The following is a 60,948-nucleotide window of genomic DNA, read 5'->3' on the forward strand; positions in this document are numbered from 1 at the left end:
TAGGATTTTTAAAAAGATTAGCTAACATGAAGCATTTTGTTATATTTGCACTAAACTCATTGCTTATACATCCTGAAAAGCAGCTGAGAAAATCCATGTCAAAATGGTTTACATATAAACCACAGTGAAACTGCAGTTTGAAAGTGAAGTTCAAAGTGAAGCATGAAAGAGAATTCTTATGAACAGCAGAGGGTGAAAAAGGTGAAATGTCAGATCTCATGCTTTAAATACATTTTATTTTCACTTCTATTTTCCTCACCAGCTTTCAGATTTATGAAACTCGCATATTTGAAGATGACAACACACCGAAACTCGTGTGTTTTCTGGAGACATGATATATAATGCCTTAACTCTTAACTCTGATCCCTCTCGGGGAAAACCGTGCACTCTCACCAGAATGATGGAAAGCAGTTCAGCATAAATGGCTCTAGCTGAAGATGTGAAGGAAACTCTGAGTAGTTCCTATTCTTGAGTGTGTCAGGAAACATTTTTAAGAAACAGGAAGCCATTGAGAAGTACAAACTCTTATATGTGTTAAAAAAATCAATTCAGCAACTATTGTGCATAAATGACTCCCTCTGCCCATGTGCTTCAACTTTCACCCACTGGTCTTTCACTTTTTCCTTGTCTGTACCTAGACAGTCATGTGTTCTGATACACTTTCTCAACACTTATCTTTTCTCTTGTTATGAATTATTTGGCTGGTTTGCAGATATCTCACAACTAATTCAGTGTATAGTATAGCTTTATTGTTAATTGTGTAAAAAAAAAATTGTGAAAATCTTTCATATATCTCAGAAAGTGGTGGATTGAAATGCAGCTGCTAAGCTTTCATAGACATTAGAGGTGGACAGCACAACAATATGATATAAATTAGTGGTCACCGACCCTGTTCCTGGAGATCTACCTTCCTGAAGATTTTAGCTCCAACCATAATCGTGTCCGCCTGACCATCTAGGTGTTGCCTTAAGAAGTTCTTGATCAACTAAACCAGGTGATTAGATTTTGGTTGGAGATGAAACCTGCAGGAAGGTAGGTCTTAAGGAACAGGGTTGGTGACCACTGATGTAAATGATGTCACTGTATACTAGGGATGTGCATAGGTTTTCGAATACCAGGTTAACAGTTTGCGGCACCAGCATTCGAATACTGAAACGACTATTCATGATTTCATTCTTCCCTACGTCTTCATTAATTCAGTAAAAAAAAAAAAAACTAACAAACAGATGACCGAGACAAGTCACATCTGGCAGTATTTTGATGCAGAGATCAGCAGATGTGTCTGATAATCTAGAGTGAACTGAATATTTTTGCGAAGTAGTACCGCTCTTTAGGGATTACAGTTGTCGGCCCACTTGTGTCCTCAGGGTGGCGATGAAGAGCTCGGAGTTGCTGTTTGTGTTTGGTAAACTGGATGCACGTGTGCGACATCTGGTCTTCGCAGTTCGGTGCTGGGCTCGTGTGCATGGCATCACCAGCAGCATTCCTGGAGCCTGGATCACCAATTTCTCCCTTACAGTCCTCGTTCTGTTCTTCCTCCAGCGCAGGACGCAGCCATTACTGCCCACTCTGGACCAGCTCAGAGACCTGGCAGGTATGTAGTCTAATATATACACAATGTCTTCACTTCGGTAAACAGTATTTTTACATATCATGCACTATACAGTATATTGTGCACAAAGACACCTGCAAGCACTATATATATATACATATACATCATAGCCTCACAGCTTTGTGTGTTTATTTCCTAGACCCTTCAGATCGGTGCATTATTGAAGGGAATGACTGTACGATTGTCAGTGACCTGAGCAAGATTAAACTACAGGAAAACTCAGATACACTAGGTAAGTAGTCCTTGAAGTGTTAAGGATTTGTCATTAATAAAACAAAGAAGTTTGTGGACACCCAATCATCACACCCGTATATGCTTGTTGAACATCCCATTCCAGATTTCGTCCCCCTTTGCTGTTTATAATAATAACCTCCAGTCTTCTGGGAAGGCTTTCAACTAGATTTTGGAGCATGGCTTTGGGGATTTGTGCTCGTTCAGCCACAAGAGCATTTGTGAGATTGGGCACTGATGTCCATGAGGAGGACTGGGATGCAGTCAGTGTCTCAGTTCATGCCAAAGGGGTTCAGTGGTGTTGAGGTCAGGGCTCTGTGCAGGACACTCAAGTTCTTCTACATCAAACTTGGCAAACCATGTCTTCATGGAGCTCGCTTTATACACAGGGGCATTGTCGTGCTGGAACACGTTTGGGTCTCTTAGTTCAAGTGAAAGAAAACTACAGCATACCAAGACATTCTGTACTACTGTGTGCTTCCAAATTTGTTGCTACAGTTTGGGAACAAACCACATATGGATGTGATGGTCAGGTGTCCACAAACTTTTGGCGATATGTTGTATGAAGGACTGTACATTTTCAATATAAAGTGTGAAGGGAAAGAATTTCATCTCAATTTAAAATGATAACGTGCGATAATAAATGGATTCTGTTCTAAATCATTATGAATGAATCAATCAATTTAGCTGTTATTATGCAGCCCTTAAATATGTCTTAACCATTGCAATGTGATGTTGCCATAATAATAATAATGCAACTAAATAGTTCCCATGTGTCCTCAACAGAGATGCTGCTGCAGGAGTTCTTTGAGTTTTATGGCAATTTTGCCTACAGTTCAACGTCCATCAACATAAGGAAGGTGCGTAACAAATAATATATATTCTTGAGCACATAGATTGCTGCTCCTTCTACATTTCTGACTGAAAATACGAAGTAACCTTAAAGTGAAGCATCATAATCATACTCCGATTTGCCTGCACTCAGCCCATACATGACAGATGTGAGCGAGTAGTGGATAAATTCTGAAACATTCACTTCCCGTGACCACTCAACGCACACACATGCACTCACTTTGCAGTAGCTGTGCTGATTAATTGAGGGGCTGCTGCTGTTGCTACTGCTGCTGTAGTAAAATGCAGACCTTGGCCTCTAAATGTGCCACTTCTGGGGAAATCTATGACCAGTCCTCTGGTCATTTATCATTTTTTATCACTCTGTCATTCCACTCTATGTTACCGAGTCATCTTCCATAAAGTCTCGGCTGTGTCGGTGCAGAACCTCTGCAAGCTCAGGACCTCACTACTTTTAGTTTATATGAAAATTTTAAGTTGGTCATATTAATTTTTGTATTCTTTCCAGGGAAAAGAGCAGAACAAACCCGAGTCGACCCCTCTGCACATCCAGAACCCGTTCGAAACCGGTCTAAACGTTAGCAAAAACGTGAACGCGACACAGCTGGAGCGATTCGTAGCATTGTGTCGTGAGAGCGCCTGGCTCCTTGAGCAGAAAGAGGTGCTTAAACGGAGTACTGGTCAGTCAGCAGACGTAATCCCACCTTGGGGACTGGCTGCCCTCCTGTTGCCTTCAGTTGCTCAGTCAGCGGGCGTGAAGGGTCGCAAGAAGAAGAAGCATCATCCAGCGAGCGAGAGGATAAAGAATTTGCTGGAGTCACTAAAGAGCAACAGTGGAGGAGCAGGTGCAAAACCAAACACTGTTAATGGTCACCACTAGGGGGCAGCATGCCTCTGGACTTTAATGGGGCCTGCATTTGGGTAAGAACTGAGATTGTTTCACAAACTCAAAACGTCTAACCAAGTGGTGATTGGTTCAGCCGAGTCGGGCTGTGGTGAGTCCAGCCTGGAGAATCGGCTCCACTGTCTGCCTGTTTTACCGCAGCCCGGCCTGTGTGAACCACAATAACAAAACAACGCCACATCCACAAAACAACCTACAGTGTTTCCCTTAACGTATTGTGGGATATTTTAGGTTGGTGTAAACAGGAAGCCTGAGAGCTTGTTGTTCCATCCCCTATGATGGATAGCTGACAGTGGAGATTCACTCAATGTGTTCAGATTAAAAGGGATCATGACGCTGTAGCGAACCAGACCGACTGCATTGTGGAATAAAGCCAAATGGCATCTGAATGAATGTGTGCTCTGTGGTCGCATGGGCTTCATTCTCCAAGTTAGTGTACATAAAGCAGAAAGACATCTATCTTTATCCTAAATGCATATATAATTAACTCTGTTTCGTATGAGATTAAATTACGTCTGCTTTGTCGTATTTCAAAAAGTGCCTAATGTACAGTCTTTAAAAAAACAACCTAGAAAAGGTTCTCTAGAGTGATGCCACTGAGGAACCATTTTTGGTTTCCTAAAGAATTTGATGGCTGAAAAAACTGAGGAAGCATTTCTCATCCTAAAGGTTTACATTTGTTTGCTTGGTTATTCACTGCTTTGAGGCGCTAACAAAGATGGTGGAAGAACTGTGTACTGAAAGGTCTTTTGGATCATGACCTAAAGTTGGTTTTTATCATGGCATGACAGCACATTTCTTCATCTCCGATTCAATACCGATGGCTCACATTGATATCCAATTGATATTCTTTTCTTTAAAAACTTCTAAGCTTTAAACTTTAACACAAAAATCACTTGCATTGTAAATTTAATAAATTATAGAGTGTTTAATATAATGAAATCAATCGTAACAAAAGATAGGACAATTGAGTGTCTATAAATGTAAACCTTTCTAGTTCTAAAAGTTCATTTCTTTTCCAAATCCAATTCCAATCTTTAACATTTGATCCAGGATCCAATATCTGACATGTTTTCTCTGATAAACAATCCACGTTTTTATTTTATTTATTTATTTATTTTTGCTGCTATCGGCCCAATATGGATACTGGGTATCAGATTGGTGCCATCTCTATTTTATTATTTTCATCAAAGTACCATCTTTAGGGAACAAAAAATATTATCTAAGGCATTGCTTTAAAAATTATTACTGCTATCTTAATGTTTTATATCAGCATTTTAAATAAATATCTTTTCATAGCCCAAAATATATTAATAAACAACAAAAATCAGAATGTTTAGCATCTAGTTATTACTTACAGCCATAATTATAAAGGAGTTCTTTCAAACTAACCTAGAGATGGACATGGATGTCTTTTAAAAACATAAAAACTCTGGTGTTTACAATATATACAATAGCCATTATAAAACTAGCTTAAACATTAAAATAATAACAATATAGTACTTCATACTAATGGTACTTTATACAAAATTGTAATTTATATGAATAGCAGTTTTTTTGTTTTGTTTTTTTACTAAATTTTGTACTAATAGTAATTTATGCAATATAGTACTTTTATACAATTTTGTTACTATTATGTTAGTGCTATTAATATCCTTACCTCCTACATAATATATCTAAAATCCAATGCTACATTGTTTGAGAATATTAGCATATCTATATGTTTAGGTATGAGACATTTAATATCCTGTGCTGAGGTGGACATCTTTTGGTTTGTTGTAGAAGATGCTGACAATAGCTGCTTGGATCCTAAATTTCTCTCTGCTTCTGCATCACATGCTGCATTTAAAAAAAACAACCACCACCCTGATTCTACACAGTAATATCCATCCATCTATCCATCCATCCATTTTCTGTACTGCTTATTCTACACAGGGTCACGGGGGAGCCTGGAGCCTATCCCAGGGAACTCGGGGCACAAGGCAGGGGGCAGCCTGGATGGAGTGCCAACCCGCCGCAGGGCACAATCACACACCCATTCACACACTACAGACAATTTAGAGATGCCAATGTCTTTGGACTGGGTGAGGAAACCAGAATACCGAGAGGAAGCCCTCAAAGTATGGGGAGAACATGCAAACCCACACAGTGCGGAGGCAGGATTCAAACTCCCAACCCCATCATACAACATTGCAAATGCATTATTTGAAATTCCAAGTACTATATATTAAAGAATGCTATAATGAGTTTGGCAATAAATGTCCTGTGCATAACCAGACTGAATAGGGCCTGTCTATGATCAGGTCTAGAGATTAAACCGGCATAAACACAGAGGCCAGGTGAAATCTGGAGCATACAGACATTCTAGACTAAAATAAATGATTTAATAGTCTAGAGTGTGGACAGAGAGTGGGGTAAATAGGCAGTGATGATAGGAGAGAACAAAAACAGAGAAGCCCTGCCCCTGCTTAAGTGTAGGAGTGTGCTTCAAAGATCTGCTTGTTCGCCCCACGCCTGTCAAGTTCAAGAGTCAAAGAATAAAGCTGAAAATATCTCTCTTCAGCTCCTCTCATCTGGAGCACCACATGAGCAATGAAGGAGTGCAGTTATTGACTTTAACACCAACTGAAGAGTGACTTTGCACTTCAACTGACCTGGAAGGTGAGAAGAGAGCCTGGGGTCCCTGAGAGACATGGCATGAAGAATGGTGAGATTAGGGGGAGGGGGGGCTAAACCACTGAAAAAATAGAAGCTTTTTCCAGTAGTAAACTTGTGCATAAATGACTGATGTAGTGATTTGTGTTCGATTCAGATGCCAAATCGATAATATGTCTCAGAGAGAGATTGTATTTTATTGTGGTTGTTTTGCAGTATATTTTTCAAAGTCATATTTTTCAAATATGACTGAGAAGCACATGCTACTCATTATAAAGAAATAGGACCAAGCCTGGTGTAAGAGCAGCTTGAGGGCAAATCATGCCATGTTTGATCATTACATGAAACCTCAGTTCAATTCTCCAACCATATTCACCACATCATCTCCTTTCCATTGTTACGGAGCCCTTTGCAGTTCACCAATCAAACCCCCTCTTGAAACAATGCAGGAGAGAATAACATGAAGAAAAAGAGTTAAGGTTGCTACGCAGGACTTATGGGAAAACCTACTCTGGAAACTGTGAGTTTGTCGGGACTTTGATCCTTGGCTTTTAGGCCATCAGTCTGATGAAGGAGTTGAACTTGGAATATGAAAAAAAAAAAAAAGAAGAGAGAATTTCTTTCTCTTTTCTTGGCTTCAGCGTTCTCTTGAGCCTGAAAGAATTTAGAAAGGTGGCTTGAGGGTTTAAAAAAAAAGACATGGGATTTGCAGTAAAAACAGCATGTAATGAAAATGGCCTTTTCTTTTCCATCTTAGTGGGATTTTGGTCTTAACTTCAAATAGCAAGCATTTGGGAAGCTTTTGCTGGTTAAATTGTGGGGTAAATCTATCGGGAAGGGGGGGGGGTTTGTCAAGTTAAAATATAATTTTAAATAAGTTTATTATTATTTTTTAATGAAAGTGAAAATATATAGTAATATGCAATATAATTATATATTTGTACTACTGTTAAATGTTAGATGATGTTAGATGCTATTTTCCTAATTCTGTCTTCAGTGACTTTCCTGTTTATTCTGAACACAAAATGGTTCCCCTGCTCCATTATTGCGTCATGCTGATGTGCATGTGGCTCTTTTCACTTGCATAGTATTTAGTATAGAGTTGTCTTTTCGTGAGAGTCAAGACCTGAAAGTGTTTTTGAGGCTTTTCCTTCCTGGGAGGGTTGAGCCAGCCAGTCAGCCAGTAGCGATTAGCTCACTAATCTGATGGAAAATCCAGCCTTGTTGTTTTTAACAGGCTTTTCATTAGACATGTGCACACACACACACACACACACACACACACACACACACACACACACACACACACACACATTGTCTTAGAGTTATAACTAACACTGGACCACTCTGTGTACTATAACGAGTGGAGCTGTAGAAACTGTCTACATCAGCAAGGTATAATAGGAGCCTGGCACCGCTGCTATAACTCTCAGGAATGATGCAGATATCATTCTGTTCTGTGCTGGTCTCTGTCTGTTAACAATGAGGACGCAATGACAGCATCAACATGGCTTTGAGCTAGGCTTGATTTACAAAGACAGGCCTTTTTCCATTCAAATGCACAATGTGCAGTCCTAATGGGCACTGGAATAAACAACTATACCCTAATCACACACATACAGAACTTTTGTGTCCTGTGATGTTGGTGTAAAGGCTACATACAGGGTGTCTGGTTATAGGAAAGGGGTCAAGGTCATGTTGACAAGGCAATGTCAACCACACACCCACCTCTGATTAGAGCTTGTGTTGCTTACACATTGCTTTTTCTTTTAAGTTTAACCTCACTTATCAAAGCTAGAAGAAGGAAGAGGTGTGTTAAGAGAAATAGCCTGAAAGTGCTAGTATAGGACGAGCAAATATGGATCAACTGATCATTCAGACCTGGAGTGAATACAGATTTATCATAGGGTTCAATTCAGCTACTGAGGTTCCTGGAGGTTACTGGAGTATTTATCTTTGGCTTTTTATTCTGAAGAGCTTATTTCTTAATTCAAATAGTGTGTTACCCCAATCTTATTCAGTTTACATTTGTCCATTAATTTGAACTATAGAGCCTTGCTTATAACAGTTCAAAGGTCAGCGTAATTAAAGCTTAAAGCTGATTTTCTGAAGAAGTATAGCCCAGCCTATGTTATTAAAGCCAAGTTAAAAACATGTCCTTTTAACTTGGCTTAGTTGTTTTTAGGGTCATGTATCTTGGTACACAGACGTGTCATGATTTGTAGTAGGTCAATATAATAGCTTTTATTGTAAATACTTTGTTTTAATGTTCTAGTCATTTGTATGTAAGACATGCTGAGATTTTGAACTAAAAATGAACTTTGCTATATAAATACTGAATAATTCTTTTTTTCCCATATACACCCACTTTAGATGCACAGTGTGCTAATGATTCGAGGACTAATCTGAATCTGAGTGCATTGCAGGGTTGCCAAGTCTGTGCGACAAAACCAAACAAATACCAAACCTCAAAATCTGCCCCGCAAAATCCCACATTGCTTTTAATGTCCAATACTATTGCGAAAGGTGTTGCAATGTTTACAACAGTATTATTAAAAGCATACTGTTAAAATTAGTTCTTTGACCAATGCCCTGAAATAGTTTTGTATTATTACATAGGACTACATCATAAATAGCATAATAGATGACGTTCATACAGTAAAAGTAGATTTGTTTCCACATTCATTTACTGTAGTTGCAGTATTTTATTTCTAAAGGATACGCCTTATAATTTACATGTTAATTATAACCACAATCCATACATGTGCAATTGGATATGCATGCATTTGCAGAATAGAACTAATATGACATGAAAAATGCCCAACCCAAAACCACTGTAAAAACCATAGCTCTGGTAATACTGGGGTTGTGTGTGTGTGTGTGTGTGTGTGTGTGTGTGTGTGTGTGTGTGTGTGTGTGTGTGTGCAGCCATGGAGGGTTCAGAATGATTGTGTGGGGGCTGAGCAGCCAAGATGGAGAAATAATATGAGTTCGAATAAGTCTTCATAAAACCAGCTCATTTGTTACTCGCACTAGACATGCAGCGTGTGTTTGTGTGCATCTAAGGACTAACTGCCAACGCTGTTCTCATAAACTCAAATTATATGGGCACTCATTCACATGCACAAAAGTTTCCTTTTGAGCTTTCTTGCCTTTTCTCTCTCTCTCCCTCTCTTCCACATCCTCAGACAACAGCAACAGATTTAGTCAGCTCTGAAAGTTCTGCACAGGCCCTTCTGAGCTCATGTTACTTGTGGTTGTGGATCCGTAAGTAATGACACCCATTCCTGGAACTATAAAGAGCAAGATCTGTCTGTTAGAAGCATTAGGATAGTAGTACTAGGGTGGTATCTCTCCTTCTTCCTCGTTTTTTTATTAGCGAATGACCAAATTGTAGGCTCTAATTTCACCTTTCATGCTAAATTTCCTTTCTGAACTTTGAGAAGCATAAAGCGGATTCCTTTCTAGTTTCCGACCTGTAACGATTCCGCTTAGATTGTGTGTGTGTGTGTGTGTGTGTGTGTGTGTGTGTGTGTGTGTGTGTGTGTGTTTTGTACTTAAGTGACAGGCTTTTAATAAAAAAAAAAGTTTTTTATTAAGGTCCATGTGATAAATCTGTACTACACTATATGCACAATGAATATTTTACCTAACTGTTATATGTTGTTTTTGTTCTGCATAAACATGAGCTACTCCTTCAAAGCATAGAAAATATGGAAAAATGGTGTCAATGGAGGGTTGCTGAACTGTGAAGTTGAGGGCGAGGACAATTATAACTCGCATCATCTTAGGCAGTGCGGATGCATACGTGGGTAGACACACACAAAGCGAGCTCTGTCAGGTCTGGCCTTCATCAGAGATCCTCCCTACAGTCCCACACCAGTTATGTAAAGTCCCAGCATTGTCTGTGTGGGGAGGTTTGTCTATACTCCAGCTGCGGCTTGCAGCCCATCTTTTCTTGTAAACACAATTTCAGCATTTCTGATGCATACTGTATTATAGCCATTTATAGAATTTTGTTGCATGACTACTAGAAACAGTCAGACAAATTCTGCCACAAGAGACACAAGACAATAAAAAGTGTTTTTTTTTTCTGGTTACAGAATCATTCCTTCAAACATCATAACTAGACATACTATTGATAGCAATGCCTTTACACTCACTGACCACTTTATTAGAAACACCTGTGGACCTGCTCATTGATGCAATTATCCAAATCAGCCAATCTTGAGTTAATGTTCCTACTTGTGCCTACTCAGCATAGCTCAAGATTCCTTTCCAGAACCTTCACAGTATCTGTTCCTCAGTGGTGGAACAAACTTCCAACCTCAATCTGGACCGCAGAATGTGTCACTATCTTCAAAAAACAGCTAAAGATCACCTTTTCCGTGAACACTTAACCAACCCCTAAAGAAAAAACCTACTCTGGCACTTACACCTCTACTCTGCGCACTTTGCTTCTTCTAGAGCTCAATTAATAGATCTTGTATGGTAGCACTACTTGTATTGTTCTCTGCTTGATATATCGCTTTGCTTGTATTTCCTCATTTGTAAGTCACTTTGAATAAAAGCGTTTGCTAAATGAATAAATGTAAATGTTTGCATTAAACATCAGAATGGAGAAAAGTGAAGAAAAAACAGACTTTAACCATGGCATAATTTTTGGTGCAAGGTGGGCTGGTTTAATTATTTCAGAAACTGTTGATCTCCTGGGATTTAGAACTCAAAACAAAACAAAAATAGTAAGCAGCGTCATTGCATTTAACGCTGGTACAGCTTTGCTCAATAACTTTCTAGTGTATAAAGATTAAGAGCATTTGTTTATGATACTGATGGAGGTGTTCTGAGGCACACATTAAAATCTGTTAAGGGCAATGGCAATATAAAGATTAAAATGACCCTTAAATGGCCTGCACCATGAAATGTAATATCATGCATACTGCTTAATCATTTAGATATCATTTGGTTTGAGAATTGCTTTGAATTGCATTTTGTCACAGAGATCCATGGCTTATCAAGAATGAAATCATGACTGAAAATCCACAGTTTAGCAGTAAATTAGATACAGTATGGCTTTGTTTTGTTTTGTTTTTTGTCATTTTGTTTGAATTGTAAACCAGCACTAAGCATTTTTTTAAGTATTATTTTTATGTATTAATTGTTTGATTGTCAAGGCAGAAGCTGTACTACATTTCAAATAAGACCTTTTGATCAAGGATGTAGTGCATTTTGTTATTCAGGCCATATACCAATCATCATTTCTGAAGAAGTTATATAAAACAGCTTATCTAAAAACTGGCACAAAAAAGACTTCTGAGGGTTAATTAAAGAAAAAAATATAGACAAGTGGTGGGTTTGTTTATTTATTTATTCATCCATCCATCCATCCATCCATCCATTCATTCATTCATTTTCAACAAAGTGTTTCCTGTACCACTATTTAGTACAATGACTGATAATGTGCTGTTACAAGCTTGTTATTTGTTAATGATGTTCCTAATGACTAGGGATGCAGAGAGTGTGTGAGTAAAGAAAACAGCAGGAATGACTGAGAGGGTAAATGAGCAGGTGTGGGCTATTAAGGTCACATGAACAACAAGGTCCTTAGTGCTGTCTGTCTGGAACTGAAATAGAGGCACATCATTGGCAAAGGGGCAAAGAAAGTGGGAACATATTTCATTGCCATGATGAATGTACCATTTGAAACAAAACCACATCTGAAAATAGATCATACACATGTACTGCAGGGTTTTCTATATGATTACAATGAAAAATGGTGGCATTCATTTGCTTAATTTGTTTATTCATTCATCTTTGGTAACTGGTTTTCTGGAGGCAAGGCAGGACTGATTAGCTAACAGACATATCACACAGTCATCTCATAGTAGAATAAAACCAGCATGTAGTTAACCACTGCATGAAAACTTTAACACTTAAGCAGGTTTCACTACGGTTTGATTACACTCATTATACTCATTACCTTTCTCCCAAACTATATAAATGTCTCTTCATTTTTCTTTCCTTATTTTAAGGGTTTCTACATTCTATAAACTCTTCATAGTGACATGATCATAAAAATGTCTAAGTTTGTCAGATCACATGTTTAAAATACCACTCGGGTTGCTGCCCTCTGTGAGGTCAAATATCACACTCCATAAACATGTAGCCCCAGGTTTTTCTTCTTCAGGTCCTCTGTGTTTTTGCTAGATGGGTGTTTTCCACTTCCCTGTACCATAAAAAAGGTCACTCTCTCTGAAATTAGAGGTATCCTCTATATCCTCTATTTTTCTGGAGCTCAACTAGAAGAAAAAAGAACAGCAGGCTGACTAGAACACTACATTATAGTGCCATATGTGCTAGTTAGATAAGCTATGAATGCAAAATGCAAAAAATAAATAAATATGTTGCTGCCTTGTTGCCTTAATCATCTGGATGCTGGATGAATCAACTGAAGCTTGAATGACATTTGATGTTGCTTTGACATTTAAAGGTTTAAACATTTCTAGGAATCTGCCTCTAGCAAATTTGAAACTTCAGATTTTGCTTGGTGCCTTTTTGCTATTGACATTACCAAGGGACAAAACTATGGTGTAATACTTTGCGTTATTTCTTGGTTTACAAACCACAATGTTCATTAATCCAACAGTGACAGAGCATCTTCTTTCCCTGTTTTCTTAATGGTAGTGCTCTGAGATTCTTGTCTTAACCGGCTAATGAAGTAAAAACGTTTCTCCTGGTGTTACAGGATTTTTGGGAAAGAGTTGAACTTTGCACCTGTGTACATGTGATTTGGGGTCATCTTGAATGTGGGCTCTAGAAGCGTTTATCTACAGTTATTCCTGGTTCTTGGACTAATAAACTACACAAACTCATAAATTATATCAGAGTTAAGCAGTCAAGTAGTTGTGCTTTATTGCATTGGGTTTGAGTAATCAATGACACAATTGATTAAATCAACCAAGACTCTGGAACAAAAGTTTGGAGTCTTGCTAGTAAACCAAGAGCAAATATGACTAGTTTATTTGGTAAGGAGTACTCACACACTCATACAGAGCTTGTCTAGGGTGTGTGTTCCTACACATCTGTGTTTAGGTAGCTGGTGGGGATGAGAAGGTTGAACGTAGGGGCTGGAAGGGCTCCAGAAATTTCTTTCCGACCCCTCTGCATCAGGTTCTAATTCCCCTTTGATAGGCCAGGTTAGGCTGGAGAAAGTGGGCCAGATTTGTTTTCTTTTTATTAAACTGGCATTTGGGGTATTCACATCTGCACTCTCTAACACCCTTCTCTTCTCCCACATGGGCCGCTGGTTGGGGAGAATGAGCCAAGGAGCGAGAAGAGGTGCAAAGAAGAGAGGAAGAACTAAATGACATGAACTTCTCCATCCCCAAGGAGCAGCTTCTTTCCCTCCCTGTCTCTCCTCTGTCCTTATCCTTTAATGCTTACTCTCAAAATTAATAACGCGTCACTGATTTCCACCCCGTCCTGACCCCCATCTGTGGATTTTCCCATTCACATTCATTTTAATACGTCTGTCGCTTTAGATATACCTTTCTCTCTCATTATCCACCCTTCCTCAAGTGTTCTCCTCATCTTTCTGCTATTCTTCTCTTGCCTCACTGTCAGAACCTTGGCTCAAGATTCCACACATGCCTTTAATTTAGGAGGGAGGCAGCCCAGGAGTGCAGCTAGCTTACAGCTCAGGAATTTTCCATCCTCACCCCGATCAGCACACATGCTTGCTGATGGAAGGAGGGAGAGAGGTGTGAAGCTACTGCCCAGATTTACCCCACTGCTCTGACATGGCTATCAGATTCAAGAAGTAGAAGGTCGTTATAAGGGAGCTATTGAGAAAAAGAGAGGCAGAGAGAATAGGAGAATGGCTGAGATGGTGTTGTAGTGCAGAAAATGGGTTGATTCATAATGAATGAAAAATAAATATGAATATTTGATATTGCAAAAAACAATTACTCTTATTTCAGTAAAACACTTTTTCTGTTCCCTGATCATTGACATGCATACAGGTAAAAAATAAAAAAAAAAATTAAAATGAAGGGGTACATTTAAAACCCTAAAGTGTTCTTTGGTTTGTCCCACAGATGTGTACTTCTATAATAGAGGATAGCACATAGAACACCTTTAGTGAAACACCTCAAAATATTAACTATGTGAGGAACCCTTGAGGAACTAATTTTTCAAAATGCATTTAGAAAATGGCTTCATAAATCCTATCCGATCCTATGAAAAAAAATTGCATTTGTTCAAGGAAATAAGGGCACTATTTTTGGATTTCAGCAAGTCATAAGAAAATATACCCTCCCTTAACCCTAAACATAACATTCCTAAATTTTTCATAAGAATTGTTATGAATTTGCAAGCCTAAGATCATGTTGCTTAACACTGACCGGTTAAAAACACAACCGCCTGTTGATATGGCGATAAAAATGGAGATAATACTGTTTATCGTGTAGTAAGGGAGTCAGATGAGCCAAAGGTAAGGAAATAATTTTTTTGTATTTACTGTGCTCCTAAAATACCCAGAGGGAGGATGAAAGCAAGGCTACTAGAGAGGGAGGAACTTCAGGAGACTCACCACATGTGTTTACTCTTCCTAGCATCATTCTTGCATGTCTCCCAGTCACATTGCACTCACTTATTCCCTGGTGTGAAAGCTTACGCATCTCTTTTATTGTGAATATATGGATATTTACTTCAGCTGTTTTACTGAAGTGCTCTCTGCCTCACACAACTCATCTGTAAGTTGCCTGAGCCTGAATAAGCTGAATTTAGCTGATGAAATGAATTTTTCTTTTTCAGTTTTGAGGTTGAATGGAGTGGTTCAGGACAGCTCTGGTGAGGAGTCCCAAAGAATTGAAATAGCAATTACAAAGGCCTTTGTGAGTGGCTGGATTGTAGGCTTAACTAGGTCATTCTCTTGCTCTCTTTGCTCCCTTTAAAACTGTAGGAATTTTGGTTCCCTTCTGTATTTAGTCTGACTGGAAATGTTCTTTATTTGAAAGTAATTATCTAGGACTCTTGGGACTCTGGGACTTTGCTTTCTGCACCATGAAAAAGATGCTGAAATGGTTGCCGATTTTTCGTCTGTAACCCATTTAAAACAAACTTAAAGTTAAATGGCCTGTATCCAACTTGTAGTATTATCAGATAAATGATATGCTTGGGTCTGTTGTGAAATTTCAGCTTTCAATCTCTAGATACTGACTTTAACTACTGATTATTAACTAACAAATTGGCTTTTTCTGAGTCAGCAGGATGCCATAGAACATTTTGTTTTGAAATTTCATCAGAAGACGTATTATAAAAAAATGAACAGCTTGGGTGGGAAAATGTCATTGCATGTCATTATTATGTATATGTTAATATCACTAAAACTGCCAACATGAAATATTAATTATGTCATCCTCAGATGAACCAAAACTACGATGCAGTCTGTAAAGTTCTCTACTACAGAACATGGGATTTGAGATGGAACAATGAATATGCCATTAAACTGGATACTGTCTGCTTTAAATAGATACTTTGGTTTATCCAAAAGCTTTTTGGATACATATTCCTACATCGATCCCATACATAGACATAGACCCCATTTTAAGGGCTCTATGTTATACATTTAAGTTGTCCACTCAGCTTATTCTTCATCAACTATGTGCTATTACTTTATGTACTAAGTATAATAAAATGTTTGAGTAGGTCATCTGGATAATTAAAAAAATAAAAATAAAAATTAAAACTAGACCACAAACATGTGCAGCAATAGGCTTCAAGGATCCTCAAAATTAACTGTTGGAAGCATAAAAAGTAGGAACATTTGTGAGCTTATCAATAGTAACATCTGGCCAGCCATAAACGACCACAACAATGGAATAATGGTTTAACCCATTACTAAACATTATACCTTGTTTCCACTTAAAAGTTTTGGTTTCAGATACTTTCAGAAATCAGAAACCTTAAACAACATCCTGTTTATTGAGTCATTTGAATGAATTAATATCCATATTGTTTAGACATTTATTAAAATATCACTTTTTTGAAATCTGTTTATTCATGTAGTAACCTTTTCAACTTTGTGAGCTATTTGTTGAACCTTTCTTGTTATATATGACTATGATGTATTTGAGGAATGGACAATCTGAGTGGTTGTTAATGTTAGGCAGGACCTTTTTATTTGACAGAGCAATGAGAGCCAGTGCAATCAGATATCACAATTCTCAATTGTTGAATAAAGTTATGTAGTAATCCAACACCCTTAATGAAGATTTAAGATTGAGATTGTCCAGATATGGTTTCTTTTAAAATCCAACATGCCATAAAACAAAGACAAAACAACAAAATATCTATCTATTTTGTGTCCAGTTACTCATGGCCTGCATCCTAGCTGGTTCCATTTCATTCTCTGTCATCAAGCCAGTTCCTTCACAACAGCCCAAGGAACCAAAACATGGGTGTGTGCCATGAAAACTCTCTCTCTCTCTCTCCCCCTCTCTCTCTCTCTCTCTCTCTCTCTCTCTCTCTCTCTCTTTATCTATGTGTAAGAGTTTAATTTGCTTGGCCACTAATGTGAAATCCTGCTTGTTTGTTCTATTTTCAGTTACTGCCTTTGTCCTTGTTTTCAGAAACTTTTTATGGGTGTATAAAGGACACTAAGGGGCCATTCCAGACTGGTGCTATCTGTTATCTGGGAGTTTCTGTTCTTTCAGTTCTCTCCCATGTAAATTATGTTCTGATATAATATTGTCATAGCAATGTTCTCCATTTCTTGCCTCACATTAAAATCGCTTCCTCCCCCTGGACTGTTATAATGAGAGTGTTCAGTTACTGGTGAACTGATGCAGCTTTATTATAGTCAGTCTGTCTCTGACTGTCTCTCTCTCTCTCTCTCTCTCTCTCTCTCTCTCTCTCTCTCTCTCTCTCTCTCTCTCTCTCTCTCTCTCTCTCTCTCTCTCTCTCTCTCTCTCTCTCTCTCTCTCTCTCTCTCTCTCTCTCTCTCTCATTCAAGACAGAATGGACCAGCTTATAAAAGTAAGGCATTACAACAGGGAAAGTCAGGGGTTAATACACTGCTCAAACAGTCCTTAAACCTTGTAAGCCCCACTTCAGGTTATATGTATAGTTTTGGTTGATGTTGGGTCATGGGTCACATACTTCAGCAATGACACACATTTCACACTCAAACAAGACCTAAACATTACTAACATGATTTAAGGAATAGAACACAATGGGGTATTCTGTTGTATTAAAATAATCTGTGACAGTGTGGTGTCCATTACCACCCTGCGGTGATTATTTTACCTGTAACAACACTTCCTGAGGTGGTCTATTCCAATTACACTGCAGCGATTTGCCAGTGATTACATTTTATTTTCATGTTGTTGTTTATATATATATATATATATATATATATATATATATATATATATATATATATATATATATATATATATATATATATATATACTCCTTATCTCACCAGCGTCTTTTTTTTCTATCTCCTGAAGTTAAAATAAAATAAATAAATAAAAACAAACCTGGTCATCTGTCCTGAGAAACTCTCATGGCGGAAAACTTACTGACTGATAGAAAATTCTGTCTCCATTAACATCACCAAATCAACAATTATAATTTTTTCTTTGTTGAATTCATTTTTAATCCCCCCCCCCCCCCCCCCCCCATTCATTAGGCTTAGGTTATGTGGAGCATCCACCACCCACCGTCCTGTATTTTAAATGATAACATATTATAATGAGTGCATTAATAAAAGCCTGTGATTTAAATTGCAGCTGGCACTACAGTCTGAGCTGTGCTGTTAGAGAGAAATAAATAAACACAATCTGACAATCGTAATCAAGAATTCAACCCTTGCGTAATTCCTATGGTTTTCCCCCCGTGGAGTCTTTCCCATGAAAGGAACTTTAATCAATTTTAGTTTGTAATTGATGTGGCTTTGTGCAGGTGGGCTGGCCAGACTTGTGGAGAAATGATTTGGTCTTTAGAGACCTGATTTTCGGGACTAGATAATTATCATGTTCCTGAGGGTGGGACCTCACTGAAAGTTCCAAAGAAATTCTAAACATGAATGCCCATTTCTGCTTTTTCTGTGTATGACAAAAATATGAAAGTACCAAAATTATGCTTGGGCTTATTGGTGACAACAAAATATGAATGACAATGATAATAATTTGATGCAAATATAGTACCTAAAACACTTGAATAGAATAGAGGTGCCCCTTTTCACTACAGAAACATTTTCTTCGGATCAGAATGTCTTACCTGAGCATCAGTGAGATGCTATGCTGCTCTGGGTAGTTGTTTATATTTATAGTTTTCTGGTCTGTTGGATGGCCTCTGTTCAGTGATGATAAGGGCTTGGATATCTCACTTCCCTCCACTTTTATCTCCAGGAATGCTGGGGCTATCAGGTAACATTCCAATACTATGGTAACGGATTTGGTGGTCATGGGAGTTTTGGAGACACTGGAAAGAAGTTGGTTAAAATTGCACAAAGAAATTCCCAGTTTCGGGAGAAGGTATCTACAATAGCAGAAAGGGACTGAATGGTACAGGAACAGGCTTTATGGTGAGTAACCAGAGAATAACCTGGAAATGAGGTTTTTGATCTTCTTCCATTATTATTATTATGACTGTTGAGATGAGGTATGAAGCACAGCTGAGGCATTCTTTAGGGTTTCTTATTTATTTATTTTACATATCATTGTGCACAATGGGTTTTCTACTCCTATATATTATTTAATAACATTTAATAACCGCCATTGAATAAGTGTATTTTTTTTTCTTTCCTCATGGAAAAAAACCTGAATCTCGCAGGTGGTCACTGTAATGAAAGAGAGAGTCGAGTAGAAACAGAGGTCGTTCAGGCAGTGTTGGTGGTCGGGTTGCAGTGTGGCTCACAGACTTTATGGGGCAGTCGAGTCGATCAGCAGGAGGATGTAGAGCGGGTAGCAGAGCTGCTTGCACAGAAACCTGACATTAAAGTGGGCATTAAAGAGGCCCTCTGCTGGAATTCTTCTCATAATGGAGACCACCTTACACAGCTATATCTACAAAAATACAGTATATATTTTATGAACACTTGGATGGTCATACTGATTGCTAGAGTAAACATCTGGCCATTTTTGGACTGGTTTAAATACTAGCCTTATTTGCGGTTCAAGAATTTTTATAGTCAACTTTTCCATCTTTTGTCTGTTGGGAACTTTACATTTTTTACTTTGCAACTTTAGGAATTTTATGACATACAGTCTATGAATGAAAATAAGCATGGAACTGAAGCATCAGCCATTTTTCCAGTTCAGATCACACTACTGAAAAACAGTCCAGGTGAGAGTTGTGAATTCCTGCAGACTCAGACCAGTGTGTTTACACCATGTGCTGGTTACTTTAAGTGCACACTGTTCTATCTCTTATCTTTGTATATGATCAGCATTAATCATGGGTTAGATAACTTCATAACTCTTCCCTGACCCCAACAATTTAAACTCTCTCATTCCCACACCACTCAAATATTTTGTGTACATAATGAGATTTTTATTTTATTTCATTTTTTAATTTTATTTTTTCTTAATTTGTGTTTGGAACACATTTTAATGTTTTTGAATGTATGTGGTCAGTTAAAAGCTGATGATATGTCTATTCCAGCAACTGTAGATTATAGTTAGTTAAAATGCAATTGATTAAAGCTGAATACATAATCACAAAATACTGTCACAATTTTATACACTATGGAAATACTACCTGAATGTTAATGTATAATGTTTGCAGAATGTTAATCTGCAAAGAGAAAGGGCATATTGTCTTTTACCAGAGTTCTCCAAATCCATAAAAGTTACATACTACAGCTTTAAGTGAGTTAAGTTAAGACTAGAAAACAACTATATACACTATGTCTGTTTTGCGTTCCAGATTTACTCATCCCAACATTCAATATTCACTATACGAATATATCTTTGCAGCAGCTCTGACACTTAACTCTAAGATTAAGATTAAATTTTAACAAGATTAACTTTTAATCACTGTAGTCTTAAAAATATGTACATACATATTATGATTTCCTTGATTTATGCTTAATAATCCAAAAGGAAAAAATAACTTTCCATTAAGATTTCTTTCACCCTTACAAATATGGTCCTTTCAAAAATATGATCTATTCTTACACCAAGAGGGTAAAATGTCACAATGGAGACAGAGACTCTTGCTCTGCTTTATTCTCGCTCTGTCTGTCTTTCTCTCTTGTTTACTTTGCCTTGGCTCACTGGAGGAGCCTTTAGGCCACAGACCACTATGTTGCACTTGGACTAAAGAACAGTCTACCTCATTGCTTCCTCCCCCTCGAGCACACTCAAAACAATATTCCTAATCCCCTCCCTTCACAACAGTGGGTATATCATGGCAGCTAAAATAGAATGCTTACGTTAACTCATATTCGGTTTACATTCAGTGTAAAGGCTTTGCTTTGCTGACTTTATCAGCAGATGACAAAAGGGATAAGGAATGCAGATAAAAATGCTTCAGTGTGCTGCTGAAATAAAAACTGTTACAAACTGGAGCCAGGGAGATTGGTTGGCATGAGAGGAGTATAGACTGTGAAGGGTGTATTTAATGATATATGGTGTTTGGGTGTGATCCTAAGTAGGGATTACACTGATTACTCACTAAGGGTAATTCTAGGAAATGGAAAACAGTAGTTTTAAGGGCGGTGAAGAGGAGGCTAATTCCTGAAAATAACACACATGATTGAGTAATGTCTCACTGTATCTTAGTCAGTGCTCTATGTACATACCTCTACATTTCTTTGAGCAATCAGCATAACATTCTGAAAAGATTTTTAACAATTGAAATTTGCCAATTGCCTTCCACTACCTAGCTGATTACTATTATTGTATATGACAGCTAACTACTGGGGAGAGTGAAGGATAATAATACATGCTTCCTCTGAGACATGTGAAGCCTGCCACTGCATCTTTACAAACTGCTGCTCCTGCTACATCATATGACAGCTGAACACACTCGGAGGAAAGCGCTAACTACCCTCTTCCGCATACATGAGCTCATGGACATCTATAACTGGCTAGCTTTTTTCTGATTGACAGCGGAGACTATTGTCATCCCTTCCACTCAGATAGCATGGTCTATTTTGGTTTCTTGGCCCATGGTGGCTGTGGCATAGTTGTGATTCAAACCTGTGTCATCTCCTGATGATAGGATGAAATACATTACTGATGTTGATTCTTAGGGTTTCCATACATGGGGGAAATAAACACTTTTTTTTTTTTTTTTTTTTTTTTTTAGCAAAATGCCTTCGAGAATTTCTCATACTTGGTTTATATTATAGATTTTTTCTGATTTTATCCTTTAAGGGTGCCTTTAACAAAGAAGAACTAATTGAAGTCATTTTCTTGGCTGGATAAGGAAGCTGTCACAAGGTTGCAGTGGACATTCAAGTACATGCATAACACCAGATGTGTTAACACACTGATAGCGACGATTCCATGTGTGTTTATAAAGAAATGGCAATCGTGTACAGGACGTTTTGTAAATAAAGTTACATTTTGATAAAAAGTGTTAATTTTCATTATGTATAGAGACCTTTGGGACACCTTGTATAGTCTATTAGGCTTTTAAAAAACATTTTTTTATGTGAGCAGCTGTTACTCCACCGCCGGCAGATGGCACTGCGGCGCGGTTGCTATGAGGCTCACGTGACTCTTTGTTTTCATTCGCTTCCTGCCCGAGTTCTAGTTTCTGTTTGAGGATGTCCTTGATTTAACCCAGGTGTCTTTTATTTAGATTGATCATGTTAGTTATTTAAACCCCTCGTGTTGCTGCGCACGGGGGGGCATTAACCTGAACTAAACTGAATCAACCCACACGAATCGGGACTGGACTAAGAGAGACAAAGCTAAAGAGTTGCAGTTCATGTCATGCCATAGTTGAGTGTTTATGCCATGCCATGCCATGCCATGCCTAAGTTAGATGAGTGTCTCCTACCATAGTTTAAGGAGGGTCTATGTCTTGGATTAAAGAACATTCATGTGCTTACTTCCTGTCCAAGTCTCGTTTCGTGTTTCCCTGCCCGAGCAGGGAAGTAGCAGGAGAGCACCTGGTCGGGAGGTGCGCGGACTACTGGCCGCAGTACAAGTCCGTGCAGTTTCCACAGAGGATGGCTGCTGAACTCCCGCTGGAAACGTATGGGTGGGGATCCCACCCGCTGCTGTTCCTGTTTCACAGCCAGGTATACTTTGCAAGCCTGGCGGCCCCCAAGCCTACCTGGAAACAGTGGCTGGGCTTCCTAGTATCCCGGTTTTTTGGCCCGGCCTGGGATTGGGCAGAGCAGCTGACCCATTCAGGGTCCAGTGCCCTCTGTGATGTCACCCAGTTCTCAGAACTTTTTCTGAAGGAGTTCTCGCAGTTGGGGCAATCAAACCGCCTGGATGTATTGGAGAGGGTAATCGAAGTAATGGACAGGGAGGACTGGCCATTCCACCTCTATTATACATGGCTGGACCGGATGGAAGCAGCAGCATCACTTCAGGTTCCGGTCGATGCTGTGGAGCTCCAGCCCGAGGTTAACATGGCAACCTCTGGGCTCCCGTCTGAGGTCAACATGGCGGCCTCAGATCTCCAGCTTGAGACCTACGGGGAGGTCTCAGCTGTGGCGCTTCAGCCTGAGGTTAACAGGGCAACCTCTGGGCCCTCGTTGGAGGTCAACCCGGCGACCTCGGAGCTCCGGCCGGAGGCCTACGGCGAGGTCTCAGCTGTGGAGCGCCCCCCGGAGGTCAACCCGGCGACCTCGGAGCTCCGGCCGGAGGCCTACGGCGAGGTCTCGTCTGTGGAGCTGCCCCCAGAGGTCAACCCGGTGACCTCGGAGCTCTGGCCGGAGGCCTACGGCGAAGTCTCGGCTGTGGAGCTCCTGCCGGAGGTCAACCCGGCCGAGGAGGCTGTCCCGCTGTCCAGCCGGTGACCTCGGAGCTCCGGCCGGAGACCTCCGGGGAGGTCTCATATGCCGAGGAGTCTGTCCCGCTGTCCTGCCCCACAGAGGACGTCCCTCTGCCTTCCTGCACCGCTGAGTACACCGTTCTGTTTGACTACTCCGCAGAGGACAGTATTCCGTTCGCCTGCCCCACAGTGTACAGTGCTCTGTTTACCTGGGCTGAGGAGGACGTCTCTCTGCTTTCCTGCTTTGCAGAGGAAGTCAACCAGCCTTCCAGTCCAGCTCCAGTCCCTCCAAGTTCCAGCCCCGCTGGGGACTCTGCCCAGCATTCCAGCCCTGCTGTGGGCGGCGCCCAGCGTTCCAGCCCCGTCATGGCAGCGAGTGGCAGCTTTCACGGTGCCTCCGTACCTCCATTGGAGGGAGTTTTTTTTGGCGCTCCAGGAGCAGCGCCTTTGAAGGGGGCTTCTGTTACGCCACCACCGGCAGATGGCACTGCGGCACAGTTGCTATGCGGCTCACGTGACTCTTTGTTTTCATTCGCTTTCTGCCCGAGTTCTAGTTTCTGTTTGAGGATGTCCTTGATTTAACCCAGGTGTCTTTGGTTTAGATTAATCATGTTAGTTATTTAAACCCCTCGTGTTTCTGCGTAAGGGGCGCGGCATTAACCTGAACTAAACTGAATCAACCCACACGAATCGGGACTGGACTAAGAGAGACCAAGCTAAAGAGTTGCAAAACAACACCAAGCCAAGCAAGTTGAGTGTTCACGTCATGCCATAGTTGAGTGTTCATGTCATGCCATAGTTGAGTGTTCATGTCATGCCATAGTTGAGCGTTCATGTCATGCCACAGTTAAGTGTTCATGCCATGCCTAAGTTAGGTGAGTGTCTCCTACCATAGTTTAAGGAGGGTTTATGTCTTGGATTAAAGAACATTCATGTCTTTAGTTTAAGGAGAGTTCAAGCTTTAGTTCAATTAATATTTCTGTTCCATGTCCTCTGTTTAAGCATCAAATAAAGACTTCCCTCCTGCGCTTACTTCCTGTCCAAGTCTAGTTTCGTAACAGCAGCAGTGTAATATGATGATTTAATATGGTAAGCTCCCCAGTATAGTTTTCTTTCTTCATTTTAACACATATAAACTGTGTTGTAATAAACACTTAATTTCTAAAAGTCTTTCTTTCTTTCTTTCTTTCTTTCTTTCTTTCTTTCTTTCTTTCCTTTCTTCCTTCCTTCCTAGCTTTCCTAGATTTTTTTTTGCACTTTTTTTCCTTCTTGCATAAACTAAATAATAAGAACCTGAATTTTACTGGCGGTTTAGTGTTTCGTGAGCTCAGGGTTTTTTCCACAGTGCTATAGGTAAATTTGTCAGTGAAAATGCACGGCCCAGTGCTAAGCAGCTGCGTGAATATAACACTATACCAACACGCACCATCAACTGTCCAGATGTCCTGGAATTTGATCCTGGACTCTGTACACACAGCTGAGCCACAGCCCTCCGAGCTGTGCAAAGCTTTCTAAGTTTCTCACTTATTTCCAAACTTTCCTTTGATATAAACTGAATTATATATCCCATGTGTGCATGTGTATTGTATGTGGAGATTTTGAAATTCCAGACATGAATTATCACTTTGCCTCTCATCCAGAATAAGAACTTAATCCAAACGGTCTCTCTTCTTGCCGTATCATCACTCGGGTCATACCTACCCCAGCTACGGTGAAAGAGAAATGGAGAAGGGGGTGGCAGTGCCTGGTACTGAAGCTGAATGTGGGTGACCTCATTCAAGTCCAGTGTTAATAATCATCTGTGTTTGCTAAATAAAGCAGTTTGATGTATAATCATGCACCGTTTTAGATTGTTGAGACTATTACTGCAGAAATGTGCTCCTCTGTGTCTCAGAGTGTTTAATGTTATTTCACGCTGCTAAGTGTGTGTGTGCTTTTTACAGTGCCGTGATAGTTGGAGCACAGACCAGACTGTAAACATTTCAGAGTCCTGCACTCACATGTCAAAACACACAACAGAGCCTCTGTAGGTGAGCCAATAACCTTCTATTGAGTGAATAGACACTAGGGAGCTTTTCTCTGATGTAGAAGTATGACCAGAACACATGTAAATATATATATTGCTCTACAGTACAATATATTATGGGATTTCTTTGCAGGTATCCTGTATATTTTACACAAGCACTCATTAGGAATAGTCTTATTTTTCTGTGACTTTCTGTTACTGTTGAACACCCTTCATTTTGGGCAATTACTCTAATTGTAGAGTGGGATGCAAGTAGCTGCTGACCTTTAAAATGTTCCAGAATTTTCCTGCTTGGATGTAAGTTTATAGAATTTTCTGTAGAAAAGGACTATAGAACACAAAAATACATAATCCTTAAAATTACCACTATAACACCTATTTATTTGTACTTAAATAGTTACTTTTTAGGTTTTAGTTATTTATTTAAATATTGTACAGAGGGGGAAATAAGTATTGAACGCGTCAACATTTTTTTCAGAAATATATTTCCAATAAGGATATTCACATGAAATTTTCACCAGACATCAATATTAGCTCAAGAAATCCAGAAATATAAAGAATTCACACCATTAAAGTCCATAAATAAAGTTATGTGTAATAAAGTGGAAAGACACAGGAAAAAAGTATTGAACACACTAAGAAAAAGCAGTTCTCCAAGGCAAGGTAAGGCAAGGAACCAGCTGAAATCCGTAAGTAAGTACACCCCCTATCTGTGCAAATTAATATCAGCTGGGTAAGTAAATTGATGGTCTATAAAAAGGCTTTTCGTTACCAAGGTGTCACACAAGACACATCTCTCCCAAGACCTTCAGAACCTTATTGTTGTGAAACATATTCATGGAATCGGATACAGATGTATTTCCAAGCTTCTGAATCCTCCAGTAAGCACGACTGGGGCCATTATCCACAAGTGAAGGCAACATCACTCTGTCATCAACCGGTCTCGCAAGATTTCTGACCAGGGAGTAAGAAGAGTAGCCTAAGAGCCAAGGACCACTCAGAAAGAGCTCCAGAAACACTTGGAGGCAGCAGGTACCATCGTCACAGAGAAAACAATAGGCAATGCACTCCCCTGCTCATGCTCACCCCGCAAGACTCCATTACTCCATTTCCAGATTTCTTGAGTTAATACTGATGTTAGGTGAAAATTTCATGTCAATAACCTCATTGGAAATATATTTACTGAAAAAAATGTTGACGCATTCAATACTTATTTCCCCCACTGTATACGCACTGCAACCTGAGAAATTATCAGCACAGCAAAAGACATGAAAAAACATTCAGTTTATCAGTTCTGGTGTGTGGCAGAGTTTAATAGTCCAACAGCTTCTGGAAAGAAGCTGTTTTTTAACCTGGTCATCCTAGTTCTGATGCTGCGCAACCTCCTTCCTGAGGGGAGAAGGACAAATAGTCTGTTGGCAGGGTGGGAAGAGTCCTTCATAATGCTGGAGACTCTACTCCTGCATCTGCTGATGTATGTGTCACTGATTACCTGGAGACTGCATCCAATAAGCTTCTCTGCCGATTTACCCACACGCTGCAGGGCCTTCCTATCTGCAACAGAGCAGTTCCCATACCACACTGTAACACATGAGGTGAGTACAAGTACAAATGAAGTACTGTACATAATGTACTGGGAATGCCCCAATTCAGTACTGTCCTACAATGCTAGAATGGCATTGGATCAAATTTTATTTATTTTCTGATTCCCTACACAAACATGTTTTATATTTTATGGTATGATCATGTGCTTTATTGACTGAGAAGACACAGATCACGCTCGTGAACAAAGGACACAACTTGTCTTAAGGCCTGTCACCATGAATCTTGAATTGGCAACAGAAGCTTGCAAAGTTGTTCGAAGTTGTTTGCATATAATATCTGAGAACAGTGAAATCCAGTGACATTATGAAGTGTTCATGGGGACGTTCAATTAAAATTTCCAATAATTAATTTTATATTTCTTATGTGGCTTGAATTGCCCCCCCCCTCTCCCTCTCTCTCTCTCTCCCTCTCTCTCTCTCTCCCTCTCTTTCTCTCTCTCTCTCTCTCTCTTTCTCTCTCTCTCTCTCTCTCTGTCTTCTTATCTCTCTAACTCTCTCTAGGCCTCTCTCTTTAATAAAACAGGGAATCTCCATTCTCAGTTCTCTCTCTGAAATGGTCTGACATCATAGTTGGCAGACGAATGGTCTGTGGTTGTCATGTTAAATTAGCCAAGATGTCTGATGTGTATATGGAGAACAGGAAAGCCCTGTTCAGACTCAGTATTAACATTAGTCTTGGGTGATCCACGAAGGAGAATCATTCGCACCTGGTATTGTCGTTCCTTCTGTGCATCTTCAGTATTCAATTATGATCATATTTTGTGATAAAAAGTCTTGCCAAATCTGCCAAAACAACCGATGACACTTCCCCAGCCAAAAATAAAGTCCAATACCAATACAAAGTGTATATTTGGTCATTGGGTTGTTTTTTTTAATTTCTTAAATAAACCCGTTGAATTGCCAGTTTGGTTGATGAAAGTTATACACACACTGCCACTGGCAGGGTGCATTTGTGCAGTTTTGCCTAGGTAATCATGACAAACACACAAACCCAAAACAGCTCTTAACCAATACAGAAGATAGTAAAACCTGAAATAAAAAGTGAGTTGCAGACACCAATTTAAGTACTGCTTATCAGGAGCATCAGTTTTTATGAATAAAAAGCTCTAGTGAACTTACAAATTATGAGTGGTTTCACTACTCTGATTGTAAATTTCTTTATTTACCAACAAGTTTACAGAAATACAGTGGTCTATTAATAACAGTGTCTCTTGACATTCTTGTTTAGTTAAATAAAGTGAACCATCGTGAACCTTTTATTTATTTACCTGGCTAGTGCACTGTATACCTGTGTGTGGCTTAGTCACTTAACTAACATAATTTACTGCATTATTAAAATTAGGTTGCATCCATCCATCCATCATGCATTTTCTGTAAATTGGTGACTGAAATCAGGTGGTTTTTGGTAAAATGTTAACAGAATGCACCTGGTTAATTATGGTTTTGTTCACGCTGGTCACTGTGGGTATTTGTTTGCTTATAGATGTGACAACTATTGGTTAATGCAAGTTCTGATTATTTGGCTCATCTGGTTTGTTTGTTTGTTTATTTATTTATTTAAAATTCATTTATGTTCTGTAAATGTTACTTATGGTGTATTAATGCTACACAGTTTGTACTGAACAATGTCAGCTAAGGAAACCATAATGCAAAGTATTACCAAGAGTATTTCTTCATTAACATCGTAATCCACAATAGTGAACTTCAAATGCATGGTTTAAGACTGAAATCCATGTAATGAATCAGCTTTTCTCACAGTCCAAACAGCTTTGCTCTCATTAGTGGTTTAGCTCAAGTAATACATTTGTTAATAATGTGCATTGTCTTATTTCTATAGACTTAGAGAATTGTTTCACATATTCAAGACCTATTGACATAATGTAGAGCAATTGAAAAAAATCCCATAAACGGTAAGTGAAATCTGAATAAAAGACCATTTCTATTTTACACAAATTCCTCAAGTAAAATGAAGTGGTACGGTTATCAGTTGTGTTCAGGTTCAGCTCTATTTTCACTCCATAAAATAAACATTGCAGGTGGGTTAAGTGTGAGAAGCCCATCCTGAATAAGCTACAGAGTGCTTTGCTATAGCAGTTCGCTGTATGAGATTGTGGGCCTGTACCACATCAAAGTGAATCAGCTTGAATCCCCATACTACATGTAGGCAGCAGTTCAGAAGTCAGTTCAGAGGTGAGACACCACTACATGTTAAACGCAGCCCCCCTGCCCCATCATCCCTCTCCATGAAATGCTTCTTCCTTTTTTACCATATCCAGATGCCCCAGCTGGGGCAGAAGTTTAAGCACATCTCCTTCTCTTGGTCTCTAATACTCGACCCCTCCCCACCCCTCAGCCTCTGCTCCACCCTATGCACATCTGTTCTGCGTTAGTGTGGTTGCTTGCTCAGGAAAACCCAGTTGCTTCAGGATTTGCTGTGGTCAAGGTGGAAGTGGAGGAGGAGAAGTGGATCATGGGAGGTCTGCTTGTCGCTTTAAGGGTATTTACTTGCCATATAATGTGGTGGGTGAGTATGCAAAACCACCATGGCACTACAGATATCCACTTTGTGTGTTTATTGTATAACTGTGTGTGGGTGCTTGTTTGGAATAGGTGTTCGGACAGTTTGGGGTTTCCAGAGCCCTTACATATTTTGACGGCATTCTGTTGAATCATTTATTAATTTAAGGCCTAATTAAATTTGGGCTTTGTTCAGTACCTACTCTGTTTATGTTTGTGGTTTAATTTAGAGGTACTCAATGAATGTTCAATTTAGTTCAACAAAGAGGCTGTTGTAGTATGAATCAGACTCTTTCCTTTCTTCATTCCACTTTTTTCTGGAGGAAAAACCGGAGAGATTAGATGGTGTGGCTGGAAATTGGAGAGCAGTTTGAGAAGTTCCTTTCATTGTGATCGGATTTCAGTCAGTTTGTTTGATTCTTTTCTCATATACTATTAAAAAGTTTTTAAAAGACTGTTAAAACTCTTCTTAATCAATTTGTTGGGGGGGGGGGGGGGGGGGGGGAGTTTTACCTCATCAGAAATAAATGGGTATTTTTTTTTTATTTATATATTATGGGGATCGTACATATTTCATTATTGTTCATCATTCATATTACCCATTCAAACAAACCCCAAACACAGAGAACATCCACACTGACTGGAAGTACCTTTAATATGTTATATTTCACCATGCTAAAAAAAAAATACATAGACAAAGACATTTAACTTTTCTTTCTTTTTTTTTCTTTTCTTTTTAAAAAAAAATAATTCTTAAAATAAGGAATCTAAAAATGAGCACTGGAGCAATCTTTCCTCTATTCTCCGGGACACACAAGACTTATAATAACCATCATCAATATTCAAATCATTGCACTACAGCATAAGCAAATACACAGAACCCAGTATATATTTTTTAAAAATCCCTTTTGGTCCTTGGTTTCATGTGTCAGCTGCAATCGTTGTGGGGTCATCAGAGGGTTCAGACCAGACAGGCCTGAGGAATGGGCCGATTCATAGCACTGTTTGGTTATGGAGACATTTCCTGTTCTGGTAAGATGGTATAGACCCAAGTGACCACAGGACAATGCAAGCGTTCTAAAATAGCTTTACTAAATTATAGGTTCAGGCTAGACCAGTAGAGAAGAAAGCCTGAGTTCAGTCTTGAGTAATTGTGTGTCTTTGAACACTAGTTATTTCATCTGATTTTAGTTTGGCACAGTCCTGTTTGCGAGGGGCCTGAGAACGCCAGACATGCTTTCCTACTCAAGAAACCACAGTCTGACTTTTAATATTCATGGTTTTAGCATGATATTATAGCTGCATGGTTTATCAGAATATCATGATATTGTGAAGTACAATGATTGGTGAATACTACCTCTGTGTCCCTCGTTTAAAGTTCTGTGTGAGTGAGGGAGACTATGGTATATAGTATCTACATATGGATTGGCTTCCAAATCCTATCTGCCTTCCAAATATCTTCAACTCCTACCTAGTCTACAGCCACAAACCTATTCTCACTTTCACATTAATCTCTACTCTCAGTGTTGGTCTATTGGAGCTCATTACTTTAGCAAATGGAAGCAGAGATATGCCATTATATTGCATCATACCCTTTCATCGTCCTTTATTATGGCTGCAGGATGAGAAGTAATCCAACTCCCACCTGGATGTGAATCAGAAACCCAAAGCATTGAACCACCTACCAGAATTCTACTCACATGATGTTTGGAACAGATTAACATCTTGGCCATATCGTTGCATATCCTGTCATATATCTTAACAAATCATAAATACAGAGATGTCAATTTAATACAGATGTGAGTACTGATTTCAGTTCAACACCATTTGCTCTGAGTCTAACTGACACTACATCATGGTGTCTTTTGTGATTTAAGACATCCCAGTGTACTCTAATCAATATGTGGTGTGACCATCCTTTTTCATTTAAAATTGCACCAGTACTCTCTGGTACACTGTTTTGCTGTTATACTTTGTAAAGAAATTGGCCGGTAGGCTGGTCTAACCATGTTGGAGCTTACCATTGTCTACTGAATACTTTAGTTTTCTCACTTGCTTTTGTCACTTCAGGTCCAAAACAGCCTTTATGATGTTGATATTTATTTACACAAGGTAAATGTGGTTGGTTACAACTATCTAGATATTTGGACTGAAAAGCAAAATGTGTCATAGCCATGACTTAAGACTTTTTAGAAACAATTAAGTAAATATTTCTATACGCTGTAATATACACTGTAGACTTTGCCATGAACCCAAAGTTTATCCTACGTTTATTGCTTATTTTCATTACTTTTTCATGGAAATTTCTGCTTGGTGCTTGTTTAAATCTAAATCTTGCTCAGGCAAGCCAGTGGTTATATTATTCTTTTTGGTTTATGTATACTGGCATTGAAATCCGTACAGGCTTCACATGTTATGGTATTGTATCACACACACACACACACACACACACACACACACACACACACACACAGACACACACAATAGCTGGCGACAGAACGGATGCTACTTCAATGTTCCACAAGGTATGAGTTTCCTAAAGTTTGTTTATTTTAATTCAAGTAGCACTGGGAGACGTATGGGGTGAGGAAACAGACCTCCCCAGTGGTTAGATTTACACCAGTAAGATAAGCATACGATAGGTAATATGAAGGCAATTGGATTTATCAAAGATTTACAGTGGTTGAGGTTCCATGACCCTGATTGTCCACCCTACAGATGTGCAAATGTTGTGGTGTCTCTGAAAACATATCTAGTGAACACCAGAAACATGCTCATCCCAACCCTGAACTAACTCCCTTTGTGATTCTCCTTTTGAATACTCGGGTCGGCTATGGATTGAGCTTTGCCCACTAGATGCAAACAACACACTTTCTGAGGAACATCTTACACAGATTTAGTTATATGTGCAACATCTGTGTCAATATTATGAAATCCATCAGCCTTTGTTCTTTGTAGAGCTCTCCATCTGTGAATAGTCAGCCATGAAAACACTCAGGTATGTGGAGTTTTGGAGATTGTGTGGTTTTCTTTGTGTGTGCACGTGTATGTTGATAGCAGGAACCACAGATCAAATAATCATTTCATTTGATCCTTTCAATAATTCCTTTCAAAAGACACAGATCGATTAGGCTTATTCACTTATTCTAATTCTTTGTGCTTGAATGATTATGTGTTTCTGGTAAGGGGCGTTTCAGATTCTGTACAATGCAATCTCTGAAAATCATAACATTTTTGTCCAGGATCCTTGACACCCCCTTTATCTAAGGACTCTGTCAGGAGATACATTTGGCAGGTGTGCATGAGAGTGGAGATCTGGAGACTTTAGTTTATGCGAATGGCAACAGCGCTCAGGTCTGGTGCTAAAAGTTGGTGAAAGTGTTATACAGACTTGGTGAAACTATTCTGATATATCACACTGGCAGGCCTATTTCATGTACTGTATTTGATAGCCAATTTGAAACTATTACAGCTACTGTTTGGCCAATAGTCTGATGCTAAATGCACTCAAAGGGCAGTGTAGATTAAATTTGTTAATCAGATCCTCAAATCAGTAGTGAGATATGGGTGGTCAGAAGATGCTAGTGCTCATTTTGGTAACAGTATCTTTCCCAGATTATAATCATAAAACATTCTGAGATCATTTTGATGCCAACAAACCTGACAAACCTGAAATATCCTGCCATTTGTCACTGAGCTCTCAGAAGTAAAGGTACCAAACTCTATTTTTCCGTGTTGCTGTGGTGGTACCATCCAGGGAACATCTTTTGCACCTGTAGTATGTATCTTTATTCCTTTAAGATACCTTAAGAACCACTGATGTGCCTTTAAAGCTTTACTAAAAAAACGAAAGCTAATAAAAGGTACACCACATGCTACTTCCATGGGGAAAGATACATACTAAAGATATATCCTTGATGGTACAATCACAATAAAACAGGGCCACACTACCTTTATTCTCATCAAAAGCTTTCCATTCCAATGAATGGTGGTGACGATGACGACGATGACAACGACGATGATGATGATGATGATCGGCAATAAACTGTACATTCCCTTGTCATTGATGTGGTACCCTCTAGGTGTTTTTTTTTTTTAAACAAAAAAAAAAACAAACATATACAGTAGTATAGAAAGTGTACATTTAAAGCTTTACTCACAAAATTGTCTATTTATTTATGTACCTTGAATATTTTAAAGCACACTATATCCACGTTTCCAGATGAAAGATATATATTAAAGGTACACAATGTGTACTAATATTTTTTCAAAGAGAGAGAGAGAGCGTGTGTGTGTGTGTGTGTGTGGCAGTAGTAGGGGTGTGTTAGTGTTTCCGTTCTCTCTCTAGGTTAAAGTTTCTCTGCTACTTTGGAAAGAACAAATTTCACCACATTTGGAACGCTGAGGGAGAGGGTGTACTCCTCTAACCACCACCACCCCCACCTCTCTCTCTCTCTCTCTCTCTCTCTCTGGGTGTGTGTGTGTATCTGTTTCAGGACTACAGCAGTCCAGCTGAGCAGTAGAACCTGCAGGCTCGTTAGTGAACTGCACAGCCCAATCTCAGGTAGGTGAGCCGTTACGCTACGTGAACTCTTCTGTGCGCTCCCGTCCTGGCTGTGTGTCTGATTTCAGCTCCGGGAGACGGGAATATATTTCTGCTCCCGTCCTGGCTGTGTGTCTGATTTCCGCTCCTGGAGACTGGGGTATATTTGTGCGCTGAGAGAGGACGGTGTAACCTCTGAGTCGTGATGGAGGCGTTAGTGAAGGAAGGGTTGCGCTCTCAGCTTTCTCACGCCGCTGCTGCTGAATAATAACAGACCTTCTGCTTGTTGGGGGTTACTGAATCAGCTAGTAAACGTGTTTGTTTTGATTCTGAAATAGCGTGGTTATTAGTGAGAATTACACAACTTTGTAACTAACACTGGTAATGTAGCTGTCGTGGATGTTCAGGGCACGCGGACGATGAGGACTCTGAGGTAAAAACCGGCGGCTCTCTCTCTCTCTCTCTCTCTCTCTCTCAGGAAATTATCACCGTTTTTCATTAAATTAATTAAGCAACAAAAATTACGTCTTGTTTACATGAAGTTGTTTGCTAAAAAGAGTCGATAGTATCTGAGCTACAGGCGCCAGAAACCGAGTTTGTGGGAGTTGGTCGCGTTTGGTCAAACAGCAGCTGTGGAACATTTTAGCTCAATGTCCCGGATAAACAGTTGTGAGTGTTGTGTGTTGACACCAACTCCTTACTTCAAAAGGGAAAGTGTGTGTGTTGACAGCGATGGAGACGGCGTGTGTGTGTGTGTGTGTGTGTTTGTGTGTGTGTGTGAGAGAGAGAGAGAGAGAGAGAGAGAGAGAGAGAGAAACTCGGCGGGATGCGCCTCTCTCCTTTTCAGTCTCTTATTGGGAAAGTGTGAGGTCACCAACAAGCCCTTATTCTCAATATGTCCTCCTGTTCAAATAAGCGTTCAGAAGGGTTTCACTCATCCACCATCGACCTTTCAACTTTCCAAGGCTCTATGGAGAAAGGACTGGGGTTAAGTGTGCTCTCTGTGGCTCTAGAGACCAGTGCCATATGTCTAGAACTACAGCTATGAGACTTAATGGAAATGGAAAGCTCCTCCTCACATTTCCAAAAAAAAAAAAAAAAAATCTTTAAACTCTTATAAGATGACGTTCTCATTTCCAGATCATTGTACAATTTGTACGAACCCCTTAAACATAGCCTACAGGACGCATTCGTGAGACCAGATTTACGTGTATGACTTTGTAAGCGCTCGGCTTTTTCTATTCGTTTCACTACAGTTACTGAATGCTTTACAACTAAACAATAAATCCGATACCGTAAACGTTTACCACGTACATCCTAAATCCCAGTGAATTATTTATCCTTGCATGCAGTGAATGCCGAATGCTTTAGAAAGGGTCCCAGCAGTGTAAAGCGAGGAATCAGCCTAGTGTGTATATTCATGTTTTTGCAAATTTGCCCGAATTCACACAACCATCTGGTGTCAAATTTATCTCAGGTTAGGATGGTCTGGTGATAAGGAAGTGTGCAGACGTCGACTAGAGGTCAAGAGGATTGCAGGGCAGGTAAAGGCCAAGATGCTTTAAAAGGTCAAATTTGCTCCAGTTCAACAGCATTTATAGGGAATCATAGTTTACCCACTGAAGTCTCAGTGACGATGACTCTGATTCATCTCTCAGCTGTGAGTAGAAATGTATCATAGGGGTAACACTGAGCACGTCGAGTAGAGCCGGACGATATGGACAAGTATATTGCGATATATCTTGCAACATATTAAAACAACTGGAGAATCTGTAATGTCTTTAGGATGAATTAACTGTATTGTTTGGATAACAACTAGAATGATTGATGATTAAGTGCCATAATTTTGCACAGTAAACTTATATGGAAACTTATCTGACACTGTGGTTAAGCGGGTTCATTTGCATATAGCATGCTTTGTCAAAATGATTAATGCAGAGGACAGCATTGCAATATTGTGAAGCTCTACTATAGATATAGTTTGTAGGAGTGGAAGCGAGCATGCTTTACAAAGCCAGAAAGTCATTTAACTTGTGGGATATGAGGCCTACGTGGCAAGCAGAGTAGGGGTTGTTTCCGAGCAGGAGCACATTTCTATACTTAGTCACCTAATATGATTGCACTGTGAATAATACACACACACAAATACACAAGTATTTATCATGTGGCCTTTTTACTTTAATAGTCATAAGATGTTGATATAGAAGCACAGTGTGCCACATATTGACAGTTATTATTTTATATGTGTGTATATATATATATATATATATATATATATATATATATATATAAATATAATTTTTTTTTAATACTGCCTGTCAGTTTGTAATTGCACTTTTCTTAGATGTCTTGTTTACATGCTTCTTGTCATCTGTCATCAATTTATGCTAAAGGATTGCTGTGTGTATAGAAGGCATCTGCAAACAGAGTTAAAATCAATACCACTTTCATCTAATGTCCTGCAGCAGCGAACGTCCTTCCTCTTTATTAAAGATCAATGGATCGAGCGCTTGTGTCTTCCTGCATTACTGATAAAAGACATGCATTCCTCATTCCGAATGAGTTTCATGTTTGTACTCGATGTCATCCCTTGCCTTCCAAGTGTCTGCTAAATGTCATTATCTAATTCTGTTGAAGTTGAGTCATTGTATGAATGTCACAAGGACTTAATTCATTGAGCTTCTCCAGATTGAGGGGGAGGTATACATTTAGAGAAGAGTTTCTGCCTGAGGACTGCAAATAAATAAATGAAATTTGGTTATTGTTCATTTACAGCAGGGCTATGACATATATTAAGGCACAGTTGATAAGATTTAAGCATTTCTGGACCCATAGTAACAAAATAATTTTAAGGACACTTTAGAAAACTTGAGCTGTGATTTGCTTAGTGTCATGCAGTGGATTTAGCACATTTCATTGTTTCTGTATTCTGTGTTATTTTTATGGCCCAGAAATAAGCTCTACGACTCTGCTCATTTTTCATAAAAGGCAGCCTATGAGGTCTAGTCCCCTCAAAATATTAGAATGGCAATGCCAATCCTGTTGTTTGTGTTAAACATTGAAAACTTTTGAGTTTGCGAACATGGCACCTTTTGTTTGAACCCACCAATTTTTCAGGTCATTAACAATATTGATTGTCCATCCATGCATCCATTTTCTACACTGCTTATCCTACAGGTTCGTGGGGAACCTGTCAAGTATGGTGGAGGTAGTGTCATGGCTTGGGCTTGCATGGCTGCTTCTGGAACTGGTTCACTAATCTTTATTGATGATGTAACGCATGATGGTAGCAACAGAATTTTACAGGACGTTTACAGGAACATTTTGTCTGATTTTATCATTATCATTATCATCATGCAGCAAGACAATGACCCAAAACACACTGCCAACACAACAAAGGACTTCATCAGGGGGGAAAAGTGGAAAGTTTTAAACTGGCCAAGTCAATCACCAGACCTTAACCCAATTGTGCATGCATTTCACCTCCTGAAGAGCAGACTGAAGGGAGAAACCCGACCATACAAACAATGTAAAGAAGCTGTGGTACAAGCCTGGAAAAGCATCACAAAAGAAGAATGTAACAATTTGATGATGTCAGTGGTTCACCGGCTTGATGCAGTTATTGCAAGCAAAAATATGCAACCAAATATTAAGTGTTATTTACTTTGATTTATTTTAAGACTATATGTTCCTATACTTTTGCTCACCAAAAAATTGGGTATTTTGCCACCAAAGGTGCCATGTTCTAAGTTGTTTAACACGTGTAGGTGTAAATTGTCTCATATCTGAAACCCAAGTGTGTTCAAAATCAAAACAGAATCAACAGAAAAATCAAAATCAACAGAACTGGCTTGCTGTTCCTATACTTTCAGAGGCGACTGTACACATAGTTTTGACAGAAAGGGTGTTGTCAGTTGTCGGTTCGGCTGAAGGGGAAATGTCATTGCAATTGTGGTTGATCTCACTGGTGGCAGTTGGCTGAAAAATTACATACTGCTCCTTTAATTATCGTAATTATACAGACCATATCTAAGGCCATATCTAGGTATGTATCATAGCTTACATGACCCTGTCTGATTGAGGATCAAAACTCCTAGGAATTCATTATAATAATATAAATGAAATTATATAAAATAATGTAAAAAAAAAAATTCTGGACTTCTTCCATAGACTATTTCACAGTCCCTGGTGTCCCTGAACCTGAATTTGAGAAACACTGATGTAAACAAACCAATAATATGTTTCTATAGATTATTACAAAGCTTCATTTTGTGTAATATTGACTCTGGAACAGGAAAGCCTGTCCAGTCTGAGCCAACATAGCTCAGTTCCCATTTTACTGCTGACTTAACAGTACAGTCCCAAGAGCTTTTGTGCTGTTAGCTGACCAGTTCTCACCCTTCAGTTCAGCTAGTCACGAAAACAAGCACAGATAGTGGCAGTATTGTGTGAGAGACACCGTATTCCCTCAGGGAGGTTCTGAGAGAAGGGAACAGCAGGGGGGGGGAGCAGTAGGAGAAGCTGGAGTACGTCTGTGTTTGTATGTGTGCCAAAGAGCTGGGTAATTGACTTGCAGTGTGTCTGTTTATGCGTATGCCCTAAGCACACTTTGCTCATTGTTATCACTGCTCTGAGTGTGGAGTGTGAGCACAGTGCCCTCTAAGTGAGAGTGTGTTCTTAGCTGTAGCTGTATCGGAAATGGCTGGGCAAACACCAGCGAAGCCACTGCAAAGATATTCCATGACTCATTGTTTTTAAAGTCCTTTCCCACTAGTGAAGCAGATCTCTACAGAATCGGAAGGGCTGTCTACATTTATTCACAGCCTTGGTAAATAACTTATTGTACTTATGTAATGATAAGTAACTTATTGTGCTTATGTAATGTGGAGGGAAGATAGCAAGATAATGCAAGTATAGCCCAGGTTTTGTGTTTCATTTATCTGTATCCATGAAGTATAACAGCAGAATGAAATGTGTACAGAACGCGTAAACTATGTTGACGAGTTTTCCTTAAATCAGTCAGAATATTACAGTAATTTCATTTTGGAGAAATGATTTATGCTGTATTGGCACCCTGTCCAGGGTGTACCCCGCCTTGTGCACGATGCTCCCTGGGATAGGCTCCAGGTTCCCCGTGACCCTGAAGGAAGGATAAGCGATATAGAAGATGGATGGATGGATGGATGGATTTATGCTGTGATGTGGCAGTTGGACAGCATGGAAATGACAAAGTAAATTTTAGCAGCAGTACAGTCGTGTAGTGTTCTTGGAATTCCAATCAGATGTGACTACGGCTGAATTCTGGCCAAGAGACAAGAAATAAAATGATGATAAAGTGAGTTTAACATATTTTGTCACCTCTCACCCACTGAAGTGGGTTTTTTTTGTTTGTTTGTTTGTTTTTTACTTTTTATTCTTGCACAGGATATCTTCCTGCAAAGATCACAGCAGGTAAGGAGCCAGTTTCACAAGCACAGTCAGACCGCCTAAAGATGTCTGAAACCTTGCTAGCCAAGCGGGATTTCCTCACACAGCGAACGTCAGGCTTTGATGAAGTTGTCGGATAGCCAGGTGCCTTATAATGCAGTAGACATCAACCTTATCAATTCAGTTTCCAGCGGACGTGAAGGTCTTTAAATGCACATGTCGCATTTCCATGTTTGGAGTTATCCATGTGTTAAAATGTTATAACTGGTGATTAAGGTACATGGAAAAGAGAAACATATTTCAGCTCAGGAAAACGTCAAGTTTTTCTAGGCCACCAGACCAAAAATAAACTGCTCGTTAGAACAGAAAGAGAACAAGAAGTACACTGGCAGTGCAATTTTCTCCCAATAAAAAAGGAATAAATGTGCAATTTTGGATTGGGTGTCTGGGTTATTTGTCAAGAAATTTCTATTTGAGCTATTACAATTAAAATCCCAGATTGATGGGATTGGAGCTGGAGTAAAAAAAAAAATTCCTATGACTGGATTGATACTCCTAGATAATGAGGAATTAGGAGGAAAGTTTTATCAAACTTTATGGGACTATCAAAACATACACAGTAAGAGTGAGGTGTTTGCAGTTCTGTTTGCAGAATTTGCAGAAACGGCCATTTTCTGTCCGATGTAAGTTTCAGTGGAAAAAAAAAACGCTTTGTACTATTTTTAAAAGCCGTCTGGTTGTGATAGCATGCAAAGTGCAACCATATGTAGATTAGTATAAAGTTGGATTATTAATCGCAATTAAAAGTGATGAAAGGTGAATGCCTGCTTTTGTTGCCTAATGATTTGACAGACTCTTATACTAGAGGCTTTAAAGCCATATGGAAGACACATGGATCGTAACGCTCACTTTCTCCTGTGTAATTTCTACTCGTCAGATTACTTACAATGACGTAATTGTGCTCAGTGCTGGAAAACCGCCGATATGCTATTGCAATTGTGTTGGATCTTTATGTTGAGTAGAAGTCTGTGTACGAGATTGATTTCTTGCATGATGTTCCTCAGATTCATCATTAAAAGGAAAAGGATAAGAGATAATATGATTTATTGATATCTTGGTCATTTTCTTTAAAACTGGTGTTTTATTTTACGGCCACGGCTGTGTTCGGTCGAAATGCTCAGTCTTTCTACGACGCACATATTTAGCAGCGAGGCGTTTGTCTCCTAAACATTCATTATCATAGATCTTCTGTTTGCCCATTCTTTGATCTGAGCACTTTGAGCTGATAGACTTTGTCACTGATGTCTTGTGCAAGTCCAAACCCCTTGATGCACGCTAATTATGTACAGACATGCTGAGCAGGTCAGAAACAGCTCAGCACCAAGAAGCAAGCCGCAGTATAGGCCAAGCCATAAGTCAAGCTCAGTACTTTGATTTTTATAGGCACCAGTGCTGCTTACTTCAAGATATATTGACCTGCGAGGTCTGAATTCCACGTCTTTGCCAACGCTTTCCCGTCTTCCAAGCTAGTACTTCTCTGTAAATATCACCCTATGTTTTTGTTGGATAAGATTATTTAACTATGTTCTGTTTTGCTTCCCTCAGTATACACAAGTTGTGTGTGTGGGTGTGTGTGTGTTCGCATGTTAAATGAGAGATGTCTCAAATGACCATGAAATATCTGCCATTATTGATAGTTCAATGCAGACTCAGATACAGATAAATGTGTTGAGTAGATCTCTTCTGGCTTTAGGTTACAGCATACCTGCTGACCCTGCAGCTGCAATAAGTTTTGAATCAACATACTCCGCCTTTGTGGTTAGACTTTTCATGCTGCTTTTAACTGTGAACTACAACATATTAACAATACACGAACATCCTAAACATTATCGTGAAACGACGGGATGGGAGGGTGTGTGATTTTGTGCAACAGAAACCCGGTGCTGTGGTTTGTAGTGTTTTAGTTCCACAATGAAAAAAAGAAAAAAAAGCATTATTTCCTGTTTTAACAATTGTATGATAAGAGTGCCAATGTAATCAGGAAGCATTTCTGCAGTGCCCGAGTCATCACCTTGCTTGTACGGCATTGTTGGAAAGCCCACTTTTCAGTAAAGGAAAACATTAGTAACCATGGACGAGTCCTAAACAAGCCAAGAGTAGCGGCTTGCTTCAGCGTTCGCCCTGAAGGCATAGATTAGAGTGTCTTTGTGCATAAAGAAAGTCGAGGACAATTTGGCTGGCATTATCACACCGTGGCTGAGATGTCTGACTCTCCTAACATTAGACATAGAAGGTTGGAAATGCGCAGGATTTGGGTCTGAAGGTGGGCTGTTATCTTCTGACAAAAGGCCTCTTTAATCTTTGCCTTCAGGTCAGCTTTTAGAAACCACAAAAAAAAAAAAAAGCTGTTTTTTTCAGTCAGCTCTGAAAGCAACCGATGGTTTGAGAGTTACAGTGAAAGCACATTCTTGACTTTTTACTTCAGGTTTTGATTTATATAGCCAAAGGTCATTCAAGGTCAAGCAAACATCAAAATGCTGTCTAAAAATCAACAGTTAATAATATTATTATAGTACTACATTTAGTGTTCATTTAGTATTCCTTTAGTACTAAAAGTAAAATAAATTAGTCATAAAAGTAAAAGTTATTTTTTTCCTGTGGCACGTTGTCAGATATGGGCACAGTCCTTTTTTAAAGCAATTCTACACAATGAAATCGTAAAATCATATTAGAAAAAGTAATAAAACAGTAATTTGATACTTTCTTGCAAATATGGAAAATAATAGTTAATGTTTAATGATTTGTAGGAAACATTCGATAAATTATATATATTATTTAATAAAATATATGAACTGATGTATGTATAATGCAGTTATTAAGCGATGTAGTACCTCTAGGCTCTGTGGAGCAACAGTACATTAAAGAAATAGAAGAGATGACACTCCTTATAATAAGTCTTACACATAAGTCAGGGAATTCTTAACTTTTGTGAAGGAATCTTTCATTAAGATACTTTGAGTAAGAGCTGTATTCTGGTCAGGATGGTGGTGGATCTGGAAGGTTTAGGAACATTGGGGGGCAAGAACACACCCTGGATGGGATGTCAGTTCATCACAAGGCAGCATGGCACACACATACACACAGATAGTCACACATAGGGATGTTGTAGAGTAGCCAGTTGGTGTGTTTTTGGGAGGTTGGAGGACACCGGAGAACCTGGTGTAGGAAAGACACAGTCACAGTGAGAACATGTGAATCAAGACGCTGACCCTGGAAGCTGTAAGGCCATCCTGTAATCTAGAGCTGCAACAACTAATCGATAAAATCAATAATAATCGATTATGAAAATCGCTGTCAACGAATCTTATTATCGATTAGTTGGTCTGCGCGCGACACGAGGCACATTTACTCACTATGTTACTTTTGTTCCGAAACGCATCGGAGAGTAAATACTAAAGTTGTGTCCCAAATGATCTACTGTACACTTACACTATGCACTGCCTACTCCATCGTTTAGTGCAGTGGTTCCGCGGACCCCTAGTGGTCAGTGGTGTAATTGCAGGGTGTCCGTAGGAAACTTTTAAAAGTGTTTAAATAATATTATATATTTTTTTGTTAAATGTATCAAAATATATTCAAATGAGATGTTTTAAAATTAATCAATTTGGTTATTCACGTGCATTCACAAATATCACGTTAGCTGAGCTGACGATTGTTCATTGACGGATTTATTTTAAATTTATTTACAAATGAAATGATAATTTTCAAAAACCTATGAGTGGTAGAGAAGTTCAGGTGTCACATTGATGGATAAAATAAACAAAAGATAATTCAGAGAGTCAAATTAAATGTCACACCAACAATAATATGTAATTGAATCTGGTATTTGTACCAATCTCTGGGGAATGACAGGTTCTACCAATCAACCAGGGATTGCTAGGACTTTATTAGTTATATTAGTTTATATTATATAAGTATTTATGTATTACATTTTATAGATGCAAAAAAAGCACGGAATTAATCTACAGTCCTAAATGAATAATATATATATATATATATATATATATATATATATATATATATATATATGTATATATATATATATATATATATATATATATATATATATTCTGGTGTGTCGGTGTGTATTCTTATATATTTATAGTCTTATATAATTGGACAGACATTTGTGTAAAATTTCAGTCTTAATTTTATATTTGTAACACTCAGTTTGTGGATTTTATTTTAAATAAACGAAAATATGGTACTGAAAGTTTGACACCCCCCCGATTAATTGATTAATCCATTGGGATCAGCCAACTAATCATTCATTGCAGCCCTACTGTAATCAAATCTTGTTTTCTAATTTTATATTTAAGCCTGAAATGTGTACAGACTGAGAAATATTCTGGAAGGCAGAGAACAGGAAAAAATACAAATGATAAATCTCTGGAGAAAGTTCCCCAGATGCTGGAGTTTAGCACGTGGGTCGCTCTGTTGTTGTCGTTGCCTCTGTCCTCAGGGGTCCAGCCCCGCCCACTGATTCTCAACATGCTACACTTCTCTGTAGCTCTCGTATCCTCAGGAAGAAGAGGTTGACCTATCTGATATCATGAAGGAAACAATGAAGTCAGCGTGGTCCGAACTGTGTGTGTTGCTGTGCATCTTAAAGGACAGTGTCAGGGCCTGGTTGGAACAGAACCTGTAGAACAATGATTAGGTGTGGCTAAAATGGAAATTTTCTGAAGGACAGAACAGACATGTTATTGTTCTCGTTTTGGTTATGACTTGTTTGTTCATTGGAGATAGTTCAGGTCCAAGAATTGATAATAGTTGTATATTTGCAGAGCAGGAACTGTTCTTATCTTTTAATTTCATTTCGAACAGAAGGCATTTCCTTTGTAATAGTGCACCCTTTTTTGCTACAGATCCTGGACTTGGACACTCAAGGAATTTTTGCAACATTTTGTTTTTAAAATGAACTTGTGAATTGTGGCAAATGTGTGTGTCCTTCACTTGAAACATTTTCGACTGATTTGCTCTTACTTTCCGAACATCATCATTTGTATCCTGCACCACTTTTTCCTCCATCCTCCTGTTTGTTTTTCAGTAATGGACTCCACAAATCTCACTAAGGCTATGAATAAAGAGTTGACACCAAACTGTCAGGGCGGCAGCTCTGGGCTCTCTGCAACGCCTGATGGGAAGGCGGGTGTGAGGAAGAGACCAGATGCCCTCCAAAAGCTCAGACCTAAAAATGTGTGATTTATTTATGAGTGAGCACAATGCTTTGTAACCACAGCCATGCCTGATAGTCTGCAGAGGAGTGAAGCCAAAGTCTTAGCTTCATTGTAGATAATTTGTTCTAATAAAGGAAAGAATATGAAGTAAAACAGACAGGACTCATTAGTGGTGCTTAGCAAATCAAGTTTTTGCAAACTTAAATGTACACTTCTGCCTGAGAGATGGCTTGGATGATTTTTGTAGAATCAGCCTGCTAGATTTGCTTAGGATTGTGCAGTGTACTGTAAAATTTATATAACCCTACATCTGTTTCTTTGAAATGTATTTATTCTTTCTCAATGTAGAGTTTATGCACTGTAGACTCATGACATCATCGGTCTGCATGTGGTTTTGCTTATTTTGAGCATGCCTGATATGTTAGCTATAAAAGTAGGTCATAAATAATAATAATAAAAAAAGAATAATAATAAGTGTTATCATCCAAATCTACTAGATCTGCACTTTTTACCTGAAAGACAGAGTGAAAGGAGGTTTGTCACCATTAAAGCAGCAGACATGTTTTTAAAATCAACAGGCATTTTCTGAATTACTCAGCAGAACAACGGGCCTGCTTCATTCTCCGAGTGCAGTGGCAGCTGCAGCTTATTTTTGCAAAAAATAGAGCATATAAATGCTGTATCAAATAGCACGACCTTTCCAGTTCCAGTTCACTGGAATTTAAATTGTGTTTGCTTTTGGTTTATGCTGTGTATGTGTGTATGCGTGTGTGTATGTGTGTGTGTGTGTGTGTGTGTGTACGTGTATGTGTGTGTGTATATGTGTGTGTGTACGTGTATATGTGTGTGTGTGTGTGTGTGTGTGTGTGTGTGTGTGTGTGTGTGTGTGTGTGTGTGTGTGTGGAAACCTTATAATAAAGGTTTCAGATGAAAGCTATCCTTGCTGTCTTTGTAGCCAGTTAACCCTAACCCAGTTAATCTGTAGTTTCATATCACTGAAATGTTCTTACTGCATCATTTGAGTGTGAAGAAAACAAGTATTTCTGTTAAAAAACATTATTGTTTTAGAGCACACTTTCTTCATTTCTGGCCCTACGATACGCGCTGCATTCTCAGGAAATGTGCATCATTTAAGTAGCTTGATTGAAAATGCTGGATACAGAGTAGAACTTGTGAGCACTCTGCATCCATCACACAAATTAGGAACATTTATATGTTCAGCACCGTCACTGTTTTGCATAGAGGATTTAACTTCACTTACGATACTACAGGAGGTTGGGTCACCAAGAGAAAGTCAAGAGTCAATCCTCCAAGACTAACAGGTTTAAGGTTCTTAAAGAAAGGTAATCGCATTAGTGTTGGCTGTGCTCAGGGACTCCCATTTTACAAAGATTCACTGACAAATGTGTGTCTGAAAGTGCAGATGTTCTCAGGTAGAATAAAGGACATAGAGGTTAAAGCGTTCCTTCTTTCATGAAGGATTTACATTAAAGCAACAGATTATGAAGGTATAATGTTTCAGTTTAGACCGACCGTGAACTTCTTGTGCAACGAAGGAGTGATGCCTAGATGCTTAACCATTAGTGATTAGTTCATGGCACTTGTGACTCTCAACAGATTTTGAACTTGAAGTAGAAAATAATTGCATACTTCCCAGCCATCTTTAAACATTTTGTTTTTCATTGTCCACTTTTTTATTTATATCCAGCCATGTTGTCATTTCACTAAGCAGACCAGAGATGGGAAGTGAAATTTCAAGAAAGAAAATTAAATTGAACACTCTTTTCTTTCTAGTCTTCATGCAACACATGCAACAAGCCGCAACAAAGGATCTGCTACACAAGCCGAGCAGGTTCATGTTTAAAACTACAGACTACCATCGTGTTTTTCATACACTGATCAGTTCTAATGCAGTATTTTGGTACTAGAGTATTTAGCTTTAACAGTTTTAGTACACTACACACCGGAATCCAATTTAGTACACTACACACCGGAATCCAATTTAGTACACTACACACTGGAATCCAATTTAGTACACTACACACTGGAATTTAGTACACTACACACCGGAATCCAATTTAGTACACTACTCACCAGAATCCAATTTAGTACACTACACACTGGAATCCAATTTATTACACTACACACCGGAATCCAATTTAGTACACTACACACTGGAATCCAATTTAGTACACTACACACCGGAATCCAATTTAGTACACTACACACCGGAATCCAATTTAGTACACTACACACTGGAATTTAGTACACTACACACCGGAATCCAATTTAGTACACTACACACCAGAATCCAATTTAGTACACTACACACCGGAATCCAATTTATTACACTACACACCGGAATCCAATTTAGTGCACTACACAACGGAATTTAGTACACTACACTCCGGAATCCAATTTAGTACACTACACACCGGAATTTAGTGCACTACACACCGGATTCCAATTTAGTGCACTACACAACGGAATTTAGTACACTACACACCGGAATTTATTACACTACACACCGGAATCCAATTTAGTGCACTTCACACCGGAATCCAATTTAGTACACTACACACCAGAATCCAATTTAGTACACTACACACTGGAATCCAATTCAGTACACTACACACCGGAATTTATTACACTACACACCGGAATTTATTACACTACACACCGGAATTTAGTACATTACACACCGGAATCCAGGGTGTATTCCCACCTCGCCAAGTGTTCCCCGGATAGGATCTGGTTTCACAGTGACTCTGACCAGAACAAAGCAGTTACTGAATACATGAATACATGAATGAATAAACGAACAAGCCAATGAATGGTGTTGCATGCTTTTATAGAGGAAACATGGCAGCCACAAACGTCACGAAAGTGGAATATTGAAAAAGAAGATCGACTTGTACAACTATGGCAGCAGTACGAGTGTCTTTATAATGTGTCATGCAAGAACTATCACAACAGGGCCGACAAGGAAAAGGCATGGACTCAAAACTCTAACATAATGTAACGTCTGCATGCATTTTAGCCAATTTGCTGCTAGAAATAACAATTAATTCCCAACTCACCTCCAGCTCACGCCAAGATTTCACCCATATTTTTTCTACTTTTTTGTCATTTGCTGCAAAATATAACCCACACCAGGAGAACCAGCTGACAACGTTGATTGTCCTCCATATTTGTTTTACTTCTGAAGTCACGTTTGATAAAAGCGATTTTTTTACAAATAATATTGTTAGATAATGTTACAAATCGGTTGAAACTGTCCTTATGTCTGTGGTCTCCCACAATTTTAAAATTGGTTAAGATAAAAAAAAAAAATTGTCTAGTGTGTCCCTGGCATTAACCATTCTTTGGTAGAATAACTTGTGTACATAGAGCTGCTGTCTTGCCGCATTTCCTCACATGAACTGCTTGCTTCAGGTCCTTCTTCAACATTTCTACAGGATTAAGGTCAGGACTTTGACTTGGCCAATCCAAAACATTAACTTTATTTTTCTTTAACCATTCTTTGGTTGAATGACCGGTGTTGTTAAGGTCGTTGTCTTGCTGCATGACCCACTTTCTCCTGAGATTCAGTTCATAGACAGATGTCCTGACATTTTCCTTTAGAAGTCGTTGGTATAATTCAGAATTCATTGTTCCATTAATGATGGCAAGCTGTCCTGGCCCAGATGCAGCAAAACAGGCCCCAACCATGATACCACCACCACCATGTTTCACACATGGCAATGCAGTGCAGTCTCACTGATGCTGGAATGCAGTGTTTTCATTTCTCCAAACAAAACACTCATTGAAACAAAAAAATTCTATTTTGGTGTCATCTATCCACAAAACATTTTTCCATTAGCCTTCTGGTTTGCCTACGTGATCTCTGAACTGCACCTGAGCAGCAGTGTTCTTTTTTTTAGAGCAGTGGTTTTCTCCTTGTAACCCTGCCATGCACACCATTGTTGTTCAGTGTTCTCCTGATGCTGGACTCATGAACATTAACATTAGCCAATGTGAGAGAGGCCTTAAGTTGCTTAAAAGTAGCCCTGGGTTCCTTTGTGACCTTGTGGACTGTTACACGTCTTGAACTTGGAGTGATCTTTGTTGGTCGGCTGCTCCTGGGGAGGGTAACAATGGTCATGAATTTCCTCCATTTGTACACAAGCTGTATGACTGTAGATTGGTGGAGTCCAAACTCTTTACAGATTTTTTTTTTTCTCCACCTATTCCAGCCTGATGAACATCAACAACAGAAATCTCCTTTGTGCGTGCCATGATGCACTTCCACAAACATGTTGTGAAGATCAGAATTTGATATATTCCTGTTCTTTAGGAATCGTACCTGATTGTCATCCCATTGATTGAAATCACCTGACTCTAATTTCACCTCAAATTAAATTGCTAATCCTAGAGGTTCACATACTTTTGCCACTCACAGATATGTAATATTGGATCATTTTCTTCAATAAATAAACGACCTTTAAGTATAATATTTTTCTCTCATTTGTTTAATTGGCTTCACTTTATCTACTTTAAGGACTTGTGAAAATCTTTAAAAAAAAATTTAAGGTGTGAAAATCTGATGATGTTTTAGGTCATATTTATGTAGATGTTATATAGAGAATTCTAAATCATTCACAAACACAAGCACCACTGTAGGTCTGTAGGTGTAGAAGTAACCATGACCAAACTAAATGGGAGAAAACTATGATTTATGAATGATTTGTTTGCTGTTTTTTTTTTTTTGTATTTGTCTAGTTTGCTTGAAAGTTTATCTTGAAACACCTGAACTGGTGTGATTAGAGTTTAAGATGCAGATTCCATGTGTATGTGTATATGTATGTGTATGTGTGTGTGTGTGTGTGTGTGTATGTGTGTGGGTATGGGGGGAAATAACCTTACTTTCCATAGACATTGTCCTACTGTGGTGCAACATAGCACCAATTTAGTCTGTCTGGCTAGCATGACAAATATGATATAATTCTGTCACTCTGCAAATACATTTGCAATTTTTTTTTTTTAGATTTAATTGCATTTATACATATGCTGTGTTTATTCCGTCTAAATTGATCCCTAGTGTGTTGGAACATTTTTTTAAGAGCGCTGCTAAACTGATCTTTCAACCAGGCCCCTTCCCAACCCTTTCATCAGTGAGCTACATTTTTGGGTTTTGGTTAAGTATGTGCAGTGAACCCAAATTGGAGCAAATACAAAAAGTAAAGCAACAAGCATCAACGTTACTCAAAGCGCCCTTGTACACCAGTGAGTTAAAGCCGGTACAAACTGTATAAACTATTCTCACAAGCGAGACTTCTATTATTTACTAGAGTCTGGTACATTTTGTGAACTTTTTTCAATCCAGTGATTATATCTCATTCCAAAAAAAGGCAATTGTAGCACAGGGTTCAAAGTCGTCTATTCCTGTTGGAAATGGTGCGTAGAAGTGCGCTGCACACAGAAGTCATGGAGAGCCAGTCAGATTGCAAACTTCAAGAACCTCCAGCTCGCGGCCAGAACAGATTCTGAGGCTGAGATGACAGAAAGATTGAGTTTGTGTCGTTATAGTTGATGATTTCCACCACAGGCAGACATAAATATGGATTCCCTTGAAGATTTGCTTAGTCAGTGAGCATGCAATGAGTATAAGTCTTAATTAGTATGACAGTGCTCCATTCATTCTCATTTCATCCACTGTCCTCTGATGTTGCTGGCTTTGTTTTATTCCTGTTGATTATCTGTATAGTCAGCAGTGGGGTAACGTGGCAGCTATGATTTTTCCCTCTAATTGGGTCAGCATGCATGAGGCATGCTGCCTTCTACTTCAGTGGGCTGGATAGAGTATCATTGCTGTGCTGAAAGAAAAGCAGGGGGTGAGAGGGGAATGGGAATGGGTAATCGAACAGACAGGCAGGAAGACAGCCATTGAGAATTGCTTCTCTTGTTGTAAGGTAGGGCCTTTTTTGGAGTTTGACAGTCTCGCCTTCACAGTCTCGCAGTCTTCACATCAAAGGGTTTTTTTTTTTTTTGGGGGGGGGGGGGGATCATATTAATAAATCTCTCAGTCTCTCCCTCTCACACTTTCCCTCGTCCCATTTTATTTCTTTTCACAGTGATGGCCTCTCTGGTGCAGCTGTTCACAGACACGCCTCATCTGGAAAACGTTTAGAACTCTGACGACATCCGCACACACACTTTGGACACCACAACACACTCCGGCGTAACCATGTACAGCGTGGAGGACCTCCTTATCTCTCATGGATACAAAATCGGCAGCAACAACAATGTCCCTCCATCGCACTCGTCCTCGTCCCACGAACAGCGGCCACCGACGCGCAGCAACAGTCGGTGTGAAATCACTGACAAGCGGGCGGGACATGGTGCAGTGAATGGCTACAAAGCGGACTGTGTTTATGGTGGTGGTGTGAAACAGACTTCATCTCAGGGTGGCCCCAGTGACACAGAGATCAGGGACAAGAACCAGAGGACAGAGGAGGACAATGCTAACCTAATAGATGGACACTCACCAGGAGGCACCTTGACCAGCGACAGCGGGTTAGTCGAAGTGTTTTATAGCCCTATACTTTTATCTTACGCACATGTACCTACATTTGCTGACTCAAGGACATGCACAATCTCTCCACATTTGATCACATTAGTCTTCATTTTCTTTCAGCTCAGGTTTAAGTTAGCTGGGGTTGATGAGGCATGTTATGTAATGGTGGCAGCTGTCAAGGACTTTTCCTCAGTTATAGGACAAGATACTAACAGTGCTCTCTCTTTTGTGCAATCTGTTTCCTTATTTCTCGGCATATATTCTTTATTACTTGGGATATATTTTAAAACGTACAAATAACTTTATAATGTTGGGTCTTCACCTTCATCAAATACTTCTTATGACTCTCATTTTCTCCCTGGCCAGCTCCTGCCCCCATCCTCTCTCTCTTTTTTTCTCAGTACCTCTTATTCTTTCCCTGATGCACACGTTTGGAAGATTTTTAAGTACAGTGGTCCATTTCCTGCCACATAGGACTGTTATTTTCTAAACAGAACTTTATTGGAACACCCCATTATCATTCCCCTTTTACGTGCTCGATGCAGATCCCATTGGTAAATTATAAATCCCACTAGGCTTCTGTCAAATGACGATTCAGTTCCTTTATATATTATGTAACATCAGCATCAATAAAATATTATGAATTCAAATGTGAGCATTGCTCTGCTACTAATTATAGCACAGCTGTTCCGTCAGTGCACTGTTAACATGAGTATTGGGGAAAAATGTATTCATGAAGCTTTTAATGTTTTTTTTTTGATGGGGAAAGGGGGGCAGCACAAGATAATTCAGTGTACAAAATCAGGTCATCGATAAGAGATTGCCTCACTCATTGAAAGATAGAAAGATAATATAAATGGCCATATAATAACGATAATTAAAATGAATTCACCTTTCATTAATAAAAATGCAGATCAAAGTGCTTTATAAAGAAAAAAAAACTAGCATGAGCAAAAAATAGAGAAAATTAAAATGTAATAGAAATATTTTTTATGTTTTTTTGCTCTATTAATATCTTATACACTTGCGATAAAGGAACATATTTGAAACCTAACTCACAAAAGTATTCTTTTTTTAAACTTTTTTTGGTGGTGCAGATTCCATGATGCCCACAGAGAAGTGTACACTCATCCAAGGCCAGAGCATGATGTGTCTTACTGGCGGAGACGGGGTCAAGACTTCAACATGCTCCTGGACTATGCAGACATCAGGGAGCCACAGGGGAAACAATTAGGTGGTCAACATAAAGCAGAGGGCATGCAACGAAGGCCAGAGTCAGCATTAACCACTGAAGAGCATCGTCGTGAGAGACAACGCAGGGCAGACAGTGCACGTGCCAAAGAGCGTGAACTGGCCCTCTACCAGTGGAAACTGGCAGCAGAGAGGAAGTACCAGAGCCTGGGAACTGAAGAGTGGCGTCCAGCTGTAGGAATAGTTCGACATATGTCTGAAAGTGAAGGTGAAAGATGGGCACAGGAGCATCGGCGGCCTCGAACAGCAGAGGGTGCTGTTCCTCCAAGGACCAAAGCCAAATCCCAGTCCCTTCCTAGAATGGCCATACCCTCAGACAGCATGCAGTACTTAAGCATGCCATCCTCTGGCCAAGATCCCTGTGGAAGCTATCGAACAAATGGGCACCAGTCACGGCTACCTCAAGGTCGCAATTTCAGTGAAGGGGAAAGTAGGGAGCGATGGACTGACAGTAGCCGGTCATGTGTACAATCTGCACCCCCATCAAAGCCCCGTTTTAGTCGACCTCTTAGACCCCCATCATATGAGGTTCACCAGCAGATGCGTGGAAGTTCAGAGATGCTCTCTGGTGATTTTGTGCCTCACCCCAGAGACAGAACTCCACTGCCTTTTTCTAGACAGGATTACTTTGCACAGGAACTTGGAGGGTCTGGCATGGAGCCCCCAGGTTACATCCCTCCACCATCATACAGGAGGCAACCGGTCATCAGGGGGGGACACAGGACTTATGCCAATTCCATGGGGAACTACCATTACCGGGGAGACCCATACATGCAAGGACCTGCCATGGCCGAGGTCCAGGAATGGTTCATGAGACAGACAGGAATGGCTTGGCCTGACAATTACAGGGATGGGAGGAGGAGTATGCCCTGTAGGAGACAGCCATACCCTGGTTATGGAGAGGAGCACATAGGGAATGTTCAGTACATACCCTTTGATGACCCAAGACTCAGACATATGTCAGGAGGGAGAATGGATGGGAACTCAATGACAGATGCTGACAAAATCAGGAATATCAGAAAAGACATCCCCATCATCTCCACATCTGAGAAATTTCCTGATGACAGTGCCTTTCTGCTCTCAGGAAAACCATTCAGCAGCACAGAAGCAAGTAACAGCAATATCAGGGATCGTGTCAATGAAGCAGTCATGCACCAGGAGTATTCAGGAGAGGTGATCAACTCAAAATCAACAAATGATGAAAACTCCAACAGGTACCCAGCCAGCCCTGACTATCCAAATACCTTCCAAACAACATCGTCACAACAGAAACCTAGCATAGACCAACGATTCTGTGAGACAGTAACACAGGTAAAGACGTTTGAAGCGCAAACAGCAGCTGAAAATAAGAAAAACAAGAAGAAAATCAAAGAGACTATGTTCTGCTTAGTGTCAGTTCCAATAAATGTGGTAGCCAACAAGGAAGCTACTGATCCGAATAACAATGAAAAAGTATCAAGTTTAATAGTAGCACCTACAGAGAATTCAGTGACCCAGCATTGTAGCAAAGACATGCCAAAGATTGCAAATAGCAATGAGCAATTAATACAATCCAGCAGCTCATTAAACACAAAAAGGACCAAAAAAGCTCCACTTCGGAAAGAGATCCTAGACATTTGGTCTCTCCAAGCAAGTGCTGACAAAGAATTGTGCTATGCAGGGTCCTGGCCAGGAGATCAGTATAGAAATCAAGAGACTCAGACAGGTTCTCTTGATGGTTCAAGAAATACAAATGCACAAAATCCTCAAACCCAGGCTCCATGTGAGCCTCCATCATCCACAGACAATGGGCTGGGCACTGAATGCAGTGTCAACTACAAGTGTCCCATAAAAGTCCAAAAGAATTTCAACCTTTCCAGCAGCAGTGCATTTTCCCGAACAAAAACAGCTAGCGGCTCAAGTATAAAAAGCCCAGTTCAAGTCATAACGACTTCATCACCACCATCTCCTGATCCCCAGCCCCCACTGAGGAAGAGTGCACCCAAACCTCAAGCACTAAATAGCCAAGAGGTCTTTGGCCAGTTCTTGTTAAAACCTGTGAACAGGCGACCATGGGATGCCATTGGGGAACTTGAGTCTTTTAACAAAGAGCTGCAAGACCAAAACGCCAAACTACAAACCACTGATCAGGCTATAGAGGACCTGGATGAGGCAATGAGAAACATTTTAGAGGTAGACAACACAAGCACAGAGTTCATTAGACCTGAGTTGGTTATGCATAGGGTTAAACAGCAACATACAGAAAGAAGTCCTGAGCAACAGCTAAAGAATGACAGCTTAGATTTCAGGTCAGATTTAAAGCACAGAGGTGTGACTCAAACAGGTAACGATTTCAGGGAAGTAGGATGTGCCTTCTCGACACCGACAGGGAGGTTTGTAAATCCTGACATACCACCAAGACAAGAGATGGACACTGGGTTTGTCAATTACGAGGACTTGAGTATGATGCAGGATGACCCGAGGTTGAACAGGTTGGATATTCCAGTGCCAAAGGAATCGTTACTGAAGGACGTTGGACTTACAGTGTACACAGCATTCCCAGACTCAGTGAAACTGGGATCACCTGTAGGTTTAAGTCCTGAGTCTCCAATGCTGACTAGTCCCTCTGACAACTCAGAAACATGTGACGCTTTACAGATCACATCTTCAGATAGTGGAGGAGATCGAAATATAAACAGTCCTGACTTTAGGGCAAATCATAAGCACTCAAACAGTAATATAAGCTTTGCTACTAAACTTGACCATAAGAAAGTGTCAGAGAACAGCAAAGTTATCACTGGCTCAGAAAGGTCACCTCACATTCATGGTGTCAGAAGTCAGCATTTCACATTCATGGCAAACTATGATAATGCTGATTATGATGATGATCTGTATCTGAGCAATGAAAAAACGATCGCAGATGAACATCTGGAGGCTCTTCTGAGTCAAGAGAAAGCCAATAGCATGCCAACAGAAGATCTTAGCAACCTGTATCAAATTCAGTGTGCCAAAGGAATTCCTGTGCACGAGTCAATTGAACAGAGGGCAGCCAGGATCCTGGGCATTGCTGTCCCAGCTGAATCCTTGGTTATCGGTCAAGATGGTTTCAGACAGGATCAGGAAAATGAGCACGGTGACAAACCGAGTGAGGAAAAGGCTCAATTTGTTATGCAAACCTTGAAAATAAGGCCAAATGAAGAGACACAGCATGTGAGTAGAGTGTATGAGCAAGTGATCGAGACATCAGCCCACACCCACCAACTGATGGAGAAGAATGATACTGCTATTCGGGAAGACCATGGCGCTACAGGAGATAAGTCCAGTAAGGAGAGTCATACTGCTTCTTTAGTGTTAGATTTACCCGAGTTTCCACCCAATAACCTGCGTTTATCACTGCCAGCGACTGAAGATGAAGACCTGACTTTAAGTGTGTTTGGAGGTGAGAAAAAGGTTACGCCTGCTGCAGACATGTCTGAAGGCCAACCGGCCAAGTGCATCGTATACCACCCATCTTCTGTGCGCAGAAATGAAGAAATGTCTGCAGAGCGCATTAATCCTGTCGTGGAAGATGACTCAATGTCATGCGTCAGCGGTTCCAAAAAAGAGGTCCAGAAAGGGAGGGGAGAAGAGGAAATAGGCAAGGAAAGAACCAAAAATAGAGTTCAAGAGGACAACGTACTAGAAGGAGAAGAGAAGCAATTTGTGATGAATGAAATGAGATTAAATGAGTGGCAAGCCGCTTGGGAGAAAAAGATAGACGAGGACGTTGATAGAAAGACGGACGAGGAGGAAGAGGCAGAAGAAGAAATCGGGGGAAGAACGATACAGTCACCACAGTCCACGGGCTGCTCAGTCTCAGTCCCTCAGTCACGCAGTGGAACAGTGGTCAAGAGAGAAATCACACTCCCGGACCCCTTTATTATGACCACTGATTCCGATTCACTCGAGGATGATGACGTTCAGTCTGTTTCAGGTGAGCGCAAGTTTCTTTTCCACAGCTATGAATGATCAAAGAGTGAATAACCTTAAACACGCTAGTGAGAAAGTAGAATAGTAGCTATTTTATTTGCTACATAGAAATGACAGCTGAGATCCCTGCCCCTGGTTTAAACAGTGAGTACAATTGATAGTAAATACAGGAATTTCGATTGGATAATAATCAGTGCATTATAAGATGTCATTAGTCCCAATGAATCCGTTAAATCCATTTCCAGTTTCAAACTGATCAGTTTAATCTAGGTGTTCATTACCCTAGTCGAGCTGGAACTGCACCACTGTGCTGCCCTGCTTAAAAACTGTCAAGCGTAAATCAAGTTATATTTCATATCCAGTTGAACATTTGAGCTTTATGATTCAGAAGATTACAAACAGGCAATGCAACAGCAGTCCTAGAAATCAGAATTGGGCATGAATGACATTACTCTGTCCTGACAACCAGAGAGACATTAGCCGGTCAGGGATGTCTGTGAGTTTATGTACAGTATACTGAAGAGGGAAGTTCAGAAGTGCTTTCTTCCAAGCATGTTCTTTAGTCCAAGGAAAGTTGAAGTTGAAGTAGGGCATTGGGGTGGTTGTGATGTAGCTTTTATTATCATTTCATATTGGGTTACTGAAGGCTTGTCAGCCCACATCATACAAATCCTGGTGATCGCTGTCAGTGACATTAATTTTCTTATCTGTAGTATGAGCTTCTAGTTTAGTTCTGAGGGTTTTTTCACTCCTTTGTTTGTTTGTTTGTTTGTTTGTTGTTTTAAACCAATGAACATGATAATCTTGTATCTAGATCAAAACAATTATTTGTGCACTTGGGCTCCAAACTGAATGAACATACATTCATGTAGCAATAAGTGTTTGCCACCACAAGAGGGAAGTATTGTCCAGATTATGTCACTTAACACCAGTGTTTCCAGTTCTGCTCAGAGCAATTTGCATTTCCCAATAACACACATTACTTAACTCATCAGCTATATAATAATCCTGTCTTGAGTTGCAAACACAGGAAGAACTGTGTACTTACTACTAGTGTGACTCCAGCACTAGGATTTTGAAACATCCGCTTAAGCACTAAAATGAAACCCGAAAAAAGAACAAATATTACTGAATACTGTTCAAATGTTGGTTTTCCTTTGCTTTGCGTTGGTCTGGAAATGTAATCTCCTTGATGAATTGATGTGTTTTTCTGTTCACTCCTCAGACTCTTATGATCCTAGTCGAGTTGAGAGGGTGTAAACTTGGACATTGGCACAGCATCTCAGACTGCCCACACTGTCCTGTCCTGTCACTGTGACCTGGCTGGGAAATCAGTCAAATCTTTCACTTTTCTTTTTAACTTCATTTTGTTGTTGTTGTTGTTGTTGTTCTAAACAAAACACATTAACAAAAAAAAAAACGCATGTGGAAAGCCCGCTTTCCTCATGTTATGCATCTTTTTTTATACCATTTTATTTTTAATAAAACAAGAATGATTCTGTTCATACAAAGCTGTTGAGAAGAATATAACCTGGAAATGAATATGTATTACATTTAAAGGCTGTAAATAGTTTTATCTGCACCAGCACATCTTGATAGATTGTTTGTTAGATTTTCACCGAACACCTTTATAGAGCAACTAAAATAAAATATACAACATGCCAGCTTGGACTTTTCATCTCTTGTAATATAAGCAGTGACAAGTCACAAATTTATCAACTGAAACAAAGTTTGATTATAAGTCTTCCAGTTAAAAAAAACAAAAACACATGCAGGCGTGAGTGAATATTTAATGTCTCATCCATTATCACCCTACAGCAATGTACTCGATAACAAAGAGCACAACTGAATGTTGTATTTCGACAGCTGATATATTCAAGTCAGTGTGTCCATGTAGCCGTAATTATGTCATATTGTAGCCGTAATTATGTCATATTAACTGCCTGTCATTTTTCAAGCATGTACGGCCTTTCAGTTTACGCTTGTTTTCGAGATCATATCCGAAACGTACGCTTGTAATTATCAGTAACCAGCAGAAAATATATTATTTCAGAGATGCAAAAACTTAACAAATGTGTATTTATTTTTAGCGAGCAATCCTCAGACTGTACAATAGCAAATGCAACATTATAAAAGTACTTGACATTTAATCGTGCAATTCTATTTGCTTGATTACAATCATTTTGCAAATGTCACATGTGAGCGTGTGTCATTTCCTGCAGAGTCTGTGCAGTAAATGAGCTTTCGGATGATGGTGTGCCTTTGGACGCAGAAATGTCGAAATGTATTATGTGTCGTTTGTATATTTCATATGTCACTACATCTTGCTCGACAAGTTAGAGTATTGTTATTAATAACTGTCGTGCATGCACAATGTAGGCTCCACCTGAAGTTCTCCCATTAGACTACCATCAGTATTAGCAATTCATTAACACTGTTATTAATGTTATATGCGAGTAACATGAGGAACAGTTACATGGGAACTTCAATATGATATAACACACTGTCATAAATATTAAGGTCATTTGGAGCACTCAGGCCATGCTCTATAGATGTTTAATCTAATATCTATAAGCATATGGGGTGGTTGGGGAGAAAGGAGTCATATATACATTTAACAGCAAGTGGCCAATGTCATCAGTGTTTAGGTTTAGAACCTAAACGTCTATGGTGTTGCTAAAATATATTTGTCTTAATAATCCTCTCTATTTTCATACAGAAAGTGTGTGTGTGTGTGTGTATTTCTTCTTGTGTAAGCCACTGTTGCTGTGTGTAGATGAATTATTCTGTGTCAGCATGTATCATGGGTAAAACTGGGGCTTAGGGTTTTGCATATTATTGTATTTGGTACTATATCATAAAAATCATTATATTTCAAAATGCATATATGTATCTTCCGAAAGAAAGCATTGATATTTAAAATAAAAAACATTATTTTTTAGAGTATTTTAACGAAGGAAAGTGTTTATTATATAGGCACATATTCGAAGCAACTGGTTTTAAACACAGTGTTGGGAGAGTGCTTTCTTTGTACATTTCAACAAAATATGAATTAATAAACTGTTTGCATGGACTGATCTTGTTTGAATTGTGCTATTGTACAGAATCCTATAACAATATTATTTCATATTTATTTATTATTATTCTATTCACCACATGGCATAAGTAATGTTCCAATTTGTTATTATATGTTTTGTAAAAATGTTATTATTGTGATTATAATGATAATGGTTGGGGGAACGTTGGCTTAGTGGTTAGCCTGTTTGCCTCACACCTCTGGGGCTGCTGGCTCGAATCCCACCTCCAACCTCTGTGTATGGAGTTTGCATGTTCTCCCCATGTTTTAGGGGTTTCCTCCGGGTTATTCCAGTTTCCTCTCCCAGTCAAAAGACATGCATTGTACACTGATTGACATCTCTAAATCATCCGTAGTGTGTGAATGTGTGTGCAATTGTGCCCTGCAAATGGTTGGCATAAGGTATCCCCTGCCTTGTGCTCCAAGCTTCCTGGGATAGGCTCCCGGCGAACCTGTGTAGGATAAGCAGTAAGGAAAATGAATGGATGGATAATGGTATAATAAAATTTCCATAGTATAATTAAAAACAATAAGCATTCAATTTTCTTTTAAACATAGTTCAGGTTTCTGGGGATGTTCTAACATCCAGTAGCTATCGAAAAGCAAATCACATTGTCTTAAGAGAAGAGTTCCCTGCTACATTTTAAAGTAACAGTGTCACGTAATGCAGTGCAGGATGGGAAATGTAGTCACTGGTTTGATGTGATATGACAAACAGGAGGTGTGTTTCATCTTACACTGCACTGTGGACGGAGAGACATGAAATGGCCAAAGGCTTGGCATGTTAAAGTTTAAAGAATTGTAAGTTTAAGTTTTTCTAATGATTAGTTGGTACTCATAGTTCTTGAGAAATACGGACTAATATAAATTATTGCTCAACACACTGCTTCTTAGAATTGAACTGTATTTATAATTATCATTTCTCTATTTCAAACGTTTGCTTGAAATGCAAACTGTATTTCCTTGCTGTTTGCTTTAATCATTTTGAATGATATCGAGTGCATGGACAACAAGAGCTATTCGACCAATTCACTTACTCTCCAAATCGGATTTCTGTTGAGTGCATGAACACTCGCATGACTGAGGGTTGTGTTATCCTCTGAGGGTTGTGTACAGTGAACAGAGCCCTAACCAGAGGATCAGTCAAATAATCAAATTGTCCGTGACTCTGTGTGTGCACAGCTCAGGAATCTTTTTAGCTTAATCCAAATTCATTTTAAGGACCCTCAGGATACAGAGCTTCCAGTTTGGACTCTGGAGAGTGCGAGGAATTAGAGCTATGGCTTTAGGGAAAGTGGGTAAGGAATGGCAGTGCTTCTGAATGAAGCTAAAATGAACCAGCAAAAACTGTCTACAGCGCTATATTTCTTCACGTTAAAACTCAGTATAGATTAGAAGCTGTGCAACACACTTTAAGTCACATCTTTAAGGGTGAGTGTAGATGAGGCTTACTGGTTTATAGCTGTAATTTCAGTCCTTCGGGATATGTCCTTCTGTAATTCTCTCTCATTGAATGCTATTTTATTCCAAAAGGTCAT

The 60,948-nt window shown here is 39.4% G+C and overlaps 2 protein-coding genes across 5 annotated transcripts in view; both read left to right on the forward strand.

Moving 5' to 3' along the window:
- mtpap (mitochondrial poly(A) polymerase) overlaps positions 1-3,992 on the forward strand; it is a 7,728-nt gene extending 3,736 nt beyond the window's left edge. Inside the window, exons 6-9 of the mRNA XM_017484172.3 lie at positions 1,368-1,594; positions 1,752-1,844; positions 2,630-2,703; positions 3,204-3,992. Of these exons, the coding sequence (XP_017339661.1) occupies positions 1,368-1,594; positions 1,752-1,844; positions 2,630-2,703; positions 3,204-3,575 (766 nt within the window). The 3' untranslated portion in view covers positions 3,576-3,992. The remainder of the gene's footprint in view (positions 1-1,367; positions 1,595-1,751; positions 1,845-2,629; positions 2,704-3,203) is intronic.
- A 29,801-nt stretch (positions 3,993-33,793) lies between these two features.
- jcada (junctional cadherin 5 associated a) lies at positions 33,794-59,407 on the forward strand. 4 transcript variants are annotated; one of them, XM_047159285.2, is made up of 5 exons: positions 33,836-33,933; positions 35,390-35,456; positions 50,693-51,134; positions 52,233-56,338; positions 57,560-59,407. In XM_047159285.2, the coding sequence occupies exons 3-5, from the start codon at positions 50,806-50,808 to the stop codon at positions 57,592-57,594; spliced, it is 4,470 nt and encodes a 1,489-aa protein (XP_047015241.1). In that variant the 5' UTR covers positions 33,836-33,933; positions 35,390-35,456; positions 50,693-50,805; the 3' UTR covers positions 57,595-59,407. The 4 variants fall into 4 exon arrangements, with proteins under 4 accessions (XP_017339513.1, XP_047015241.1, XP_017339514.1 ...); XM_017484024.3 differs by lacking the exon at positions 35,390-35,456 and having other exon boundaries at positions 33,794-33,933; XM_017484025.3 differs by lacking the exons at positions 33,836-33,933; positions 35,390-35,456 and adding an exon at positions 33,956-34,345.
- The last annotated feature ends 1,541 nt before the right edge of the window (positions 59,408-60,948 follow it).

This window comes from Ictalurus punctatus, chromosome 13 (genome assembly GCF_001660625.3).
Source record: "Ictalurus punctatus breed USDA103 chromosome 13, Coco_2.0, whole genome shotgun sequence".
In the NCBI taxonomy this organism is placed as follows: Eukaryota; Metazoa; Chordata; class Actinopteri; order Siluriformes; family Ictaluridae; genus Ictalurus; species Ictalurus punctatus.

Coding starts and splice junctions, on each gene's coding strand:
- jcada (XM_017484024.3), top strand. CDS start 50,806: ATGTACAGCGTGGAGGACCTCCTTATCTCTCATGGATACAAAATCGGC. Junction 51,135..52,232: donor ACCTTGACCAGCGACAGCGG/GTTAGTCGAAGT, acceptor TTGGTGGTGCAG/ATTCCATGATGCCCACAGAG. Junction 56,339..57,559: donor TGACGTTCAGTCTGTTTCAG/GTGAGCGCAAGT, acceptor TTCACTCCTCAG/ACTCTTATGATCCTAGTCGA.